General features: G+C 45.2%; 6 non-coding genes across 6 annotated transcripts; 2 read left to right on the forward strand and 4 right to left on the reverse strand.

The window, feature by feature from the left end:
• Positions 1-17,459: 17,459 nt before the first annotated feature.
• TRNAP-UGG (transfer RNA proline (anticodon UGG)) lies at positions 17,460-17,531 on the reverse strand. The gene has a single exon. It is a non-coding gene; the product is annotated as a tRNA-Pro (tRNA).
• Positions 17,532-22,720: 5,189 nt separating this feature from the next.
• Positions 22,721-22,793, reverse strand: TRNAR-UCU (transfer RNA arginine (anticodon UCU)). Its single transcript has one exon. It is a non-coding gene; the product is annotated as a tRNA-Arg (tRNA).
• A 5,453-nt stretch (positions 22,794-28,246) lies between these two features.
• On the reverse strand, positions 28,247-28,318 carry TRNAP-UGG (transfer RNA proline (anticodon UGG)). Its single transcript has one exon. It is a non-coding gene; the product is annotated as a tRNA-Pro (tRNA).
• Positions 28,319-43,064: 14,746 nt separating this feature from the next.
• On the reverse strand, positions 43,065-43,137 carry TRNAR-UCU (transfer RNA arginine (anticodon UCU)). Its single transcript has one exon. It is a non-coding gene; the product is annotated as a tRNA-Arg (tRNA).
• Positions 43,138-55,171: 12,034 nt separating this feature from the next.
• Positions 55,172-55,244, forward strand: TRNAR-UCU (transfer RNA arginine (anticodon UCU)). Its single transcript has one exon. It is a non-coding gene; the product is annotated as a tRNA-Arg (tRNA).
• A 3,230-nt stretch (positions 55,245-58,474) lies between these two features.
• TRNAP-UGG (transfer RNA proline (anticodon UGG)) lies at positions 58,475-58,546 on the forward strand. The gene has a single exon. It is a non-coding gene; the product is annotated as a tRNA-Pro (tRNA).
• The last annotated feature ends 3,015 nt before the right edge of the window (positions 58,547-61,561 follow it).

Here is a 61,561-nt window from a genome sequence, read left to right on the forward strand (position 1 = left end):
ACACTGTATGTTAGAATTGACAAGTAGTTTAAAAGTATGGGCCGTGAATAAGAATATAAATACATGATTGTATTTATATTCTATATATTTGACATGAGATGTAGAGACTTTGCTGGAGGCGTGAGGCTCGCTTTCAAAGGGCCTTGACCTCACTTGAGCTGCAGAAATCGTGAGAGGAGGTCGCACTCCGTTGAGCCCCTGTGGAAGAAGAACCCCTGATTGTCATACCTTCAAGAAGTGGACGGACGTTTCGACTGGAATATGTCTAGAGACGTGTCAGCTCAACTCGTGAACTACAGAAAGAGTGCGGAGCAGTTTTTAAAGCAGTTCTGTGGGCAGCCTAGGGCGCCCTGTGTCGCCGCCCAACCAGCGGGCGTCAGCGAGCGATTCGAATTCTGTGGTTTGTCTGGGAAAGGAGTTGCTGAGAGAACTTCGAGTTCAGTAGAGGGAGTTAGTATAAAACTCTAAGGCAGTTGAAGGAGCAGTTTACTCTGAGGAAGAGTAGCCCCATAGTGTGGAGTAGGACCTCAAGCTGTGTGAGGAGGAGCAGTGAAGTGAAGTTTCACGTGCTTCTGTAATACCAGTGGTGAAGCATCATTGCTGTTCAAGGAAAACTTTATGGTGCAGCAGCCTGGAAGAGCTGTAGAGGATCCTGGTAGAGAATTGTTGAGGAACCTGAAGACGTTCTGTGTTCCGTGTAGGGAACCTCTAGAGATAGAGAAGAGGTTCTTATTGTCTACTTATAGAGAGTTGATAGAGTGCTTGAGTGTCATTGGCGTGCACGACGCAGTGGGAGGTGAGTGATTGGATAGTTTTGTATCAAGGAATATTTTTACCGATGTTTATAGTATTATAGCCATAGGCTGAGTTACCTGTATATATTTATACACTTTCTAGGGCTGGTAGTGCCATATTGTATTTCAAGATTTAACCCACTTGGTGAGGTTGGTAGAATAAGTGGCGAGCCAGGAGTTGGGCTACTACAGATGGGATTGGATTGCAACCTGGCTCTAACAGCATAGAATGTTGGAGTTATTATTATATCATGTATATGTGTGCTGTATATGTTCTCTGTTCATTAAATGTATATAATCAACAGATGTTTGCCCTGGTCCTAGTGAGGCTTCCCAGAAAGTAGAAAAAAGAGAGAGAAAGAGAGAAGGAACCACAGCTGTGGACAGGGTGGAACAGAATTATAATTCAAAGAAAGGGGGATTGAGGAAGTCATACCAAAATAAGGAGAGAGTAGGGAGTCACAGCGGCTCGACTTGGGTGTGTTCACGTGACGACGAGGCCAGTGTTGGAGCCTCACGCCCCTAAATGTGTGACGCTGAGCCCCTCTCCAAGAGCAGGAAGTATACAGGGTGTACATACATACCTGATCAAAGTACAAGCACTACTGGTTTTGGTTGGTTGTACGGAAGGGACGTACGCACCTACCTACAACAACAACATAATAATATTTGATTATAAAAGTTCGATAATAAAATACTTAGTGGGATTGACAAGGTGGAAATAGAGGAAATGTTTACAATGAATAACAATAGAACAAGGTGGCACGGATGGAAGCTTGAAACTCAGATGTGTCATAGCGATGTTAGAAAATTTTCTTTTAGCATAAGGGCCAGTGAGTAAAGGGAATGAACTAAAGGAGCAGGATGTAGAGGCTAACTCCATTCATAACTTAAATATGCAGGTATAATAGAGAAATAGGTCAGGATTCATTGCATTAATTAAATTACCAAAGGCTAGAATAGTGTGGTACAAAAAGCTACAGCTCGATTCTGCAGGCTCAAATAGGTTAGTACAAGTAGGTGAGTACACTGTAAACAACAAAATAGTGTTTGTGGAGACAGAAAGATGTAGCTGCGGACTTGAGCCTCCCATTAACTCTTCAACTCTTCACTGAAAAAGAGAGAGTTGCCAAAGGAATGGAAGACAGCCAATGTAGTGTCAATGTGCCAGAATGAAAGGACACAGGAACCACTAAACTACACAGTAGCTTCATTATCCACCATTCTCAGTTAGGCGCTAGAGAAGCTTGCAAGGAAACGTCTCTTGGAACACTTAAAAAACTAAGATTTCTCTCAAAGTATCACCAAAAATTCAGTTAAGCCGGATAATGCCCTACGAGTTTATAAGCGTAATGTTTAGATAACAACTATAAACATAGGGGAAGAATTGTTAGCTCCCGGTATTGGCATTGATAATCAACAAACGTGTAACACAGTTCCATTTAGTAAGTCCCCATTCCATAATTGAAGACCAGGATGTCATAACTAAAGGAGTGCTGGTGTGGGGGATAGAAAATATCATTGGTTGAAAATAGAGGGTAATGATGAAAAAAAGAGAAATCAGCGGTGAACAGTTGCAAGTATTAAAAATCGAAAGTCGTGTACACCCCGTCAGTTCATTTCAGGGTCATACAGATTGTGCTATATGTTATCAAACTGTCAGAAGAAAGTCTTAAGTATCGTTGTTTGCGGATTTTTCATAATTGTTGCGATTTAGAAACGAATACATTTGAGGGAGAGTATGAGGAGATTTAGTTGCGCTCAAGCAGTGGTGGGACAGATGGTCACTTTCCTATAACACTGACAAATGCAAAGATCTGAACATAGTGAAACGAAGAGAAGGCACGAGGAATAGTATACGCTAGAAAGCAATTTCTTGAGTCTGTTAACACAGAATCTGCTAGGATGGTATACATGCACGTGGACAGATAATTTTCATCAAAGTTATGACAAACTTTAGGTGACCAAAAGACTATTATCTAGGCAACGCAGTGTCCCGGACTAATCTTCCACAGTCACATCCATATTGATTTGATTTCCAATTTTATCTTTAGAGCGTTCGATTATTTACTATATTCTTTCCAAATTAATACTCACATTATAATAATAAAAGAAGAAAAGCTAATTAAGTGAATAGTAAAAGAAGCGAATGAGAAACGTTGGGTTGAACTCCGGACTGTAAGGCCGCGGAGGACGCTCCCACAGCTGGGCTACGACGGCTTCTGATTACTCTTTCATGAACACAGATCTTATCTTGCATAAACACCAAGAATCTAATAAGCAAAATTAAATCTAGAAATTACCTAAGTGTAGTTACAGGATGAGATCTAAGCTCGTGGTGTCCCGTCTTCCCAGTACTCTTTGTCGTATAACGCTTTGAAACTACTGACGGTCTTGGCCTCAACCACCTTCTCACTTAGCTTGTTCCAATCGCCTACAACTATGTTTGCAAAAGAAAACTTTTTAATGTTTTTTCATGTTCCTTTGTTTCCTTAGATTCAATCTGAAAAAATATTTTACTTGTTGTTTATTAAACAAGGTCTCCCTATATCTCTATAAGTGAATAATTGAAGTGAACTATTTATGCTTTTGCTGTAATTTTTTTTTATTAACAAGTTAAGTTTATCTTAATATAAACAAATTAACTGTAGCTTAAATTATTAATTAGTATATATATATATATATATAATATGTATTTATATATATAAATATATACACACACACACACACACACATATATATATATATATATATATATATATATATATATATATATATATATATATATATAAATATATATATATATTGGTATATATATATAATGGTGAACCAATATATATATATATATATATATATATATATATATATATATATATATATATATATATATATATAAATATATATATATATATATATATATATATATATATATATATATATATATATATATATATATATATATATATATATATATAAATATATATATATATATATATATATATATATATATATATATATATATATATATATATATATATATATATATATAGGAGCATTTTATAGGTCATGATAGCTCGTCCCTCATTACCACCCCCCTGGCTATGACAACCCCTTGGAACCAATATATATATATATATATATATATATATATATATATATATATATATATATATATATATATATATATATATATATATATATATATATATATATATATGTGTGTGTGTGTGTGTATATCACGAAAATAAACACGTGATTTAATAAAATGTGACAATGTCAGACCACGGAGGAAAAATGAAACAGGAATTTCCTTAAGTACTTTCGTATATTAATACATCTTCAGAAGGAGTCCTTCTGAAGATGTATTAATATACGAAAGTACTTAAGGAAATTCCTGTTTCATTTTTCCTCCGTGGTCTGACATTGTCATATATATATATATATATATATATATATATATATATATATATATATATATATATATATATATATATATATATATATATATATATATATATATATATATATATATATATATATATATATATATATATATATATATATATATATATATATATATCCAATAGGGAAGGGAGTACCACCTCTGGCTGGAAGAAGGGGGACCCATAGCCTCGGAGGAAACCACACATAACGCATTGGAGGGAATGTGGGTCCCCTCCAATACAGTTTCTGTGTGCTTTTCTCCTACCACCCCCTTCCCTTTTTTTTTTTTCCTTTATTGTGTATTTAAAGGTTACAAAACATACAAGACAAATGCCTAAAGGTTATGGATCTCTTGAAGCTCCTCCGCTTCTGGACAGGAACCGAGGACGCAGCAAGCATTTCCCCTCTGGATCGCCACACTGAGACGCTGAAATAAAAAACTGGAAGCCCTTGGGTCTCTGGTGACGTCAATGAGCTTGGACCCCAATTCCTTGAGAAATCCCAAGGCACTCTTGCCCCAGGGGCCATGCGTCTCAGACGCTATGGGAACAAAGAGGTATTGACCTTCCAGTCGCCTGTACTTGAGTGATTTTGCTGTTTCCCTGTGGTTGGCCGCCCCACCTGCTTGATCAGCTCCGAAGTGTACATAGGTGTCAGCCAGGGTGGATACACATGTGTAGTCCCACACCAACTGTCTACCCTCCTTCCATGAGTATATGGTGATGCCATCAGGGCGAAGTGCTGGGAAATCCGGGTTTTGGACCCCTAGGATGCGAGGTTCTCTCTCTGCTGGGCACCCAGCTGAGACGAGGCTTCTCTTGATGATGTCATTGACCTCGTTGTGTCTTGCATGCCAGCCCTTTGTGCTTCCGCAATGCAACCCATGCAGTCCGTATTGGTCTGCTTCCACCCTGTTGCAAATACACTTGTATTCAGTGTGAATTGGGGCACCAAGGCGGAGGGCCACTGCTACACGAAGGGATTCTGGATCTAGGCGCGTGCCCAAGTGTTACTTAACACTTAAGTGTTACTTAAGTAACACTTAAGTTAAGTTAACACTTAAGTGTTACTTAAGTAACACTTAAGTGTTACTTAACACTTTCTTCTGACAGTTAGATGACATATATAACAATCTGAATGACCCCAAATGAACTCACGGGGGTACACTACTTGCGTTTTTTAGTACTTAAAACTGTTCGCCGCTGATTTTTCTTTTTTCAGCATTACCCTCTGTTTTCAACCAATGATATGTTCTCTCCTCCACACCAGCACTCTTTTAGTTATGAAATCTTGGTCTTCAATTTTGGAATGAGGACTTACTAAATGGAACTGTGTTGCACGTTTGTTGATTATCAATGCCAATACCGGCAGCTAACCCTTCTTCCCCCTAGTTTTATTATTGTTATCAAAACATAACGCTTATAAACTCGTAGGGTTTAAGGCATCAGCCTTAAAAGAATCCATGCTGATGCTTTGAGAGAAATCTTAATTTTTTAAGTGTTCCAAGAGACGTTTCCTTGCAAGGTTCTCTAGCGCCTAACTGAGAATGGTGGATAATGAAGCTACTGTGTAGTTTAGTGGTTCCTGTGTCCTTTCATTCTGGCACATTGGCACTACATTGTCTGTCTTCCATTCCTTTGGCAACTCTCTCTTTTTCAGTGAAGAGTTGAAGAGTTAATGGGAGGCTCAAGTCCGCAGCTACATCTTTCTGTCTCCACAAACACTATTTTGTTGTTTACAGTGTACTCACTTATTTGTACTAACCTATTTGAGCCTGCAGAATCGAGCTATAGCTTTTGTATCCCGTTTTTCTAGCCTTTGATTGTTTAATTAATGCAATGAATCCTAACCTATTTCTCTATTATGCCTGAATTTAAAATTATGAAAGGAGTTAGCCTCTACATCCTGCTCCTTTAGGTCATTCCATTTACTTACTGTACTTACGCTAAAAAAATTCTAACATCGCTATGACACATCTGAGTCTCAAGCTTTCATCCGTGCCACCTTGTTCTATTGTTATTCTTTGAAAACATTTCCTCTGTTTCCACCTTGTCAATCCCATAAGTATTTTATACGTCTGTATCATATCCCCTCTTTTCCTCCTGTTTTCTAACGTCGTCAGTTTTAGTTCCTTCAATCTGTCTTCGAACCTCATCCCTCGTAGCTCTGGGACGAGTCTAGTTACAAACTTCTGCACATTTTCGAGCTTCCTTATGTGTTTTTTAGGATGGGGACTCCACGGTTGGGCGGCATACTCTAAGACTGGCCTCACATAGGCAGAATTAATTTATCTAAAAGTCTTCTTATTCAAGTTTTTGAAGTATGTTCGGACTTTTGCCAGAGTGAAGTGTGCATCTCACGTTATTTTATTTATATGAGCCACTGGAGTTAGGTTTGGTGTTATCTTGAGAGCTTATCTTGAGATGATTTCGGGGATTTTTAGTGTCCCCGCGGCCCGGTCCTCGACCAGGCCTCCACCCCCAGGAAGCAGCCCGTGACAGCTGACTAACACCCAGGTACCTATTTTACTGCTAGGTAACAGGGGCATAGGGTGAAAGAAACTCTGCCCATTGTTTCTTGCCGGCGCCTGGGATCGAACCCAGGACCACAGGATCACAAGTACAGCGTGCTGTCCGCTCGGCCGACCGGCTCCCGGTGTTGTGTCCACTCCCAGGTTTTTTCTGTTTTTGTTTGTCTGTATTAAATGCAGTTGTAGGAATCAACATTATGTGTAGTCCTTTGCCTCAGATAGAAAGTTTCCAGTTAGGGAATGTTCATTCTTTATAAAATCTATATCTTTTATTTTTAATTAAACTTTTGATTGAATAAATTTGTGTTTAGTAAGTTTCCCCCATTTTTATATGTTCCTGTAGTAGGGAACCCACGAACCGTAGTTTGCTGAGTGAACCTCCTGTGAACTTTTCAAGCAACCTTGTTTATTTAATATATATATTAATCCATTTTGTATTAGTTAAGCCTCTTTTAAAAATAACTTCATCCCTCCTATTCATAATTGGGGATTCACAATTGGAGATTGAATCTAATTGACTGTTTCCTGTTTCACAGTCAGTTAGGGGGGAATCAATTCAGGAGAGAATTGAATCAGGTGGTGGCGGCAGTCTCTCAGAGTTGCAGTGTAGCTGAGAAAGTTTAGTGTCCTCGTGTTTGTGGTACCAATGCCATCAAATGATTTAGGTTCAGGGAGTTGGACTGAAGGTTAAATTAAGAATTTTGGTGTACAATAAAAACAGCTAATTAACGACCAGCATTTAACCAGTTTAAGTGAAGTTAAAGGTTGGCCCCCGTTACACAATGACTCCTGACCTGACTCACTCACCTGACTCCCATTCAGGGAAAAGTAACTCACCTCATCCTCGAAATACCTGCTTTTAAAGTTATGAAAGGAGTTAGCCTCTATAACTTGCTCCTTTGGGTCATTCTATTTACTCACTTGCCTTATGCTAAAAGAAAATGTTCTAACATCTCTATGACACATCTGATTCTCAAGCATTCATCCATGCCCCTTGTTCTCTTGTTATTCATTGTAAACAGTTCCTCTGTTTCCACCCTATGAATCGCTTTAAGTTTTATATAGGTCTTTGTCATGTCCCCCTTTTCCCTCCTCTTTTCTAACCTCATCAGTTTTAGTTCCTTCAGTCTGTCTTCGTACCTCATCCCTCGCAGCTCTGGGACGAATCTTCTAACAAACTTCTTGACCTTTTAGAGCTTCCGTATGTGTTTTTTAAGATGGGGGTTCCAGGATGGGGCGGCATACTCTAAGACTGGCCTCACGTAGGCTGTATACAAAGATCTAAAAGCCTCATTATTCAGGTTTCTGAAGGATATTCTGACTTTGGCCAGAGTAGAGTATGTGGCTACGTTATTTTATTACGGCACAGTACACATGTGCCTCTGGAGTTAGGTTTGGTATTATGTCCACTCCCAGGTTTCTTTCTCTAGAGTAATAGGAAGGTATTTTCCCTTCATCGTATATTGGTTGTTTTGGTCTCCTGGCTCCTGTCCCTATTTCCATCACCTTGCACTTGTTAGTGTTAAACTCTAGCAACCATTTGTCGGATAAGCTATGCAACCTGTTCAAGTTATCCTTGAGAATATTACAATCTTCATCTGTCTGAACCCTCCTCATTAGTTTTGCATCATCTGCAAACAATTACATAATAGACTCGACTCTTGCAGTCAAGTCATTTACATAAATGAGGAATAGTATGGGACCCAGCACCGATCCTTGACGCACCCCGCTTGTTACTCTACACCAGTCCGTCTCCTCTCCCCTCACTGTAACTCTCTGACACCTGTCTGTCAGGTAATTCCCTACCCATCATAGTGCGTTTCCGTTTACTCCCGCCTGCCTCTCAAGTTTGAATAATGGCCTTCTGTGTGGTACTTTATCAAAGGCTTTTTGGCAGTCCAGAAATACGCAATCTGCCCATCGTTCTCTGTCTTGCCTTATTTTCGTTACATTGTCATTAAACTCCAGGAATTTTGTCAGGCATGATTTCCCTGCTCTAAAGCCGTTGTTGTTGTTTAGTTACAAACCTGATTCTTTTTAGGTGTGCAACTAGCCCTAATATTATTATTCTTTCAAGTACTTTGCAAGAGATGCTTGAGTGACACTGGTCCGTAGTTAAGTGCCTCTCCTCTATGTCCTTTCTTGTGCATTGGCTCCGCATTTGCCATCTTCCAGCGGTATGGCACTTCCCCCTGTGTAAGTGACTCATTATAGATGGGTCCTAGAGGTATGCTGAGGGCCTGTGCTGCTTCTCTATACATCAATGGTGATATTCAATCTGGCCCAATTGCTTTAGTTGATGCTAGCTGTATTCTTACTTCCTTTGCTGTTACCTCAATATGTAGTAGTTTCTCAATCCCAATCTTCCCAATCTAGCTCTGGGAGCTGTTCAGGCTCAATAGTGAACACTCCATGGAAGCTGGCATTCAACTCCTCACAAATTTCTTTTATCATTTTCTGTATACTGGCCTCCCCTTTTTCGTAACCTGGTCACTGTCATTTTCCTTCTTATATGTCTATGGTGGAGTTACGGTTGGCTCTTTGCTTTGGAGGCAATATTATTTTCATAGTTTCTTTCTGCCAATCTTCATGTGTTTATGAAGTCATTCTTGGCTAATTGCATCTATTCCAGTTTACCTCTGTACTTTGCCTTCTTAATTTCCTTCACTCCCTCCTGCTTGTTGCTTTTGCTTCCTGGCACTGTTTATTGACCCACGAGTTATTATATGTTCTCCTACTTTTTTCCCTTAATGGTGGTATGAATCTCTCTTCTGACTCTTTCCACCTCAGTTTTATTTGGTCCATTTCATTTCATGGTCCGTCTTCCCTATAAGATCCTCTTCCCATTGCACACTTCTCAGATACTCGCTTAATTTCATGTAACTTCCTTTCATGTTTCATGAAATTGTGGTGGTGGGTGAGTATTTATGACTGAAATGTTGCTTAAAGTAAGGTGGTGGATGAGTATTTATGACTCACGTGTTGCTTAGAATAACGGATGGATGAGAGTTTATGAATCTAATGTTGGTTACAGTAAAGCGCTGGATGAGTGCTTATGGTCCGAATGTTATAGTAAAGCTAGATTCAATGTGTTTTACAACTTCATCTGTGTCGTTAAACCTTTTGAAAATCTGAATAAATTTGTAACTTTCTATTGAAGTACACATTAAATCAGCACCTGCAAGCACATGTAAATGTCTGAATGACTACTTATGTCAGTGTATGTGTGTGTGTGTTATTATAGTTTGTGGGTTGGTTGGTGGTGTCGTGTTGATCCTTCTCTACGGACAACCCAACCCACAACTCGGTAGTGTTTATACTTTACCAGGAGATCACCCTGGGCGCTTCTGGCTCTTGGAGAGGGGCTCAACGTCACACGTTTAGGGGATGCGGCTCCAATACTTAGCCTCGTTGCCACATGCACACACCCACTCGAGCCGCTGTGACTCCCCACTCTCTCCTTAGGTGATATGATCTCCTCAATCCCCTTTTGACTTATTAGTATTACCTTCTACCCTGTCCACAGCAGTGGTTCCTGGTTCTTTCTCTCTCTCTCTCTTCTTCTGTGCTATTTCATGGGAAGCCTCACTAGGACAAGGGCAAACACCAGCAAATTGGAATACATTTACTAGACAGAGCACATACACAATACATACACACACATAATAATAATGAATCCTACATTCTATACTATTACAATCAGGTTGCTCTCCAACACCATCAGAACTCTATTATCAGTTTACCAAGCGGTATCCTATCTTCTGATTCACCACCTGATCCTATCAACCTCCTCAAGTAGATCAAGTCTACATACACTGTTGCACTATCAACAAGAGAAATATATATATATATGACAATGTCAGACCACGGAGGAAAAAATGAAACAGGAATTTCCTTAAGTACTTTCGTATATTAAGTACATCTTCAGAAGGTCCTTCTAAAGATGTATTTAATATACGAAAGTACTTAAGGAAATTCCTGTTTCATTTTTTCCTCCGTGGTCTGACATTGTCACATTCTTAATCACGTGTTTATTTTCGTGATATATATATATATATATATATATATATATATATATATATATATATATATATATATATATATATATATATATATATATATATATATATATAAATGTGTACAATGAAAATCAGCATGTGAATGCAATAACATATATCAGCATAAATGTTCCTTGATACACCGCAATGATCAATTGATCACCCTATCAGTCCTAGAACGCATACATCTGTAGGTAATCCAGCCTACGACTGTAACTCTAAACTTCAGTGTAAAACACTCCTTGACATAAGAATGCAAACAGTCACTCACCTCTCACTGCGTCTTGCACGCTAATGACAACCAAACACTATCAACTCCCTACAAGTAATCCACCAGAACTTCCCTTCCACCTCTGGAAGTTCACTATCCTGATATCTTCAGGTTCTTCTGGGCTTAACTACCAGGATCCTCTGCAGCTCCTCCAGGCTGCTACCATGAAGTTTCCTTGAGCAACTACGGTGCTTCACCCTTCTGCTAGGGTCCTCCACAGCTCTCTTGGCTGCTACACCATGAAGTTTCCTCGAACAACTATGGTGCTTCACCACCTCTACAGAAGCACGTGACACTCCTCTTCACTGCTTCTCCTCACAGCTCGAGGTCCTCTCCTCCACTACCTTGGAGTCTCATCAGCTACTTCATCTGTGCTGGCTTCGAAGTTCTCAGCAACTTCTTCCCCAAAGACAAACCTGCAACCCATCGACCTCCAATAAAAATGTTTCCCCTTTAACACATAAACAAAAATAATCACACAATATGTTTGCCTCAAACCTCTATCTGTCCTCTACATACAGTGAGAGTGGACTCCCCCATTGGGCGGGTCCATACTCCACCTTGCCCGGCGGCGGTCCTCACCCACGCTGGGAGGGTCCTCCGCCGTCAGGAGCAGGGCTCCCTCAGTTGCCTGCCAGCGCTCAGAGGAGACGGAAGTCGCTCCGTGTTCCTCCTTCTCCACTCTCTTATTTCAGGCCTTCTGCCTTATTAAAACATGTCTAACTTATCAATAAACATTGCTACTGTCGCTGGGCACACGACCAACTACAAGCAATCACTATGAACTGGCTTAAATCGTGCTTACCACAGATTGTCTCGTCGAGGGCGCTATCCCTCTGACAGAGCTTGGTCAGGGCGCTTCCATGGCCCACAATAATGCCTCTGGGCGGTTTAATTAACACTCCTCATCGCCCAGGACTTGAGACCACACATCCCCAGCTCGATTCCACAGCTGGTACGTCTGCACACTTCTCTTCTCTTCGAGATATATCACTAGGGGTTCCTTTCTGACGGGAGCTCAACGGAGCGTGGCTTTCCCCCTGCGATGTCTGGCCTCAAGTGAGGTCAAAGCCCTCCAGAAGCGAGCCTCACGCCTCCAACAAAATGTCCACATCTCATACCCAGTCATTTATCTGTTTTCTTCTTCACTGCCCATAATCTTAAACTGTTCATTGAATCCAACAAACCATTTTACATCTGTGTTATCGCCTCTATATTTCTTAGACCTTCTGGTTAGGTCAGGCTTGCTGAATAACTCTCGAAGGGGAGACTCGTTTCTCCAACAGGCTGAGATCATAACAGTGAGTACTCACCTATTTGTGCTTGCAAGGGTTGAGCTTTGGCTCTTTGGTCCCGCCTCTCAACTGTCAATCAACTGGTGTACAGATTCCTGAGCCTACTGGGCTCTATCATATCTACATTTAAAACTGTGTATGGAGTCAGCCTCCACCACATCACTGCCTAATGCATTCCATCCGTTAACTACTCTGACATTGAAAAAGTTCCTTCTAATGTCTCTGTGGCTCATGTGGGTACTCAGTTTCTACCTGTGTCCCCTTGTTCGCGTCCCACCAGTGTTTAATAGTCCATCCTTGTTTACCCGGTAGATTCCTCTTAGGATTTTGTAGGTTGTGATCATGTCTCCCCTTACTCTTCTGTCTTCCATTGTCGTAAGGTGCATTTCCCGCAGCCTTTCCTCGTAACTCATGCCTCTTAGTTCTGGGACTAGTCTAGTGGCATACCTTTGGACTTTTTCCAGCTTCGTCTTGTGCTTGACAAGGTACGGGCTCCATGCTGGGGTCGCATACTCCAGGATTGGTCTTACATATGTGGTGTACAAGATTCTGAATGATTCCTTACACAGGTTCCTGAACGCTGTTCTGATGTTAGCCAGCCTCGCATATGCCGCAGACGTTGTTCTTTTTATGTGGGCTTCAGGAGACAGGTTTGGTGTGATATCAACTCCTAGATCTTTCTCTCTGTTCGTTTCATTAAGTACTTCACCTCCTATTCTGTATCCTGTGTCTGGCCTCCTATTTCCACTGCCTTGTTTCATTACTTTGCATTTACTCGGGCTGAACTTCAACAGCCATTTATTGGACCATTCACACAGTCTGTCTAGGTCATCTTGTAGCCTCCTACTATCGTCCTCAGTTTCAATCCTCCTCATAATTTTTGCATCATCGGCAAACATTGAGAGAAACGATTCTATACCCTCTGGGAGATCATTTACATATATCAGAAACAGTATAGGTCCAAGGACTGACCCCTGCGAGACTCCACTCGTAACGTCTCGCCAATCTGAGACCTCACCCCTCACACTGACTCGTTGTCTCCTGTTGCTTAAGTACTCCTGTATCCAACGGAGTACCTTCCCTTTCACTCCAGCCTGCATCTCCAACTTTTTCACTAGCCTCTTGTGTGGCACTGTATCAAAGGCTTTCTGACAATCCAAAAATATGCAGTCTGCCCACCGTTCTCTTTCTTGCCTTATATTTGTTGCCTGGTCGTAGAATTCAAGTAACCCTGTGAGGCAGGACCTGCCATCCCTGAATCCATGTTGATGCTGTGTTACAAAGTTCTTTTGCTCCAGGTGCTCCACTAGCTTTCTTCGCACAATCTTCTCCATCATCTTGCATGGTATGCAGGTTAGGGACACTGGCCTGTAATTCAGTGCCTCCTGTCTTGTATATCGGGACTACGTTAGCTGCTTTCCAAATTTCTGGCAGTTACCCTGTTGCCAGTGATTTGTTATACACTATGGAGAGTGAGAGGCACAGTTCTTCTGCTCCTTCCTTTAGTATCCAAGGGGAGATTCCATCTGGGCCTATAGCCTTTGTCACATCCAACTCTAGTAAACACTTCCTTACTTCCCCGCTGGTAATCTCAAACTCTTCCAGTGGTTCCTGGTTAGCTATTCCCTCTCTTACCTATGGGATTTCTCCGTGCTCTAAGGTGAAGACCTCTTGGAACTTCTTATTCAGTTCCTCACACACTTCCTTGTCGTTTGTAGTGAATCCTTCTGCCCCTATCCTTAATGTCATAACCTGTTCCTTTACTGTTGTTTTTCTCCTGATGTGGCTATGCAGCAATTTAGGCTGAGTCTTTGCCCTGCTTGCGATGTCATTTTCGTATTGTCTTTCTGCCTCTCTTCTGTGTGTGTGTGTGTGTGTGTGTGTGTGTGTGTGTGTGTGTGTGTGTGTGTGTGTGTGTGTGTGTGTGTGTGTGTGTGTGTGTGTGTGTGTGTGTGTGTGTGTGTGTGTGTGTGTGTGTGTGTGTGTGTGTGTGTGTGTGTGTGTGTGTGTGTGTGTGTGTGTGTGTGTGTGTGCTAATTATGCCTGGACCATACAAATATTGACATTATTTACGTCACTTTCAAAGATTCAAACACTTTCCAATGTTCATGAATATTAACAATTCAACAAATGTTATTCATTTACGGTTTACTAATTTATTTATTTGGTAACTCACTAACCCACACAAAAGCAGCAACACACTAGATTTCATTTTGCTTATCAGATTCTTGGTGTTTATGCAAGATAAGATCTGTGTTCATGAAAGAGTAATCAGAAGCCGTCGTAGCCCAGCTGTGGGAGCGTCCTCCGCGGCCTTACAGTCCGGAGTTCAACCCATATGAAAAAGGACGTCATCTTTTACTGTTCACGTTATAAATGTTTTTCTTTTTTCTGTTATTATTTAGATGTGAGTATTAATTTTGAAGGAATATTGTTAATTATTGTACAGTCTAAAGTGACCAAATCCACAAGGGCCGTGACGAGGATTCGAACCTGCGTCCAGGAGCATCCCAGACACTGCCTTAATCGACTGAGCTACGACAGGGTAAAAGAGTTAAAACCGAAGTTCTACTGAACTTACTGGAACCCGTAGCCTCTCTGAGGCACAAACCAGGGTTTTACACAAATCCCTCCTGCACTCGAGCTATGTTAATAGGTCGTTCTTCCTCTTCGCCCTTACATTATTACACACTCTGTGTGTAATGATGTAAGGGCGAAGAGGGAGAACGGCCTATTGGCATAGCTCGGGTGCAGGGAGGAGTTGTGTAAAACCCTGGTTTGTGCCTCGCAGAGGCTACGGGATCCAGTAAGTTCAGTAGAACTTCGGTTCCAACTCTTTTACCCTGTCGTAGCTCAGTTGATTAAGGTAGTGTCTGGGATGCTCCTGGACGCAGGTTAGAATCCTCGTCGCGGCCCTTGTGGATTTGTTCATTTGATGCATCACGTTAGTGTGATCTCTGTGTGTAACTCTAAAGTGAAAATTGGAGTTCAAATCGATATGGATGTGACAGTGGAACATTAGTAAGTCCGGGACACTGCGTTGCCTACATCGTTGCCTTTGGTCACCTAAACGTTTCTCACAACTTTGCTGTAAATTATCTGTCCATGTGCGCGTGTACCATCCTAGCAGTCTTTACCTTGTTGTGTTAACAGAATCAAGAAGTAGCTTTCTTATCTACTATTGCATGCGCCTTTTCCTCGTCTCACCTATGTTTAGTGCATTGCATTGTCAGTGTTAAAGGAAAGTGATCATCTGTCCGACCACCGCTTGAGCGCATCTAGATCTCCTTGTACTCTCCCTCTAACGTCTTCGTTTCTAAAAACCAGCAATTATACATAATCCGCAAGTTATGAGACTTAGACTTACTTCTGTTAGTTTGATAAAATATATCACAATCTGAATGACCTCAAATGATCTCGCGGGGGTACACTACTTGCGTGTTTTAATACTTGCAACTGTTCGCTGCTGATCTGTCTTCTTTCAACACCGTGAAACACCGTGTGCCACCAACACCGTGTGCCACCAACACCGTGTGCCACCAACACCGTATGCCACCAACACCGTGTGCCACCAACACCGTGTGCCACCAACACCGTGTGCCACCAACACCGTGTGCCACCAACACCGTGTGCCACCAACACCGTGTGCCACCAACACCGTGTGCCACCACCACCGTGTGCCACTAACACAGTGTGCCACCAACACCGTGTGCCACCAACACCGTGTGCCACCACCACCGTGTGCCACCAACACCGTGTGCCACCACCACCGTGTGCCACCAACACAGTGTGCCACCAACACAGTGTGCCACCAACACCGTGTGCCACCAACACAGTGTGCCACCAACACAGTGTGCCACCAACACAGTGTGCCACCAACACCGTGTGCTACCAACACCGTGTGCCACCAACACCGTGTGTCACCAACACCGTGTGCCACCACCACCGTGTGCCACCACCACCGTGCACCGCCACCCAGTGCTCAGCGCGGGCCAATTCCTCCCTTGTGTGTGTGAACCCTCACTCGCCACCCAGCTGTGTTAACGCTACGGGCGACCCCGTGCTGTATGATACGTCGCACCAACCACCTGGTATATCCCTGCATGTCTCCCTTGTAACCACGTGCTGTCTAAGGTCCTTGTGAGAATCGACGCCGCCACCCTGTGTGTCATCATTACTCGGAAGTGTAATGATGACACACAGATAGGTAGACGTGGTCAACGTCGACGCAGGTAGACATATTCAACGTCAACGCTGGTAGACATGGTCATCGTCAACGCTGGTATACATATTCAACGTCGACGCTGGTAGACATGGTCAACGTCAACGCTGGTAGACATGGTCAAAGTCAACGCTGGTAGACATGGTCAACGTCGACGCTGGTAGACAAATTCAACGTCGACGCAGATAGACACTGTCGACGCAGATAGACACGGTCGACGTCGACGCAAATATACACGGTCGACGCAGATAGACACGGTCGACGTCGACGCAAATAGACACGGTCGACGCAGATAGACACGGTCGACGTTGCAACAAGTGAACCACTAAAGTATTTACCAGTCAAGAGTTTGTTTAGTAATGAAGAGGTTTAGAACCTCGTGTGTGTTCAGATGGATTTGATCCTGGTTACCTGCGGTATACCAGGCGTATACTCTTAGTATACCTGGCGTACAATATACCCAGAGTATACCTGAAGAAGGTTCTGGAAAGTCTACTGCCCCAAAACCCGGTCTGGGGCCAGGCTCGTCGTGTGATTACTTTGTCAATCAAGGCTGTTGCTTGGAGCTGCCTGCAGGCCCTCGTATCCATTATAACCCGGCTGGTCCGCCACTTCCTGCCTGGCTTTCTCCTGAATCTCTTTATGTAAATGTTGAGGATCTGCAAATTTCGTTCACTATATTCCAGAATTAGTTACATTTTAAATTATATGCATCATACTGATTTGCTACTTAAAATTAAGTCTTATGGTGTCTCCTATGTTTAATAGTGCATTTCTTAATGTTGGGAAAATGTAAGCAATTAATTTTACAGTATAATTAACTTGCTCAGGAAGGAAAATATTGAGGGCCTGTCCGGGAGTTGAACCCGGGACCTCCTGCACCCAAAGCAGGAATCATACCACTAGACCAACAGGCCGTGGATATTTGAGTTTAGTTACGTTATTTAAATCATCTTTTTAGAATGAAATATGTTTATTGAAAATTATCAGAGCCTGTCAGGGATTCGAACCCGGGATGCGAGTATTTAATGCAAGTAATGTCTTTCTTGATTCTTGAGCAAAGCATAATTTTCAACATGCGATCAATCAACTGGTAAACATCGCACACTTCCTTGTCGTTTGTAGTGAATCTGCCAGCCCGCTTCCTCAATTTAATTACCTGTTCCTACACTGTTGTTTTTCTCCTGATGTGGCTGTGCAGCAATTTAGGTTGAGTCTTTGCCTTGCTTGCTATGTCATTTCGTATTGCCCTTCTGCCTCTCTCCTCTCCCTGACATATCTCCCTCTCCCTGACTCTCCCTCCCCTCTGACACATATCTCCCCTCTCCCTGACCTCCCTGACTCTCCCTCTCCCCTCTGGCACTCTGATATCTTTCTCTGCTCTAAAGTGTCCAGTTATTTCTATAGTTTCTCCACACCCTTTGTATTTTGTTGCCCTCCTAGCTTACATCTCTGATTAAACCATGGGATTCTCATCTGCATTTCGTTTTTTTCCTCTCGGACCGGGGCAAACTTGTCTGCTGTCTCCTTAAACTTCTTCATGGTGTAGTCCATCATGTCTTGGCCCGTCTTTCCCCTGAGCTTTCTCATGTTAAATCTGTTAGAAGTTTTCTTATCTCCTCATAGTTTCCCTCTCGGAATGCCAGCCTTTTGTTTTCAGGTCCCTTCCATGAGTACATTAACCATTCTTCGACCAAATACTCAAACGTGATTATTCTGTGGTCGCTCATTCCTACTGAGGCCTCGAAACTGATTCTCTTAAGCCGGAGTCGTTCAGAGTGAAGACTAGGTCGAGTCTCGCTGATTATCGTTCCCTCTCTTTCTTGTGGGTCCCCTGAACTGCTGGCTTAAAACGTTTTGGCGCCAAATACAATAGTTTAGCTCTCTATGTGTCTTCACCTCCGTATGGCTCCTTGTTCTCCCAATCTATCCTTCCGTGATTAAAGTCCCCCATGATGAGCAGTTAGGATCGGTTTCTACAGGCAGCAGTTACTGCCCTCTCAGTTATAGTGTTGACTGCCATTATGTTCTTGTCATACTCTTGCCTGGGTCTTCTGTCGTTTGGTGGAGGGTTATATATCACCGCTACTACTACTCTTGGGCCTCCCATCGTCATGGTGCCTGTAATGTAGTCTCTGGAGTGGGTGTGTGTGTGTGTATTCACCTAGATGTGATCACTTAGTTGAGCTTGCAGGGATTGGGCTCTGGCTCTTTGGTCCTGCTTCTCAACCGTCAATCAACTAATGTACAGATTCCTGAGCCTACTGGGCTCTATCACATCTACGTTTGAGCATATCTACATGTATGTGTGTGTGTGTGTGTGTGTGTGTGTGTGTGTGTGTGTGTGTGTGTGTGTGTGTGTGTGTGTGTGTGTGTGTGTGTGTGTGTGTGTGTGTGTGTGTGTGTGTGTGTGTGTGTGTGTGTGTGTGTGTGTGTGTGTGTGTGTGTGTGTGTGTGTGTGTGTGTGTGTGTGTGTGTGTGTGTGTGTGTATGTATTCACCTAGTTATGCTTGCAGGGGTTGAGCTCTGTTTTTTTGGCTCGTCTCTCAACTGTCAATCAACTGTTTCTAACTAACTACTATTTTTTTTCGACACTACACACACACACACACACACACAAACACACACACACACACACACACACACACACACACACATACACACGTTCACAGAGTCACACACACACAGTCAGCGTTCACGGGCTGCTTCCTGGTGTGTGTGTGTATTCACCTAGTTGTGTTTGCGAGGGTTGAGCTTTGCTCTTTCGGCGGGCCGAAAGAGCAAAGCTCAACCCTCGCAAACACAACTAGGTGAATACACACGCACACACACACACACACACCAGGAAGCCCGTGAACGCTGGCTAACTCCCAGGTACCTATTTACTGCTAGGTAACAGGGGGGCATAGGGGTGAAAGAAATTCTGCCCAATGTTTCTCGACGGCGCCCGGGATCGAACCCAGGACCACAGGATCACGTGTCCAACGTGCTGTCCACTCGGCCACTGGTCTGTGTGTGTGTGTGTGCTCACCTATTTTTACTCACTTATTTGTGCTTGCAGGGGTTGAGCTTTGGCTCTTTGGTCCCGCCTCTCAACTGTCAATCAACTGGTGAACAGATTCCTAAGCCTACTGGGCTCTGTTATATCTACATTTAAAACTGTGTATGGAGTCAGCCTCCACCACATCACTGCCTAATGCATTCCATCTGTTAACTACTCTGACACTGAAAAAGTTCTTTCTAACGTCCCTGTAGCTCATATGGGTACTGAGTTTCCACCTGTGTCCCCATGTTCGAGTACCACCAGTGTTGAATAGTTTATCCTTGTCTACCTGGTCGATTCTCTTGAGGATTTTGTAGGTAGTGATCATGTTTCCCCTTACTCCTCTGTCTTCCTATGTCGTAAGGTGCATTTACCGCAGCCTTTCCTCGTAACTCATGCCTCTTCTTTCTGGGACGAGTCTAGTGGCATAAATTTGAGCTTTTTCCAGCTTCGTCTTGTGCTTGACAAGGTACGGGCTCCATGCTGGGGCCGCATACTCCAGGATTGGTCTAACATTTGTGGTACACAAGATTCTGAATGATTCCTTACACAGGTTCCTGAAGGCTTTTCTGATATTAGCCAGCCTCGCATATGCCGCAGACGTTATTCTTTTTATGTGGCCTTCAGGAGACAGGTTTGGTGTGATATCAACTCCCAGATCTTTCCTCTGTCCGTTTTATTAAGTATTTCATCTCCTATTCTGTATCCTTTCCTGGCCTCCTGTTTCCACCGCCTAGTTTCATTACTTTGCATTTACTCGGGTTGAACTTCAACAGCCATTTATTGGACCATTCACTCAGTCTGTCTAGGTCATCTTGTAGCCTCCTACTATCGTCCTCAGTTTCAATCCTCCTCATAATTTTTGCATCATCAAACTTTGAGAGAAGCGAGTCTATACCCTCTGGGAGATCATTTACATATATCAGAAACAGTATAGGTCGAAGGACTGAGCCCTGCGGGACTCCACTTGTAACGTCTCGCCAATCTGAGACATCACCCCTCACATTGACTCGCTGTCTCCTGTTGCTTAGATACTCCTTTATCCAACGGAGTACCTTCCCTTTCACTCCAGCCTGCATCTCCAGCTTTTTCGCTAGTCTCTTGTGTGGCACTGTATCAAAGGCTTTCTGGCAATCCAAAAATATGTAGTCAGCCCACCCATCACTTTCTTGCCTGATTTTTGTTGCCTGGTCGTAGAATTCAAGTAACCCTGTGAGGCAGGACTTGCCATCCCTGAACCCATGTTGATGCTGTGTTACAAAGTTCTTTCGCTCCAGATGTTCCACTACCTTTCTTCGCACAATCTTCTCCATCAGCTTGCATGGTATGCAGGTTAGGGACACTGGCCTGCAGTTCAGTGCCTCCTGTCTATCCCCTTTCTTGTATATCGGGACAACGTTAGCTGCTTTCTAAATTTCTGGCAGTTCCCCTGTTGCCAGTGAAGACCTGGAATTTCTTATTCAGTTCCTCACACACTTCCTTGTCGTTTGTAGTGAGTCTTTCTGCCCCTATTCTTAATATCATAATCTGATCCTTTATTGTTGTTTTTCTTCTGATGTGGCTGTGCAGCACTTTAGGCTGAGTCTTTGCCTTGCTTACGATGTCATTGTCGTTTTGTCTTTCTGCCTCTCTTCTCATCCTGACATATTCATTCCTGGCGCTCTGGTATCTTTCTCTGCTCTCAAGTGTCCTGTTATTCCTATAGTTTCTCCACGCCCTTTTATTTTGCTGCTTAGCTAGCCTACATCTCTGATTAAATCATATGTTTCTCATCTTCATTTCACTGTTTTCCTTTTGGACTGGGACAAACTGTTTGCTGCTTCCTTGCACTTCTGCGTGATGTAGTCCATCATGTCTTGGGCCGTCTTTCCCCTGAGCCCTGTTTCCCATGCTATATCTGTTTGGAATTTTCCTATCTCCTCATAGTTTCCCAGTCGGAACGCCAGCCTTTTGTTTTCAGTACCCCTCCTCGCGTTCAATAACCCATCTTCAATCAGGTACTCAAACGCCTGTACACTGTGGTCGCTCATTCCTACTGTGGTCTCAAAACCAATTTCTCTTATGTCGGAGTCGTTCACAGCGATGACTAGGTCGAGTCTCGCTGGTTCATTATTTCCTCTCATCCTTGTGGGTTCTCTGACATGTTAGGTTAAAAAGTTCCTAGTCACCACATCCAATAGTTTGGTTCTCCACGTATCCTCGCCTCCATGTGGTTCCTTGTTCTCCCAGTCAATCCTTCCATGATTTAAGTCCTCCATGATGAGCAGGTGGGATGTATTTCTACAGGCAGCAGAGGCTGCCCTCTCAATTATATTAACTGCCATGTTGTTGCTGTCATACTCTTGACTGGGTCTTCTGTCACTTGGTGGAGGGTTGTGTGTGTGTGTGTGTGTATTCACCTAGTTGTATTCATCTAGATGTGTTTGCGGGGGTTGAGCTTTGCTCTTTCGGCCCGCCTCTCAACTGTCAATCAACAAGTGTACAGGTTACTGAGCCTGTTGGGCACACACACACACACACACACACACACACACACACACACACACACACACACACACACACACACACACACACACACACTGTGTGTGTGTGTGTGTGTGTGTGTGTATTTACTATATGTGTCTGCAAAAGCGAGCTATTAGCTCTAGGACCCCCACCATTCTACCCAGTTTATATTTTCTCTATTATGGATACCACATATAATTCTCTCTAGCACACGAACACATTCCCACGAAGCAGCCCGTAGCAGCTGCCCAACTTTCAGGTACCTATTAACTGCTAGGTCAACAGATGCATCAGAGTGAAAGAAGCTCAGCCCGTTTGTGTCCGCCTCTGCAGAGGATCGAACCCGGGACCTCAGAACCACGACCCCAGAGCGCTGTTCACTCTGCCGCGAATCACCAAAAACAAATGTAGCCTAAGCGCTTCCGTCCAGTAGCAGGAATTGAATCCACGATCAAGGCACGTAAATTTAATAATTTCATAAACGCTCACTGGAAGTATTCCTATTAATAAACTTTTTCGAGTCATTTACGGAGAGAAAGTGATGTTCAACTAAACAATTATCCCGAGTGGGATTCGAACCCACGACCTCTTGATTAGAAGTCCAGCGCGCTGTCCATTGCGCAATGAGGACGGCTATCCACTGTGCCATGAGGACGGCTATCCACTGTGCCATGAGAACAGCTATCCACTGTGCCATGAGAACAGCTATCCACTGTGCCATGAGGACAGCTATCCACTGTGTCATGAGGACAGCTATCCACTGTGTCATGAGGACGGCTATCCACTGTGTCATGAGGACGGCTATCCACTGTGTCATGAGGACAGCTATCCACTGTGTCATGAGGACAGCTATCCACTGTGTCATGAGGACGGCTATCCACTGTGCCATGAGGACAGCTATCCACTGTGTCATGAGGACGGCTATCCACTGTGTCATGAGGACGGCTATCCACTGTGTCATGAGGACAGCTATCCACTGTGTCATGAGGACAGCTATCCACTGTGTCATGAGGACGGCTATCCACTGTGCCATGAGGACAGCTATCCACTGTGTCATGAGGACAGCTATTCACTGTGCCATGAGGACAGCTATCCACTGCGCCATGAGGACGGCTATCCACTGTGTCATGAGGACAGCTATCCACTGTGTCATGAGGACAGCTATCCACTGTGTCATGAGGACAGCTATCCACTGTGCCATGAGGACAGCTATCCACTGTGTCATGAGGACGGCTATCCACTGTGTCATGAGGACGGCTATCCACTGTGTCATGAGGACAGCTATCCACTGTGTCATGAGGACAGCTATCCACTGTGTCATGAGGACAGCTATCCACTGTGTCATGAGGACAGCTATCCACTGTGTCATGAGGACGGCTATCCACTGTGTCATGAGGACAGCTATCCACTGCGTCATGAGGACAGCTATCCACTGCGCCATGAGGAGAGCTATCCACTGTGTCATGAGGACAGCTATCCACTGCGCCATGAGGACGGCTATCCACTGTGTCATGAGGACAGCTATCCACTGCGTCATGAGGACAGCTATCCACTGTGTCACGTGTGTGTTCCACATCCACATCCACTCACCTAGTTCACCTAGTTGTACTCACCTAGTTGTACTTGCGAGGGTTGAGCTCTGGCTCTTTGGTCCTGCCTCTCAACTGTCAATTAACTGGTGTACAGGTTCCTGAGCCTATTGGGCTCTATCATATCTACACTTGAAGCTGTGTATGGACTCTGACTCCACCACATCACTTCCTAATGCATTCTAATTGTCAACCACTCTGACACTAAAAAAGTTTTTTCTAATATCTCTGTGGCTCATTTTTAGTTTCCACCTGTGTCCCGTAGTGCGTGTGCCCCTTGTAATAAATAGTCTTTATCTACCCTATCAATTCCTTTGAGAATCTTGTATGTGGTGATCATGTCCCCCCCTAACTCATGTGCCTTCTAGCGACATGAGGCTTAATTCCCATAGTCTCTCCTTGTTGCTCATAGCTCTCAGTTCGGATGCTAGTCTGGTGGCAACCCTTTGAACCTTTTCCATTTTTGTTTTTCGCTTGACTAGATATGGACTCCATGTTGGAGCTGCATACTCTAGTATTGGTCTGACATATGTGACATACAAAGTTCTGAATGATTCCTTACACAAGATTCTAAAGGCCGTTTTTATGTTAACCAACCTGGCATATGCTGCTGATGTTATCCCCTTGATATGGGTTTCAGGGGACAGGTCTGGTGTCATATTACCCCCTACCCAAGTCTTTCTCTCTCTCTCTCTCTCTCTCTCTCTCTCTCTCTCTCTCTCTCTCTCTCTCTCTCTCTCTCTCTCTCTCTGACTATTGAAGAATATCATCTCCCAAGTGATACCTTGTATCTGGCATCTTGCTCCCTACACTTAACATCATTAAATTACATTTGCTTGGGTTAAACTCCAACAATCATTTGTTCGACCATTCCTTCAGTTTGTCCAAGTTATCATTGTCCTGTGTGTCATCATTACTCGCATGTTACTACGTGCTGTCTAAGGTCCTTGTGAGAGTCGACGCCGCCACCCTGTGTGTCATCATTACTCGCATGTAACTACGTGCTGTCTAAGGTCCTTGTGAGAGTCGACGCCGCCACCCTGTGTGTCATCATTACTCGCATGTAACTACGTGCTGTCTAAGGTCCTTGTGAGAGTCGACGCCGCCACCCTGTGTGTCATCATTACTCGCATGTAACTACGTGCTGTCTAAGGTCCTTGTGAGAGTCGATGCCGCCACCCTGTGTGTCATCATTACTCGCATGTAACTACGTGCTGTCTAAGGTCCTTGTGAGAGTCGACGCCGCCACCCTGTGTGTCATCATTACTCGCATGTAACTACGTGCTGTCTAAGGTCCTTGTGAGAGTCGACGCCGCCACCCTGTGTGTTGTGTTATGATCTCAGCCTACAGGAGAAACGAATCTCTCTCCCTTGAGAGTTATTCAACAAGCCTGACCTAACTAGAAAGTATAGGAAATATAGAGGCGATAACACAGATGAAAATAGTTTGTTGGATTCAATGAACTGTTTAAGATTATGAGCAGTAAATAAGGAAATAGATAAATGACTGGTTAGGAGATGTGGATAATTTGCTGGAGGCGTGAGGCTCGCTTGTGGAGGGCTTTGACCTCACTTGAGGCCAGACATTGCAGGGTGAAAGCTGCGCTCCGTTGAGCTCCCGTCAGAAAGGAACCCCTAGTGATATATCTCAAGAGAAGATAAGTGTGCAGACGTGCCAGCTGTGGAATTGAGCTGAGAACGTTGTGGTCTCAAGTCCTGGACGGCGAGGAGAGTTTATTAAGCTGCCCAGAGACATTTTCGTGGGCTGTGTGGAGCGCCCTGACCAGACGCCGTCAGAGGGAAAGTGCCCTCGACTACACAATCTGTGGTAAGCACGATATAAGCCAGTTTATAGTGTTTACTTGTAGTTCGTCGTGTGCCTAGCGACAGTAGCAATGTTTATTGATAAGTTAGACATGCTTTGATAAGGCAGAAGGCCTAAAATAAGAGAGTGGAGAGGGAGGAACTCGGAGCGACATCCGTCCCCTCTGAGCGCTGGAAGAGGACTGAGAGAACCCCAGCTCCTGGTGGCGGAGGAGAGTGAGGAGGCCCGCTGAGGCCCGCCGGGCGAGGTGGAGCATGGACCCGCCCAATGGGGGAGTCCACTCTCACAGTATGTAGAGGACAGATAGAGGTTGGAGGCAAACATATTGTGTGATTATTTATTTTATGTGTTAAAGGGGAAACATTTTTATTGGAGTGTCAATGGGTTGCAGGTTTGTCTTTGGGGAAGAAGTTGCTGAGAACTTCGAAGCCAGCACAGAGGGAGTAATTGATGAGACTCCAAGGTAGTAGAGGAGAGGACCTCGAGCTGTGAGGAGAAGCAGTGAAGAGGAGTGTCACGTGCTTCTGTAGAGGTGGTGAAGCACCATAGTTGTTCGAGGAAACTTCATGGTGTAGCAGCCAGGAGAGCTGTGGAGGACCCTGGTAGTTAAGCCTGGAAGAACCTGAAGATATCAGGGTAGTGAACTTCCAGATGTGGAAGGGAAGTTCTAAATGATCACTTGTAGGGAGTTGATAAAGTGTTTGTCTTCAGCGTGTAAGACGCAGTGAAAGGCGAGTGACAGTTTGCCATTTTTGTACCAAGGTGTTTGTACTGAAGTTTAGAGTTACAGTCGTAGGCTGGATTACCTACAGATGTATGTGTTCTAGGACTGATAGATTGATCGATTGATCATTGCAGTGTAGCAAGGAACATTTATACTGATATATTTATGTTACTGCAATCATATGCTGATTTTCCTTGTTCATGTTTATAGATATATATATTCTCTTGCTGATAGTACAACGTTGTATTATAAGACTTGATCTACCTGAGGAGGGTGGTAATATTAGGTGGTGAATCAGGAGAAAGGATACCACTTGATGAGCTGATGATAGAGTTCTGATGGTGTTGGAGTGCAACCTGACTGAAATAGTGTTGAGTGTAGGATTCATTATTATTATTATATGTGTGTATGTATTGTGTATGTGCTTGGTCCAGTAAATGTATTCAAATTTGCTGTTGTTTGCCCTTGTCCTAGTGAGGCTTCCCAGAATGTAGTGAAGAAGGAGAGAGAGAGAGAGAAAGAAACAAAAACCACTGCTGTGGACAGGGTAGAATGTAATACTAATAAGTCAAAGGGGATTGAGGAGATCATATCACCTAAGGAGAGAGTGGGGAGTCACAGCGGCTCGAGTGGGTGTGTGCACATGACAACGTGGCTAAGTATTGGAGTCGCATTCCCTAAACGTGTGACGATGAGCCCCTCTCCAAGAGCCAGAAGCGCCCAGGGTGATCTCCTGGTAAATTATAAACACTCTACCGAGTAGTGGGTTGGGTTGTCCGTAGAGAAGGATCAACACGACAGCACCACCAACACCATAATAGTTGTCATTACTCGCATGTAACCACGTGCTGTCTAAGGTCCTTGTGAGAGTCGACACTGCCACCCTGTGTGTCATTATTACTCGGAAGTGTAACGATGACACACAGATAGGTAGACGTGGTCAACGTCGACGCTGGTAGACGTGGTCAACTTCGACGCTTGTAGACATGGTCAACGTCAACGCTGGTAGACATGGTCAACGTCAACGCTGATAGACATATTCAACGTCGACGCTGGTAGACATATTCAACGTCGACGCTGGTAGACATATTCAACGTCGACGCTGGTAGACATGGTCAACCTCGACACTGGTAGACATATTCAACGTCGACGCTGGCAGACGTGATCAACGTCAACGCTGGTAGACATGGTCAACGTCAACGCTGGTAGACATGGTCAACGTCGACGCTGGTAGGCTTATTCAACGTCGACGCTGGTAGACGTGGTCAACTTCGACGCTGGTAGCCATGGTCAACGTCAACGCTGGTAGACATGGTCAACGTCGACGCTGGTAGACATGGTTGATGTCGACGCAGATAGACACGGTCGACGCAGAAAGACACGGTCGACGCAGATAGACACGGTCGACGTTGCAACAAGTGAACCACTAAAGTATTTACCAGTCAAGAGTTTGTTTAGTAATGAAGAGGTTTAGAACCTCGTGTGTGTTCAGATGGATTTGATCCAGGTTACCTGCGGTATACCAGGCGTATACTCTTAGTATACCTGGCGTACAATATACCCAGAGTATACCTGAAGAAGGTTCTGGAAAGTCTACTGCCCCAAAACCCGGTCTAGGGCCAGGCTCGTCGTGTGATTACTTTGTCAATTAAGGCTGTTGCTTGGAGCTGCCTGCAGGCCCTCGTATCCATTATAACACGGCTGGTCCGCCACTTCCTGCCTGGCTTTCTCCTGAATCTCTTTATGTAAATGTTGAGGATCTGCAAATTTCGTTCACTATATTCCAGAATTAGTTACATTTTAAATTATAAGTATCATATTGATTTACTACTTAAAATTAAGTCTTATGGTGTCTCCTATGTTTAATAGTGCATTTCTTAACTTTGGGAAAATGTAAGCAATTAATTTTACAGTATAATTAACTTGCTCGGGAAGGAAAATATTGAGGGCCTGTCCGGGAGTTGAACCCGGGACCTCCTGCACCCAAAGCAGGAATCATACCACTAGACCAACAGGCCGTGGATATTTGAGTTTAGTTACGTTATTTAAATCATCTTTTTAGAATGAAATATGTTTATTGAAAATTACCAGAGCCTGTCAGGGATTCGAACCCGGGATGCGAGTATTTAACGCAAGTAATGTCTTTCTTGATTCTTGAGCAAAGCATAATTTTCAACATGCGATCAATCAACTGGTAAACATCGCACACTTCCTTGTCGTTTGTAGTGAATCTGCCAGCCCGCTTCCTCAATTTAATTACCTGTTCCTACACTGTTGTTTTTCTCCTGATGTGGCTGTGCAGCAATTTAGGTTGAGTCTTTGCCTTGCTTGCTATGTCATTTCGTATTGCCCTTCTGCCTCTCTTCTCTCCCTGACATATTCATCTCTGGCACTCTGATATCTTTCTCTGCTCTAAAGTGTCCAGTTATTTCTATAGTTTCTCCACACCCTTTGTATTTTGTTGCCCTCCTAGCTTACATCTCTGATTAAACCATGGGATTCTCATCTGCATTTCGTTTTTTTCCTCTCGGACCGGGGCAAACTTGTCTGCTGCCTCCTTAAACTTCTTCATGGTGTAGTCCATCATGTCTTGGCCCGTCTTTCCCCTGAGCTTTCTCATGTTAAATCTGTTAGAAGTTTTCTTATCTCCTCATAGTTTCCCTCTCGGAATGCCAGCCTTTTGTTTTCAGGTCCCTTCCATGAGTACATTAACCATTCTTCGACCAAATACTCAAACGTGATTATTCTGTGGTCGCTCATTCCTACTGAGGCCTCGAAACTGATTCTCTTAAGCCGGAGTCGTTCAGAGTGAAGACTAGGTCGAGTCTCGCTGATTATCGTTCCCTCTCTTTCTTGTGGGTCCCCTGAACTGCTGGCTTAAAACGTTTTGGCGCCAAATACAATAGTTTAGCTCTCTATGTGTCTTCACCTCCGTATGGCTCCTTGTTCTCCCAATCTATCCTTCCGTGATTAAAGTCCCCCATGATGAGCAGTTAGGATCGGTTTCTACAGGCAGCAGTTACTGCCCTCTCAGTTATAGTGTTGACTGCCATTATGTTCTTGTCATACTCTTGCCTGGGTCTTCTGTCGTTTGGTGGAGGGTTATATATCACCGCTACTACTACTCTTGGGCCTCCCATCGTCATGGTGCCTGTAATGTAGTCTCTGGAGTGGGTGTGTGTGTGTGTATTCACCTAGATGTGATCACTTAGTTGAGCTTGCAGGGATTGGGCTCTGGCTCTTTGGTCCTGCTTCTCAACCGTCAATCAACTAATGTACAGATTCCTGAGCCTACTGGGCTCTATCACATCTACATTTGAGCATATCTACATGTATGTGTGTGTGTGTGTGTGTGTGTGTGTGTGTGTGTGTGTGTGAGTGTGTGTGTGTGTGTGTGTGTGTGTGTGTGTGTGTGTGTGTGTGTGTGTGTGTGTGTGTGTGTGTGTGTGTGTGTGTGTATTCACCTAGTTGTGTTTGCGGGGGTTGAGCTTTGCTCTTTCGACGGGCCGAAAGAGCAAAGCTCAGTGCCTCCTGTCTATCCCCTTTCTTGTAAATCGGGACAACGTTAGCTGCTTTCTAAATTTCTGGCAGTTCCCCTATTGCCAGTGATTTATTATACACTATAGAGAGTGACAGGCCATGTTCTTCTGCTCCTTCCTTTAGTATCCAAGGGAAGATTCCATCTGGGCCTATAGCCTTTGTCACATCCAACTCTAGTAAACACTTCCTTACTTTCCCGCTGGTAATCTCAAACTCTGCCAGTGGCTCTTGGTTAACTATTCCTTCTCTTATCTCTGGAATTTCTCCTTGCTCTAAGGTGAAGACCTCCTGGAATTTCTTATTCAGTTCCTCACACACTTCCTTGTCGTTTGTAGTGAAACCCTCTGCCCCTATCCTTAATATCATAATCTGATCCTTTATTGCTGTTTTTCTCCTGATGTGGCTGTGCAGCACTTTAGGCTGAGTCTTTGCCTTGCTTACGATGTCATTGTCGTATTGTCTTTCTGCCTCTCTTCTCATCCTGACATATTTATTCCTGGCGCTCTGGTATCTTTCTCTGCTCTCAAGTGTCCTGTTATTCCTATAGTTTCTCCACGCCCTTTTATTTTGCTGCTTAGCTAGCCTACATCTCTGATTTAATCATGGGTTTCTCATCTTCATTTCACTGTTTTCCTTTTCGACTGGGACAAACTGTTTGCTGCTTACTTGCACTTCTGCGTGATGTAGTCCATCATGTCTTGGGCCGTCTTTTCCCTGAGCCCTGTTTCCCATGCTATATCTGTTTGGAATTTTCTTATCTCCTCATAGTTTCCCAGTCGGAACGCCAGCCTTTTGTTTTCAGTACCCCTCCTCGCGTTCAATAACCCATCTTCAATCAGGTACTCAAACGCCTGTACACTGTGGTCGCTCATTCCTACTGTGGTCTCAAAACCAATTTCTCTTATCTCGGAGTCGTTCACAGCGAAGACTAGGTCGAGTCTCGCTGGTTCATTATTTCCTCTCATCCTTGTGGGTTCTCTGACATGTTAGGTTAAAAAGTTCCTAGTCACCACATCCAATAGTTTGGTTCTCCACGTATCCTCGCCTCCATGTGGTTCCTTGTTCTCCCAGTCAATCCTTCCATGATTTAAGTCCTCCATGATGAGCAGGTGGGATGTATTTCTACAGGCAGCAAAGGCTGCCCTCTCAATTATATTAACTGCCATGTTGTTGCTGTCATACTCTTCACTGGGTCTTCTGTCACTTGGTGGAGGGTTGTGTGTGTGTGTGTACTCACCTAGTTGTGTTGGCGGGGGTTGAGCTCTGGCTCTTTGGTCCCGCCTCTCAACCGTCAATCAACAGGTGTACTGATTCCTGAGCCTATCGGGCTCTATCATATCTACACTTGAAACTGTGTATGGAGTCAGCCTCCACCACATCTCTTCCTAATGCATTCCATTTGTCAACCACTCTGACACTAAAAAAGTTCTTTCTAATATCTCTGTGGCTCATTTGGGCACTCAGTTTCCACCTGTGTCCCCTTGTACGTGTTCCCCTTGTGTTAAATAGACTGTCTTTATCTACCCTATCAATTCCCTTCAGAATCTTGAATGTGGTGATCATGTTCCCTCTAACTCTTCTGTCTTCCAGCGAAGTGAGGTTTAATTCCCGTTGTCTCTCCTCGTAGCTCATACCTCTCAGCTCGGGTACTAGTGTGGTGGCAAACCTTTGAACCTTTTCCAGTTTAGTCTTATCCTTGACTAGATATGGACTCCATGCTGGGGCTGCATACTCCAGGATTGGCCTGACATATGTGGTATACAAAGTTCTGAATGATTCTTTACACAAGATTCTGAATGCCGTTCGTATGTTGGCCAGCCTGGCATATGCCGCTGATGTTATCCGCTTGATATGTGCTGCAGGAGACAGGTCTGGCATGATATAAACCCCCAAGTCTTTTTCCTTCTCTGACTCCTGAAGAATTTCCTCTCCCAGATGATACCTTGTATCTGGCCTGCTGCTCCCTACATCTATCTTCATTACATTACATTTGGTTGGGTTAAACTCTAACAACCATTTGTTCGACCATTCCTTCAGCTTGTCTAGGTTTTCTTGAAGCCTCAAACAGTCCTCTTCTGTTTTAATCTTTCTCATAATTTTAGCATCGTCTGCAAACATTGAGAGAAATGAATCGATACCCTCTGGGAGATCATTTACATATATCAGAAACAAGATAGGACCGAGTACAGAGCCCTGTGGGACTCCACTGGTGACTTCACGCCAACCGGAGGTCTCACCCCTCACCGTAACTCTCTGCTTCCTATTGCTCAGAGACTCCCTTATCCACTGGAGCATCTTACCAGCTACACCTGCCTGTCTCTCCAGCTTATGTAATAGCCTCTTATGCGGTACTGTGTCAAAGGCTTTCCGACAATCCAAGAAAATGCAGTCCACCCAGCCCTCTCTTTCTTGCTTAATCTTTGTCACCAGATCGTAGAATTCTATCAAGCCTGTAAGGCAAGATTTGCCCTCCCTGAACCCATGTTGGTGATTTGTCACGAAGTCCCTTCTCTCCAGATGTGTTACCAGGTTTTTTCTCACGATCTTCTCCATCACCTTGCATGGTATACAAGTCAAGGACACTGGCCTGTAGTTCAGTGCCTCTTGCCTGTCGCCCTTTTTGTATATTGGGACCACATTCGCCGTCTTCCATATTTCTGGTAGGTCTCCCGTCTCCAGTGACTTACTATACACTATGGAGAGTGGCAAGCAAAGTGCCTCTGCACACTCTTTCAGTATCCATGGTGAGATCCCATCTGGACGAACAGCCTTTCTAACAACCAGATCCAGCAGGTGTCTCTTGACCTCCTCTCTCGTAATTTCGAACTCTTCCAAGGCCGCCTGGTTTACCTCCCTTTCTCCTAGCACAGTGACCTCACCTTGTTCTATTGTGAAGACCTACTGGAACCTCTTGTTGAGTTCTTCACACACCTCTCTGTCATTCTCTGTATACCTGTCCTCGCCTGTTCGAAGTTGCAATACCTGTTCTTTCACTGTTGTTTTCCTTCTGATGTGACTGTGGAGTAGCTTTGGTTCGGTTTTGGCTTTGTTTGCTATATCATTTTCAAAACTTTTCTCTGCTTCTCTTCTCACCCTGACGTACTCATTCCTGGTTCTCTGGTATCTCTCTCTGCTTTCTGGTGTTCTGTTATTCCGGAAGTTCCTCCACGCCCTTTTGTTCAGTTTCTTCGCTTCCATACATGCCCTATTATACCATGGATTCTTCTGTTGCTTCTCGGATTTTTCCCTTTGGGCCGGGATGAACCTGTTTACTGCCTCCTGACACTTTTGGGTAACATAGTCCATCATACCCTGTACAGACCTATCTCTGAGGTCTGTGTCCCAAGGTATTTCACTTAGGAAACTTCTCATCTGTTCATAATTTCCCTTTCGGTATGCCAGCCTTTTGATTCCTACTTCTTTTTTGGGGGAGATAAGTCCTAGCTCTACCAGGTACTCAAAGTTCAATACACTGTGGTCACTCATTCCCAAGGGCACTTCCTGGTTACCTGGTTGATACCTGGTTGATGGGGTTCTGGGAGTTCTTCTACTCCCCAAGCCCGGCCCGAGGCCAGGCTCGACTTGTGAGAGTTTGGTCCACCAGGCTGTTGCTTGGAGCGGCCCGCAGGCCCACATACCCACCACAGCCCGGTTGGTCCGGCACTCCTTGGAGGAATAAATCTAGTTTCCTCTTGAAAATGTCCACGGTTGTTCCGGCAATATTTCTTATGCTTGCTGGGAGGACGTTGAACAACCGCGGACCTCTGATGTTTATACAGTGTTCTCTGATTGTGCCTATGGCACCTCTGCTCTTCACTGGTTCTATTCTACATTTTCTTCCATGTCGTTCACTCCAGTACGTTGTTATTTTACTGTGTAGATTTGTTACTTGGCCCTCCAGTATCTTCCAGGTGTATATTATTTGATATCTCTCTCGTCTTCTTTCTAGTGAGTACATTTGGAGTGCTTTGAGACGATCCCAATAATTTAGGTGCTTTATTGCGTCTATGCGTGCCGTATATGTTCTCTGTATTCCCTCTATTTCAGCAATCTCTCCTGCTCTGAAGGGGGAAGTGAGTACTGAGCAGTACTCAAGACGGGACAACACAAGTGACTTGAAGAGTACAACCATTGTGATCGGATCCCTGGATTTGAAAGTTCTCGTAATCCATCCTATCATTTTTCTGGCTGTCGCAATATTTACTTGGTTATGCTCCTTAAACGTTAGGTCGTCAGACATTATTATTCCCAAATCCTTTACATGCTGTTTTCCTACTATGGGTACATTTGATTGTGTTTTGTACTCTGTATTATGTTTAAGGTCCTCATTTTTACCGTACCTGAGTACCTGGAATTTATCACTGTTAAACATCATGTTATTTTCTGATGCCCAGTCGAAAACTTTATTAATATCAGCTTGAAGTTTTTCAATGTCCTCATCCGAGGTAATTTTCATACTGATTTTTGTGTCATCAGCAAAGGATGATACGAAGCTGTGACTTGTATTTTTGTCTATATCTGATATGAGAATAAGGAAAAGCAGCGGTGCAAGGACTGTACCCTGAGGTACAGAGCTTTTCACTGCACTTGGACTAGATTTTATATGGTTGACAGTTACTCGCTGAGTCCTGTTTGACAGAAAACTGAGTATCCAGCGTCCTACTTTACCGGTTATTCCCATTGACTTCATTTTGTGTGCTATTACGCCATGGTCACATTTATCGAAAGCCTTTGCGAAGTCCGTGTATATCACATCAGCATTCTGTTTCTCTTCTAATGCCTCAGTAACTTTGTCGTAGTGCTCAAGTAGCTGTGAGAGGCACGATCTTCCCGCTCGAAATCCATGTTGGCCTGGGTTGTGAAAGTCATTGGTCTCCATGAAATTGGTGACCTGACTCCTAATCACTCTCCATCTTAACTTCTCTTATATCCCACTCATTTAGGGTAAATATCAAATCAAGCATTGCTGGTTCATCTTCTCCTCTCATTCTTGTTGGTTCTTTGATGTGCTGGCTTAGAAAGTTTCTTGTTGCCACGTCCAGCAGCTTAGCCCTCCATGTTTCTGGTCCTCCATGCGGGTCTCTGTTCTTCCAATCTATCTTCCCATGGTTGAAGTCTCCCATAATTAGTAGTCCAGATCCATTCCTGCTAGCAACAGAAGCTGCTCTTTCTATTATGTTAATGGTGGCCATGTTGTTTCTATCATATTCCTGTCTAGGTCTTCTGTCATTTGGTGGTGGATTATATATGACTACGACTATAATTTTTTTCCCTCCATTTGTTATGGTACCTGCTATGTAGTCACTGAAACCTTCACAGCCCTCAATATCCATCTCCTCAAAATCCAAACCTTTTCTTACCAGCAGAGCTACACCACCCCCACCTCTTCCTTCCCTCTCTTTCCTCATAACATAATAGTCCTGTGGGAACACTGCGTTTGTTATCGTTTTCGTGATCTTTGTTTCTGTGTGGGCTATTATGTCTGGGTTTACCTCTAGTACCCGTTCTCCAAGCTCATTTGCTTTATATGTAATTCCATCTATGTTAGTGTACATCGCTTTGAGGCTCACTTTCTTCTGTCCCTTCTCAAATCGCCTCCTTGGTGAGTGTTCTGCTGGTGGGGGAGGCTGTTCCATGGGTGTGAAGACCTGTGAGGTGGATAACAGGGTCTCGGAGGATACTGGGATGAGGGGCGGGGGATCCACTGAAGGGGGAGGGACAGGGAGGGTATGGGGTGAAAGGGGAGGGAGGACGGGAAGGAAAGGGGGGAGGGAGGACTCGGGAGGAGGGCAGGGGTAGAAGGGTGGGGATTGGGTGTGGGGGGAGGGAGATTTGGTTGAACATTTGAGTGGGGGCAGGGAGGGTTTGGGGTAGGGGGGTTTTCTATGCAGAGGAGGGAGGCGGAGTTGTCCTCCCTTCTGGTGTTACTTGGTAGCTGGTTGTGGGTTCCCCCCCTCGCTTTTGGGGGTGTTGTGATGGGAGCTGTGACTTCCTGGTTTTCCCCTCTCGCCCTGCGCCTCTTCCATGCTTCTGCCGCCACGGCTCTCTCCTCCCTTGTCATGTCTCTCTGGAGGAATACATTTTTTAATTTTCCCACGTTTTTCAGGGAGCTCTTCCTTGATAGGATCTTCTCCTTTGTGCTCTCGTTTGCAAACACTATCTTTATCATTCGGTCTCGGTCTTTGTTGTACCAACCTAGCCTGAAAACCTTCTCAATGCTATGCTCAGCCTCTTCCATGTCTAGTGCCTTTAGTACTTCATTCACTGCTGCTTTGTCCTTGTCATTCCACTCTGTCCTATTAGAGCCTTCCTGCTCTTTAATACCCACCGCAACCACTGATCTGTTCCTTTCCAGCAGTTGGCTAGTGGAGCGTGACGCCTCCTGTGAGGTGGCTGCTTTCATGGCCACCTCCATCACTGCAGTCATTACTTCAGAGTTTTTTTTTTTAGTATTTCTGCAAATGTTGCTTTTATTGTGGCATTCTCATCCAAAAAACTATTACTACCTTCTCCCTGGATGGTTTTCCGATTCTCAGCCTCGATACCATTCTCTTTGAGGGCTCTAATCTCCTCCTTTGCTGCTGTCAGCTCTCTTTTCAGGTTGCTTATTTCGTTCTTCATTTCCTGCATCATTTCTTGCATCTCACTCTTGATGTCCTCCAGAAACTGGGCAAACATTTCCTTCATTTCATCACCTTGGCTCTTCCCTGTTCCCCTGGTACCTCTGGCTGCCATGCTTAACCCTGTTCCTATACTTTTGCGGTGAAAGGATTTGTCAGGAGGGCAGAGCGGGATGGGGGAAGGAGAGAGAGAGAGGATGAGAGAGAGAAAGAGAGAGAGAAAGAGAGAGAGAGAGAAGGGAGTGATAAAGGGATAGATAAATGGGTGGGTGGGGGGGATCCGACCTTTCCACTGAAGTGAGAAGAAGGTAGAAGGGGAGGGGGGGAGGAGATGGAGAGAGAGGCGGGAGGGAGAGAGGGAGAGAGAGGAGAGGGAGATAGATGGAGAGGGAGAGAGCGGATGAGGGAGAGAATGGGTGAGGGAGAGAGGGAGAGAGAGGAGAGGGAGATAGATGGAGAGGGAGAGAGCGGATGAGGGAGAGAATGGGTGAGGGAGAGAGGGGGGGAGGTGTGTGTGTATATGTGTGTAGATGTGTGTGTGTAGTTGTGTGTGTGTGTTTGTGTGTGTGTGTGTATGTGTGTGTGTGTGTATGTGTGTGTGTGTGTGTGTGTGTACTCACCTAGTTGTACTCACCTAGTTGTGTCTGCAGGATCGAGCATTGACTCTTGGATCCCGCCTTTCGAGCATCGGTTGTTTACAGCAATGACTCCTGTCCCATTTCCCTATCATACCTATTTTAAAATTATGAATAGTATTTGCTTCCACAACCTGTTCCTGAAGTGCATTCCATTTCCCCACTACTCTCACGCTAAAAGAAAACTTCCTAACATCTCTGTGACTCATCTGAGTTTCAAGCTTCCATCCATGTCCTCTCGTTCTGTTACTATTCCGTGTGAACATTTCGTCTATGTCCACTCTGTCAATCCCTCTGAGTATCTTATACGTTCCTATCATGTCGCCCCTCTCCCTTCTTCTTTCTAGTGTCGTAAGGCACAGTTCCCTCAGGCGCTCCTCATACCCCATCCCTCGTAGCTCTGGGACGAGTCTCGTTGCAAACCTCTGAACCTTTTCCAGTTTCATTATATGCTTCTTCAGATGGGTACTCCATGATGAGGCGGCATACTCTAAGACTGGCCTTACGTAGGCAGTGTAAAGCGCCCTAAATGCCTCCTTACTTAGGTTTCTGAAGGATGTTCTAACTTTTGCCAGTGTAGAGTACGCTGCTGTCGTTATCCTATTAATATGTGCCTCAGGAGATAGATTAGGTGTTACGTCCACCCCCAGGTCTCTTTCAACGTCGTTACAGGTAGGCTGTTCCCCTTCATTGTGTACTGTCCCTTTGGTCTCCTATCTCCTAGTCCCGTTTCCATAACTTTACATTTGCTCGTGTTGAATTCTAGTAGCCATTTCTCTGACCATCTCTGCAATCTGTTCAGGTCCTCTTGGAGGATCCTGCAATCCTCATCTGTCACAACTCTTCTCATCAACTTTGCATCACCCGCAAACATCGACATGTAGGACTCTACGCCTCTAAACATGTCGTTAACATATACAAGAAATAGAATTGGTCCCAGCACCGATCCGTGTGGTACTCCACTTGTTACTGTTTGCCAGTCCGACTTCTCGCCCCTTACCGTAACTCTTTGGCTCCTTCCTGTTAGGTAGTTCCTTATCCATGCTAGGACCTTTCCCCCCACCCCCGCCTGCCTCTCGAGCTTGAACAGCAGTCTCATGTGCGGTACTGCATCAAAGGCTTTTTGGCAGTCCAGAAATATGCAGTCTGCCCAACCATCTCTGTCCTGTCTTATCCTCGTTATTTTATCATAGAATTCCAGAAGGTTTGTTAGGCACGATTTCCCTGTCCAGAACCCATGTTGATGTTTGTTCACAAACCTAATGTTCTCCAGGTGTGCAACCAGTCGTAGCCTAATTATTCTTTCCAGTATTTTACAGGGGATGCTTGTCAGTGATACAGGTCTATAGTTAAGTGCCTCCTCCCTATCGCCTTTCTTGAAGATCGGCACGACTTTGCCTTCTTCCAGCAACTGGGCAATTCTCCTGACATAAGTGACTCATTAAAGATCATTGCCAGAGGCACGCTGAGGGCCTGTGCTGCTTCTTTTAGTATCCACGGTGATACTTTGTCTGGTCCAACTGCTTTAGTTGCATCTAGAGTTGTCAACTGTTTCATTACCTCCTCTGCTGTCACCTCTATATCTGATAGTCTTTCATCTAGGGTAACCCCTTCCAACAATGGGAGCTGCTCAGGCTCGGTAGTGAACACTCCATGGAAACTGGCATTCAGTGCGTCGCAGATGTCCTTGTCACTTTCAGTATATGCCCCCTCTGTCTTCCTTAGTCGTGTCACTTGGTCGTTCACCGACATTTTTCTTCTTATATGACTGTGTAGTAACTTAGGTTGTTTTTTCGCTTTGATTGCAATATCGTTCTCATAGTCCCTTTCCGTTGTTCGTCTTATGTTAATGTAATCGTTCCTAGCTCTGTTGTATCTGCTTCTGTTGTCCTCTGTTCGTTGTCTTCTGTACTTCCTCCACTCCCGCCTGCTGGCCATTTTTGCTTCCTGACACTGTCTATTAAACCATGGGTTATTATATTCCTTCTTATTTTTTCCCTTTACCGTTGGTATAAATCTCTCTTCGGCCTCCTGGCATTTCTGTATGACTAGGTCCATCATATCTTGGACTGTTTTTCCTCTAATTTCTTCCTCCCACTGCACTTCATCCAGATAGTCCCTTATCCTCATATAGTCCCCTTTCCTGTAGTCAGCTCTCCTTTCCCAGATCTCTTGTCCCATGGTCATAAGTTTGAATTCCATCATGTAGTCAAAGACTAGGACACAATGGTCACTGGCCCCTAGAGGTATTTCATGCTCTAAATTCTCAATATCTTCTACGTTCTGGGTGAAAATCAGGTCTAATAGGCTCAGTGCATCTCCTCCTCTTTCCCTTGTGTCTTCCTTCACATGTTGTGTCAGGAAATTCCTGTCTATTACATCTACTAATTTTGCTCCCCACGTTTCGTCCCCTCCATGGGGATTCCTTGATTCCCAATTTGTCTCTCCATGATTTAGGTCCCCCATGATCAGCAGCTTCGCTCTCATTCTGTGGGCTAGTGTTGCTGCCTTCTGCAGTTCATCTATACATGCTTTGTTGTTGTCATCATACTCCTGCCAGGGTCTTCTACTGTTTGGTGGGGGATTGTAGATTACCAAGATCACAATCTTCCTCCCATCTACTGTCAGAGTTCCATGTATGAAGCTTGTGCACTCATTGGTAACTCGATTTCCCAGGTCTTCAAACTTCCATTTCCGCTTTATTAGGAGTGCTACTCCCCCTCCCTGTCTCTGTGTCCTCTCTTTTCGTATCACCTGGTACCCTTCAGGAAAGATTGCATCTGAGATCATGTCATTAATTTTAGTTTCCACAATTGCACTATGTCAGGATCTGCTTCACTCACTCTTTCTTGTATCTCTTCTGCTTTATTAGATACCCCATCAGCATTGGTGTACCAAACCTTGAGATTCTTCATGGAAACTCTTGTACCAGAGTTCTCCCTTTCTCTGGGGGTCTGGGGGGATCTGGGAGATGTCTGGGGGGTGACTGGGGGCAGGGTGTATGTGTGTGTGTGTGTGTGTGTGTGTGTGTGTGTGTTTGTGTGTGTGTATGTGTGTGTGTGTGTGTGTGTGTGTGTGTGTGTGTGTGTGTGTGTGTGTGTGTGTGTGTGTGTGTGTGTGTGTGTGTGTGTGTGTGTGTGTGTGTGTGTGTGTGTATGTGTGTGTGTGTGTGTGTGTGTGTGTGGGCTGAGAGGGAGGTGGAAGGAAAGAGAGGGAGACACAGAGAAAGAGAAAGAGAGAGAGAGAGAGAGAGAGAGAGAGAGAGAGAGAGAGAGAGAGAGAGAGAGAGAGAGAGAGAGAGAGATAGAGAGAGAGAGAGAGAGAGAGAGAGAGAGAGAGAGAGAGAGAGATAGAGAGAGAGAGAGAGAGAGAGAGAGAGAGAGAGAGAGAGAGAGAGAGAGAGAGAGAGAGAGAGAGAGAGAGAGAGAGAGAGAGAGAGAGAGAGAGAGAGAGAGAGGGAGGGCAGGAGAGAGATAGTGGGAAAGATAGAGAGTGGGAGAGAGAGAGAGTGGGAGAGAGGGAGTGGGAGAGGGAGAGAGGGGGAGAGAGTGGGGAGGGGAAGAGTGTGTGTATGGGCGATGCGGGGAACTGGGGGTGGGGGGGGGCGGAGATGTCGACCAGGTCAGGTCAGGTCAGATGGGGGGGTCAAGAGGGGGGGGGGGATAGTAAGGTCCTGATCCCAGATGTTAATGCCTTTTCCCCTGACTAATCGATTGTGTGTGTGTGTGTGTGCGTGTGTGCGTGTGTGTGTGTGTGTGTGTGTCTGTTTTAGCGTGTGCACACTTGTGTGCGTGTATACGTACACAAGGGAGTGGGAGAGGGAGAGAGGGGGAGAGAGTGGGGAGGGGAAGAGTGTGTGTATGGGCGATGCGGGGGACTGGGGGTGGGGGGGGGGCGGAGATGGCGACCAGGTCAGGTCAGGTCAGATGGGGGGGTCAAGAGGGGGGATAGTAAGGTCCTGATCCCAGGTGTTAATGTCTTTTCCCCTGACTGATCGATTGTGTGTGTGTGTGTGTGCGTGTGTGCGTGTGTGTGTGTGTTAATTTTAGCGTGTGCGCACTTGTGTGCGTGTATACGTACGTGAGCGGGCGTGCGTGTATGTGTCAAGATATCCCTTATGCGTTACCTCTGCCTAAATGAGCCACCCTGAGATTTTTAAATATATATATCCTGAACAAGAATTTGATAATATTTTACCTCAATCTGTACACCTGATTAATTGACCAGAGAGGGGGTACATACCAGTCACCTCCCGCTCACACAACCAGATGAGTAAGGACGATGTATGATGACGATGGTTATCCGTCGTTGTCTCCCACTAGGTGATTCACTAAGTGCTGGTAGACTGATGAGGTCGGTTCTTCTCTGTCTACACAAAGCTCTGGAATCAGTCACTGTATCGTTGTGTGCCAGTTCACTAATTCACTGTACCACTGATCACAGTCACCACTCAACAACACAGTCAGGTAGTTCCGTGGCGGGGTGTCCCACCCGGTCAGGTCACACTCTTACATGCACCGGTGAAGCCACTAGCTCCACTTTTATTTCTTCGCCAAATCTTCGCACTATCGCTAGCGATATGACTATGCTATGTTGCACCCTGCTAGCTACACACAGCGAGAGGCCAAATACTATGATCTAGCCTCTATACTCCTTCAATGTCCCGAAAAATTGACGAATTTCCGCGGACCTCACTAATCGTGTGTCTCCCGTACCATCTCCCGGCCTACTGTGTGTGTGTGTGTGTGTGTGTGTGTGTGTGTGTGTGTATTCACCTAATTGTATTCACCTAGATGTGTTTACGAGGGTTGAGCTTTGCTCTTTCGGCCCGCCTCTCAACTGTCAATCAACTGTTTACTAACAATTTTTTTTCACTCTCTCTCCCCACACAACACACCCCAGGAAGCAGCCCGTGACATCTAACTAACTCCAAGGTACCTATTTACTGCTAGGTAACAGGAGCATCAGGGTGAAAGAAAGTTTGCTCATTTGTGTCTGCCTGATGCGGGAATCGAATCCGCACCACAGAATTACGAGTCTAGCGTGCTATTCACCAGGCTACAAGGCCTCCCCCTGGTAGCCTAATGTGTGTGTACTCACCTAATTGTACTTACCTAATTGTGTTTGCATTGGTTGAGCTCTGACTCTTTGGTCCCACCTCTCAACCGTCAATCAACAGGTGTACACGTTCCTGAGCCTATTGGGCACACACACACACGCATACACACTGTGTGTGTGTGTGTGTGTGTGTTTATATTTACTATATGTGTCTGCAAAAGCGAGCTATTAGCTCTAGGACCCCAACCTTTCTACCCAGTTTATATTTTCTCTATTATGGATACCACATATAATTCTCTCTAGCACACGAACACATCCCCACGAAGCAGCTGCCCAACTTTCAGGTACCTATTTACTGCTAGGTCAACAGATGCATCAGAGTGAAAGAAACTCAGCCCGTTTAAGAACATAAGAATAAAGGCCTATTGGCCTATACGAGGTAGCTCCTATCTATAACCACCCAATCCCACTACATACAAAGATTAATTAGGTGTAGTTGGCATGCTATGTTGGACAGTGTCTTCTGTGTTGGCATTGTTATGTTCTGGTCTTGTCCTTACTCTCATGGTGGGTAGAGTAAATAGTTCAGTGATTTGGGTGTTCATGGTAGGTTATTCTATTCTTATGTGAATTGCTTCAAGAATTTGTAATCATCTTGCATCTTGGGTTTGTGTCCGCCTCTGCAGAAGATCGAACCCGGGACCTCAGAACCACGACCCCAAAGCGCTGTTCACTCAGCCGCGTGTCACCAAAAAGAAATGTAGCCTAAGCGCTTCCGTCCAGTAGCAGGAATTGAATCCACGATCAAGGCACGTAAATTTAATAATTTCATAAACGCTCACTGGAAGTATTCCTATTAATAAACTTTTTCGAGTCATTTATAGAGAGAAAGTGATGTTCAACTAAACAATTATCCCGAGTGGGATTCGAACCCACGACCTCTGGATTAGAAGTCCAGCGCGCTGTCCACTGCGCCATGAGGACGGATATCCACTGTGTCATGAGGACAGCTATCCACTGTGCCATGAGGACAGCTATCCACTGTGTCATGAGGAGAGCTATCCACTGCGCCATGAGGACGGCTATCCACTGTGCCATGAGGACAGCTATCCACTGCGCCATGAGGACAGCTATCCACTGTGCCATGAGGACAGCTATCCACTACGCCATGAGGACAGCTATCCACTGTACCATGAGGACAGCTATCCACTGTGCCATGAGGACAGCTATCCACTGTACCATGAGGACAGCTATCCACTGTACCATGAGGACAGCTATCCACTGTGCCATGAGGACAGCTATCCACTGTACCATGAGGACAGCTATCCACTGTGCCATGAGGACGGCTATCCACTGTGTCATGAGGACGGCTATCCACTGTGTCATGAGGACGGCTATCCACTGTGCCATGAGGACGGCTATCCACTGCGCCATGAGGACGGCTATCCACTGCGCCTTGAGGACGGCTATCCACTGCGCCATGAGGACAGCTATCCACTGCGTCATGAGGACAGCTATCCACTGTACCATGAGGACAGCTATCCACTACGCCATGAGGACAGCTATCCACTGTACCATGAGGACAGCTATCCACTGTGCCATGAGGACAGCTATCCACTGTACCATGAGGACAGCTATCCACTGTACCATGAGGACAGCTATCCACTGTGCCATGAGGACAGCTATCCACTGTACCATGAGGACGGCTATCCACTGTGTCATGAGGACAGCTATCCAATGTACCATGAGGACAGCTATCCACTGTGCCATGAGGACAGCTATCCACTACGCCATGAGGACAGCTATCCACTGTGTCATGAGGACAGCTATCCACTGTACCATGAGGACAGCTATCCACTGTACCATAAGGACAGCTATCCACTGTGCCATGAGGACAGCTATCCACTGTGTCATGAGGACAGCTATCCACTGTGCCATGAGGACGGCTATCCACTGTGCCATGAGGACGGCTATCCACTGTGTCATGAGGACAGCTATCCACTGTGCCATGAGGACAGCTATCCACTGTGTCATGAGGACAGCTATCCACTGTGCCATGAGGACGGCTATCCACTGAGCCATGAGGACAGCTATCCACTGTGCCATGAGGACAGCTATCCACTGTACCATGAGGACAACTATCCACTGCGTCATGAGGACAGCTATCCACTGTGCCATGAGGACAGCTATCCACTGCGCCATGAGGACGGCTATCCACTGCGCCATGAGGACAGCTATCCACTGTACCATGAGGACAGCTATCCACTGTGCCATGAGGACAGCTATCCACTGTGCCATGAGGACAGCTATCCACTGTGCCATGAGGACAACTATCCACTGTGCCATGAGGGCAGCTATCCACTGTACCATGAGGACGGCTATCCACTGTGCCATGAGGACAGCTATCCACTGTGCCATGAGGACAGCTATCCACTGTGCCATGAGGACAGCTATCCACTGTGCCATGAGGACGGCTATCCACTGTGCCATGAGGACAGCTATCCACTGCGCCATGAGGACAGCTATCCACTGTGCCATGAGGACGGCTATCCACTGTACCATGAGGACAGCTATCCACTGTGCCATGAGGACAGCTATCCACTGTGCCATGAGGACAGCTATCCACTGTACCATGAGGACGGCTATCCACTGTGCCATGAGGACAGCTATCCACTGTGCCATGAGGACAGCTATCCACTGTGCCATGAGGACGGCTATCCACTGTGCCATGAGGACAGCTATCCACTGTGCCATGAGGACAGCTATCCACTGTGTCATGAGGACAGCTATCCACTGTGCCATGAGGACAGCTATCCACTGTCCCATGAGGACGGCTATCCACTGTGCCATGAGGACAGCTATCCACTGTGCCATGAGGACAGCTATCCACTGTGCCATGAGGACGGCTATCCACTGTGCCATGAGGACAGCTATCCACTGTGCCATGAGGACAGCTATCCACTGCGTCACGTGTGTGTTTCACATCCATATCCACTCCCTTAGTTCACCTAGTTGTACTTGTGGGATATCTGGGGCTTGGCTCAATTATTCAATTATTTACTTATTTAATTTAATAACGAAGGACCACCCACTTTTGTGAAAAGTGGGAAAGTAATAAAAGTGATCATTAGAAAACACACTGAAGAACCAGTGTCTATGGATAAGTATTAGAAAAATAATCACTTAAATAAAGAATGGACTGTATGATTAATTAACTAAAGTCAGAGCCTCAAACACCTACATTGGGGGGGGTATTGCTAGAACTTCATATACCTCTAGGAACTAGTGTGGTTCGTCACCTGTTCATTGTTGAGTAAATAATATTATGATCTAAAATGCTATAGAGTCAAATATGTGAACTCAAATTATGAATATTAATAATTATTAAATTAAGGAGCAATCATCTAAGTAAACACATAAATTTCCAATAATCAGATATGGTAAGAATATTCAAAATGATAGTCTTGCCAATTTGTATAATGAAAAAATGGAAGAATTAAATGTGTACAAAAAGTCTTAGCTTTAAGACGATTTATATGGCATTGTTCGTGATTCGTCCTCGTGATCTCAGGATCTCCACATAGAAGAAATTAGAGATGAATAACACGAATGCTGTTAACGACTCGTTGACTCCTCACATACGAGCTGTAATTTAAAGAGTATTAAGTAGCATTGGACTAGGCTACTTTTAATCTCAATATTCATGAAAATAGAAAATAAACATTAATGCGGAACTAACGTTGGATATGGGGTCGTCTCACTATATAACGACAGACTACCGATATCGCGTCTGCTAGTCCCAAACCTTCACGGCGTTGTACACGTGTTTGTGGGTTTTGGCTTAATTCTAGACGCGTTATTGATTGGCCGAGCACTATGGAGCACGTGGAAGAATAATTATTCAGTATTAGTTGGGTATCAGTGTAATTCTTGCTGATAACTCCCAAACGCCACGTGTCTCGCCACTCTTGATGCCAAGACCTTCCGCTGTTCAAGCACGCTCGCTGCACAATGGCGTCTCCGCCTTCCCCAACCCGCGTCTCGCATTCACCACAGAAATTATTAATCACGAATAATACTTTACGTGCAATTGTGGCTGAAACATTTTAATGAGGACTGGGTTGTAATTATAGGGATTTAAATATTATTGCATTCTCGTCTTATGTTGTTAAACGGGAAATGGAGAAGAATTTATTCTCCTCCATGACATTTGCGTATGACAGAAAAAACTATTACTTGATAACAATTGTAACTAATAACTCTCGGTTTGAGATTATTGGGAGTTATATTATCCGTGAGTAATTATTACACGGAATATTGATGATTTTAGAGAACCACATTCAATTCTCTAACACATTGGTAATAAATGTGTTTAACTAGACATTATCTGACGCAATGTTTGCTGCTCTGTTTCGTCAGAATTTCTAGCATTAATACGCAGATGCAATGGTTAGTTTATGTTGACACTACTGTTAGTAAATTTAGTGACTACTGTAGTTAGTAGATAATAATAATGATTTATTATAATACAATAGTAGTCTATTAGTGTTGGAAATTTCCAACAGTACTCACCTAGTTGTGCTTGCGGGTGAAGTGTCCAGTGATCTACCATTTGAACCGACACCGATGAAAAACCTTTTACGGCAATAAGTGTCAGAAAAATTAGTCAGAGAAGCACCTGATAGAAAATTTATAGATGTTTACAGGCGAAAAATACACTGCTGTGTGTGGGAAGATCTTCATTAGCAAAGCCCATCTGACTCTACATTGGAGAATACACATGGGTAAAAACTCTCATACAATGAGATGTATGTAGAAAAAATCAGTCAAAGATGCAACTTAACCCAACATTTGAAAACACAAAACCGTTTACATGTGATGAGTGTGAAAAAAAAATCAGAAGTAAAAGCGATCTGACCCGACATTTGAAGACACATACAGGCGAAAAACCTTTTTGCGTGTAATGAGTGTGAAAAAAAGTTTAGTCTGAAAGGCAGTCTGGTCGACCATATGAGAATACATTCAGACGAAAAATCTTTTAAGTGCAATGTGTGTGATAAAAAATTCAGCCAGAAAAGCTGTCTAATCCGACATTTGAAGACACATACAAGCCAAAAACCTTTTACGTGCAATGAGTGCGGAAAAAATTCAGGCACAGAGACAACCTGACCATAAATTTGAGAATACACATGAGGGAAAATCCTTTTACATGTCCCACATTTGAGAACACATACCAGCAAAATATCTTTTAAGTGTGGTGCGTGTAAGAAAAATTTCAGGTACAGACGTAACCTGATGAAACATTTAAGAACCCATACAAGTGAAAACCCTTTTAATTGTAAGAAGTGTGTGAGAAAATTTTGTCACAGAAACCACCTGACCCAACATTTTAGAACACGCTCAGCCGAAAGTCTTATATGCGTGATGTTGTGTGTTTGGAAAAATTCAGTCAGAGAATCAACCTGACAGGACATACGAAGATGCACACCAACGAAAAAACACTTTCTTATGATGAACACTCTTTGGCTCATTGATATTAAATTAAAGATGAATCAATTGATGACCAAGAACACCCTCAATAAAATAACAGAAGGCTTAAAATGCAGTTAAATGGTCATAAGTCAAAAGGCAAAAAACACACACAAGAAAAACGGGGGAGGATTATGGAAAGTCGCACAAGTTTTCAGCAACTATTGCCGCATATAAGGAGTTCATTATTGGACAACACAAGCAATTACTTCAACTCTCCTTCATGACCAGAAACCCAGTAACACCTGAGGGGAGGGTCACTCCACCACATTCCTCTGCATAGAAAATACCCCGAATCCTCCCTGCCCCCACTCAAATGCTCAGCCAACCCTGCCTCCACCCCCTCACCCTATACCCACCCGGCTACCCCCACTCCTACCATATGGCCCTCCCCCATTTATCTCCCCTGTCCCCCCTACCCCTTCTACCCATACCCTCCCGGTCCGCCCCATCACTTGACCCCCCCCCATCCCTCACCACAGAATCCTCTGAGACCCTATTAACCACCTCACAAATCCTCACACATGGAACAGCTTCCCTCATTAGCAGAACGATCACAAAGAAGGGGGACATGAGAAGGAACAGAAGAAAGTGAGTCTCAAGGTAATGCACACTAACATAGATGGGATTACAAACAAAACAAGTGAACCTGGAGAATGGGGTACTAGAAGAAAACTCAGACATAATAGCACTCACTGAAACAAAGCTAACAAAAACAATAACAAATGCAGTGTTTCCACAGGACTACTGTATTGCGAGGAAAGAGAGAGAGAAGGAAGAGGAGGTGGTGCTGTACCTCTGCTGGTAAGAAAAGGCTGGAGTTTTGAGGAGATGGTTATTCAGGGCTGTGAAGGTTTCAGTGACTACATAACAGGTACCATAGGAATTGGAGTACAAAATTTTATAGTCATAGTCATATATAACCCACCACCAAATGACAGAAGACCCTGAAAGGAATATGATAGAAACACCATTGCCACCATTAACATAATAGAGAGAGCAGCTTCTGTTTCTAGCAGGAATGGATCTGGACTACTTATCATGAGAGACTTCAACCACAGGAAGATAGATTGGGAGAACAGAGAACCACATGGAGGACCAGACACATGGCAACAAGAAACTTTCTAAGCCAACACATCAAGGGACCGACAAAAATGAGAGGGGGAAGATGAACCAGCCATGCTTGATCTGATATTTATCCTTGTACGAGTGTGATATAAGGGAAGATAAGTTGGAAGCACCCTTGGGAATCAGTGATCATAGTGTATTGATCTTTGAGTACCTGGTAGAGCTAGGATTTATCTCCCTCCAAAAAGAACTAGGAAACAAAATGCTGGTGTACTAAAAGGGGATTTATGAATATACAAGAAGTTTCCTAAGGGTACCATGGGGCACAAAACTCAGAGCTAAGTCTGTACACGACACGATGGACTATGTCACCCAAAAGTGTCAGGAGGCAGTAAACAGGTTTATCCCGGCCCAAATAGAACATTCCGAAAAGCAAAAGAAGAATCCAAGGCTTAATAGGGCATGTATGGAAGCAAAGGGACTGAACCAAAGGGCGTGGAGGAACTTCCGAAATAACTGAACACCAGAAACCAGAGAGAGATACCAGAGAAGTAGGAATGAGTATGTTAATGTGAGAAGAGAAGATAAAAATTTTGAAAATGATATAGCAAACAAAGCCAAGACCAAACCAAAGCTTCTCCACTGTGACATCAGGATGAAAACCACAGTGAAAGAACTGGCGATGAAACCTGAGAATGAGTGAGAACAGGTATACAGAGAATGACAAAGAGGTGTGTGAAAAACTCAACAAGAGGTTCCAGGAGGCCTTCACAACGGAATGAAGTGAGATCACTGGGCTAGGAGAGGTGGCAGTAAACCAGGCGGTCTTGGAAGGGTTCGAAATTACAAGAGATGAGGTCAAGAGACACTTGTTGGGTTTGGATGTGAGAAAGGCTGTTGGTTCAGACGGAATCTCATCATGGGTATTGAAAGAGTGTGCAGATGCATTTTGCTTGCCACTCTCCATAGAGTATAGTAGGTCACTGGAGACGGGAGACCTCCCAGAAATATGGAATACGACTAATGTAGTCCCAATATACTAAACGGGTGATAGACAAGAGACACTGAGCTACAAGCCAGTATCCTTAACTTGTATACCATGCAAGGTGATGGAGAAGATCGTGAGAAAAAACTAGTAACACTTCTGGAGAGAAGAGACTTCGTGACAAATCGGCAACATGGGTTTCGGGAGGGGTAAATCTTGCCGTACTGGCATCAGGGTTATCTTTAGATGATTTTGGGGATTAGCGTCCCGGCGGCCCGGTCTTCGACCAGGCCTCCGTTTTGTTACACATCCCCCAGGAAGCAGTCATGCAGTAACAGCTGTCTAACTCCCAGGTACCTATTAACTGCTAGGTAAAAGGGGCTTCAGGGTGAAAGAAACTTTTCGTACATTTGATCTCTGCCTCCACCGGGGATCGAACCCGGAACTACAGGACTACGAATCTGAAGCGCTGTCCACTCAGCAGTCAGGCGTCATGTAGTATTACTTAAAATATTAAAAGTTGTTAGATGTCAAGCAAACTTTGGGGAAAAGTTGTATATGAAAAAGGCTGCAAATATGTCAAGTTTCAGTGTCGCAGCCTTATTAGAAAGGGAGGAAAAAACTATAAATAATTTTAACGAACTTTACTCATTTTTCAAAAATACTCTAAAACCACAAGTTTCAAATGAAATAATTTCTATGACACTCATCCATCACATTAGCATATAATAAAGGATTTTCCCATCCTGATTATCAAAAACATGTTTACTTTTTCTGATACAAAGAGTCAAAGTTCCCAAAGTTCCCAACAAAGAGTCCAAAGTTCCCTTTTACATTATTTAAATAATGTAAATATATCATGTTTATAACTATTTATAAAATCAATATATGAACTTAAGAAAAAAACATAAAATCTACATGCAACATGTAAGGTTCGTGTAAATTGAATTCAAAATAAATGAGTAGAGTTACTTTTATGTAACTTGAAAAATAATGAGGTCAAAGGTGCTGCAACCTGTGGCTGAGGTTGACATCAACCAATTTCCTCCAAAATTGGCACCCTTACACATAGGCTAACGTGCAGTCAGGTGTATACGTTTCATGCTTGGCAGAAAAAAAATAATGAAAAAATCTAATTCATATTATTACTCATTTTTTTTTATAAAACTAATCATTATATTATTTATTAAATGCTATTGTGATAGCTGAGAGTTATAGACATGATTTCCGTTGACATTTGTGTTTTATGCTAATTTTTTAATATTTTGAAAAATTGTTGACACAGTATTAAATATTTTTTTCTTCCTTCCTGTTTATGCTACGATGCTGAGACCCGGACCAGTTGAAGCGCTTTTTATATACAGCTAGTCAAAGACGTTTGATTGAGATCGAACCAGTTTTCATTTATTGCATATTTTTGCACATTTTAAAGTTATGTCTCCTTAATAATTCTACAACCAGGCAAGAAAAGGAAGGCTGGGCGGACTGCATTTTTTTGGACTGTCGGAAAGCCTTTGACACAGTACCCCATAAGAGGCTGGTACATATACATATGCTAGACAGGCAAGAGTAACAGGCAGTGGATAAGGGAGTTCCTAAGCAATAGGAAGCAGAGAGTTGCAGTGAGGGATGAGACCTCAGACTTGCGTGAAGTCACCAGTGGAGTCCCACAGGGCTCTGTACTCGGACCTAACCTGTTTCTGATATACGTAAATGATCTCCCGGAGGGTCTAGACTCATTCCTCTCAATGTTTGCTAACGATGCCAAAATTTTGAGAAGGATTAAGACAAAGGATTACTGCTTGAGGATTCAAGAAGACCTGGACAAACTGAAGGAATGGTCGAATAAATGGTTGTTGGAGTTTAACCCAAGCAAATGTAATGTAATGATATTAAGTATAGGGAGCAAGATGCCAGATACTAGATATCACTTGGGAGATGATATTCTTTAATAGTCAGAGAGAGAGAGAGAAAGACTTGGGGGGGGGGGGGGAGTAATATGACACCAGACCTGTCCCCTGAAACCCATATCAAGGGGATAACATCAGCGGCATATGCCAGGTTGGTTAACATAAAAACGGCCTTTAGAATCAGCCTTTAGAATAAAAACGGCCTTTAGCTCCAGCATGGAGTCCATATCTAGTCAAGCGAAATACAAAAATGGAAAAGGTTCAAAGGGTTGCCACCAGACTAGTATCCGAACTGAGAGGTATGAGCAACAAGGAGAGACTATGGGAATTAAACATCATGCCGCTAGAAGGCAGATGAGCTAGGTGGGACATGATCACCACATACAATATTCTCAAAGGAATTGATAGGGTAGATAAAGACAGGCTATTTAATACAAGGGGCACACGCATTACGGGACACAGGTGGAAACTAAGTGCTCAAATGAGCCACAGAGATATTAGAAAAAACTTTTTTAGTGTCAGAGTGGTTGACAATTGGAATGCATTAGGAAGTGACGGGGTGGAGTCAGAGTCCATACACAGCTTCAAGTGTAGATATGATAGAGCCCAATAGGCTCAGGAACCTGTACACCAGTTAATTGACAGTTGAGAGGCGGGACCAAAGAGCCAAAGCTCAACCCTCGCAAGTACAACTAGGTGAGTACAACTAGGTGAACTAGGTGAGTGGATGTGGATGTGAAACACACACTTGACACAGTGGATAGCCGTCCTCATGGCGCAGTGGATAGCCGTCCTCATGACGCAGAGGATAGCTGTCCTCATGACACAGTGGATAGCTGTCCTCATGGCACAGTGGATAGCTATCCTCATGGCACAGTGGATAGCTGTCCTCATGGCACAGTGGATAGCTATCCTCATGGCACAGTGGATAGCCGTCCTCATGATGCAGTGGATAGCCGTCCTCATGGCACAGTGGATAGCCGTCCTCATGGCGCAGTGGATAGCCGTCCTCATGGCACAGTGGATAGCTGTCCTCATGACACAGTGGATAGCTGTCCTCATGGCACAGTGGATAGCTATCCTCATGGAACAGTGGATAGCTGTCCTCATGGCACAGTGGATAGCTATCCTCATGGCACAGTGGATAGCCGTCCTCATGATGCAGTGGATAGCCGTCCTCATGGCACAGTGGATAGCCGTCCTCATGGCACAGTGGATAGCTGTCCTCATGGCACAGTGGATAGCTATCCTCATGGCACAGTGGATAGCTGTCCTCATGGCACAGTGGATAGCTATCCTCATGGCACAGTGGATAGCTATCCTAATGGCACAGTGGATAGCCGTCCTCATGATGCAGTGGATAGCCGTCCTCATGGCACAGTGGATAGCCGTTCTCATGGCGCAGTGGATAGCTGTCCTCATGATGCAGTGGATAGCCGTCCTCATGGCGCAGTGGATAGCCGTCCTCATGGCGCAGTGGATAGCCGTCTTCATGGCACAGTGGATAGCCGTCCTCATGGCGCAGTGGATAGCTGTCCTCATGATGCAGTGGATAGCCGTCCTCATGGCACAGTGGATAGCCGTCCTCATGGCACAGTGGATAGCTATCATCATGACGCAGTGGATAGCCGTCCTAATGGCACAGTGGATAGCCGTCCTCATGGCACACTGGATAGCCGTCCTCATGGCGTAGTGGACAGCCGTCCTCATGGCGCAGTGGATAGCCGTCCTCATGGCGCAGTGGATAGCTGTCCTCATGATGCAGTGGATAACCGTCCTCATGGCACAATGGATAGCCGTCCTCATGGCACAGTGGATAGCTATTCTCATGACGCAGTGGATAGCCGTCCTCATGGCACAGTGGATAGCCGTCCTCATGGCACAGTGGATAGCCGTCCTCATGGCGTAGTGGATAGCCGTCCTCATGGCGCAGTGGATAGCCGTCCTCATGGCGTAGTGGATAGCCGTCCTCATGGCACAGTGGATAGCCGTCCTCATGGCGTAGTGGATAGCCGTCCTCATGGCGCAGTGGATAGCCGTCCTCATGGTACAGTGGATAGCTGTCCTCATGGCGTAGTGGATAGCCGTCCTCATGGCGCAGTGGATAGCTGTCCTCATGGCGTAGTGGATAGCCGTCCTCATGGCGAAGTGGATAGCTGTCCTCATGGCGTAGTGGATAGCCGTCCTCATGGCGCAGTGGATAGCCGTCCTCATGGCGTAGTGGATAGCCGTCCTCATGGCGCAGTGGATAGCTGTCCTCATGACACAGTGGATAGCCGTCCTCATGGCACAGTGGATAGCCGTGCTCATGGCGTAGTGGATAGCTGTCCTCATGGCACAGTGGATAGCCGTCCTCATGACACAGTGGATAGCCGTCCTCATGGCACAGTGGATAGCCGTCCTCATGGCGTAGTGGATAGCTGTCCTCATGGCACAGTGGATAGCCGTCCTCATGGCACAGTGGATAGCTATCCTCATGACGCAGTGGATAGCCGTCCTCATGGCACAGTGGATAGCCGTCCTCATGGCACAGTAGATAGCCGTCCTCATGGCGTAGTGGACAGCCGTCCTCATGGCGCAGTGGATAGCCGTCCTCATGGCACAGTGGATAGCCGTCCTCATGGCGTAGTGGATAGCTGTCCTCATGACGCAGTGGATAGCCGTCCTCATGGCACAGTGGATAGCCGTCCTCATGGCGTAGTGGATAGCCGTCCTCATGGCGCAGTGGATAGCCGTCCTCATGACACAGTGGATAGCCGTCCTCATGGCGTAGTGGATAGCCGTCCTCATGGCGCAGTGCATAGCCGTCCTCATGACACAGTGGATAGCCGTCCTCATGGCACAGTGGATAGGCGTCCTCATGGCACAGTGGATAGCTATCCTCATGACGCAGTGGATAGCCGTCCTCATGGCACAGTGGATAGCCGTCCTCATGGCACAGTGGATAGCCGTCCTCATGGCACAGTGGATAGCCGTCCTCATGGCGTAGTGGATAGCTGTCCTCATGACGCAGTGGATAGCCGTCCTCATGGCACAGTGGATAGCCGTCCTCATGGCGTAGTGGATAGCTGTCCTCATGATGCAGTGGATAGCCGTCCTCATGGTGTAGTGGATAGCTGTCCTCATGGTACAGTGGATAGCCGTCCTCATGGCACAGTGGATAGCCGTCCTCATGGCACAGTGGATAGCTGTCCTCATGGCACAGTGGATAGCCGTCCTCATGGCACAGTGGATAGCCGTCCTCATGACGCAGTGGATAGCTGTCCTCATGGCACAGTGGATAGCTGTCCTCATGGCACAGTGGATAGCTGTCCTCATGGCACAGTGGATAGCCGTCCTCATGGCGCAGTGGATAGCCGTCCTCATGGCACAGTGGATAGCTGTCCTCATGGCACAGTGGATAGCCGTCCTCATGGCGTAGTGGATAGCTGTCCTCATGACGCAGTGGATAGCCATCCTCATGGCACAGTGGATAGCCGTCCTCATGGCGCAGTGGATAGCCGTCCTCATGGCATAGTGGATAGCCGTCCTCATGGCAAAGTGGACAGCGCGCTGGACTTCTAATCCAGAGGTCGCGGGTTCGAATCCCACTGGGGATAGTTGTTTAGCTGGACGTCGCTTTCACTCTGTAAATGACTCGAAAAAGTTTATTAATAGGAATACTCCCAGTGAGCGTTTATAAAATGATTAAATTTACGTGCCTTGATCGTGGACTCAATTCCTGCTACTGGACGGAACCGCTTAGGCTACATTTCTTTTTGGTGCCTCACGGCTGAGTGAACAGCGCTCTGGGGTCGTGGTTCTAAGGGCCCGGGTTCGATCCTCTGCAGAGGCAGGAACAAATGGGTTGAGTTTCTTTCACTCACATGCTCCCTGTTGACCTAGCAGTAAATAGGTACCTGAGAGTTGGGCAGCTGCTACGGGCTGCTTCCTGAGGATGTGTTCGTGTGTTAGAGAGAATATGTAGTATCCATAATAGTGAAAATATAAACTGGTTAGAAAGGCGGGATCCAAGAGCTAATAGCTCGCTTCTGCAGACACATATAGTAAATACACACACACACACATATACACATACACATAAAAACACATACACATAAGAACACATATACATAAGAACACATACACATAAGAACACATACACATAAGAACACATACACATAAGAACACATATACATAAGAACACATACACATAAGAACACATATACATAAGAACACATATACATAAGAACACATATACATAAGAACACATACACATAAGAACACATACACATAAGAACACATACACATTATGTTGCCAGGCTGGCCAACATAAGAACTACATTCAGAAACTTGTGTAAGGAATCATTCAGAACTTTGTATACCACATATGCCAGGCCAATCCTGGAGTATGCAGCCCCAGCATGGAGTCCATATCTAGTCAAGGATAAGACTAAACTGGAAAAGATTCAAAGGTTTGCCACCAGACTAGTACCCGAGCTGAGAGGTATGAGCTACGAGGAGAGACTACAGGAATTAAACCTCACTTCGCTGGAAGACAGAAGAGTTAGAGGGAACATGATCACCACATTCAAGATTCTCAAGGGAATTGATAGGGTAGATAAAGACAGGCTATTTAACACAAGGAGCCCACGCACTAGGGGACACAGGTGGAAAATGAGTGCCCAAATGAGCCACAGAGATATTAGAAAGAACTTTTATAGTGTCAGAGTGGTTGACAAGTGGAATGCATTAGGAAGTGATGTGGTGGGGGCTGACTCCATACACAGTTTCAAGTGTAGATATGATAGAGCCCAATAGGCTCAGGAACCTGTGCACCTGTTGATTGACGGTTGAGAGGCGGGACCAAAGAGCCAGAGCTCAACCCCCGCAGGCACAATTAGGTGAGTACACACACACACACACACACACACACACACACACACACACACACACACACACGTATGTAGTGTGTAGTGTATTTTATATGTAGTGATATGATCACTACATACAAAATAGTAACAGGAATTGATAAAATCGATAGGGAAGATTTCCTGAGACCTAGAACTTTAAGGACAAGAGGTCATAGATTTAAACTAACTAAACACAGATGCCGAAGAAATATAAGAAAATTCACTTTCGCAAACAGAGTGTTAGACGGTTGGAACAAGTTAGGGGAGAAGGTGGTGGAGGCCAAGACCGTCAGTAGTTTCAAAGCGTTATATGACAATGAGTGCTGGGAAGACGGGACACCACGAGCGTAGCTCTCATCCTGTAACTACACTTAGGTAATTACACTTAGGTAATTACACACACACACACAGCCCAATGATAGAGCCCAATAGGCTCAGAAATCTGTACATCTTTTGATTGACAGTTGAGAGGCGGTACCAAAGAGCCAGAGCCCAATCCCCGCAAGCACAATTAGGTTATCTTGAGGTTATCTTGAGATGATTTCGGGGCTTTAGTGTCCCTAGGAACCCAGGACCACAGGATCACAAGTCCAGCGTGCTGTCCGCTCGGCCGACCGGCTCCAAGTACAGGTGAGTATAGGTGAGTACAATTAGGTGAGTACACACACATGCACCCCCCCCCCACACACACACACTCCATAGACTACATTACAGGCACCATGACGATGGGAGGCCCATCAACATGGGGGACTTCAATCACGGAACGATAGACTGAGAGAACAAGGAACCACATGTTGGTGAGGATACATGGAGAGCTAAACTATTGGAGGTGGCGACGATACGTTTTAAGCCAGCATGTCAGGGGCCCCATAAGAATGAGAGAAAACGATAATCAGCGAGACTCGACCTAGTCTTCACTCTGAACGACTCTGACTTAAGAGAAAACGGTTACGAGACCCCAGTACGAATGAGCGAATACAGTGTAATCTCGTTTGAGTATTTGGTCGAAGAAGGGATAATGTACTCAAGGAAGGGACCTGAACACAAAAAGCCAGCATTCCGAAAGGGAAACTACTAGGGGATAAGAAAATTCCTAACAGATATTACATGGGAAAGCTCAGGGGAATGACGGCCCAAGATACGATGGACTACATCACGAAGAAGTTTAAAGAGGCAGCAGACAAGTTTGCCCCGGTCCGAAAGGAAAAACGAAATGCAGATGAGAATCCCATCTTGAGGGTATCTTGAGATGATTTCGGGGCTTTTTAGTGTCTCCGCGACCAGGCCTCCACCCCCAGGAAGCTGCCCGTGACAGCTGACTAACACCCAGGTACCTATTTTACTGGTAGGTAACATTGGCATAGGGTGAAAGAAACTCTGCCCATTGTTTCTCGCCGGCGCCTGGGATCGAACCCAGGACCACAGGATCACAAGTCCAGCGTGCTGTCCGCTTGGCCGACCGGCTCCCATGGTTTAATCAGAGATGTAATCTAGCAAGGTAACAAAATACAAAGGTGCAAAGAAACTATAGAAATAACAGCACACTTGACAGCAGAGAAAGATCCTAGAGTGGCAACAATGAATACGTCAAGGTGAGGAGAGAAGCAGAAGGACAGTACGAAAATGAGATAGCAAGCATGGAAAATACTCAACCTAAATTGCTGCACAGCCACATCAGGAGAAAAACAACAGTGTAGGAACAGGTAATTAAATTGAGGATACAGGAAGGAAGATTCACTACGAAAGACATGGAAGTGTGCGATGTTTACCAGTTGATTGATCGCATGTTGAAAATTATGCTTTGCTCAAGAAAAAATTGCTTGCTTTAAATACTCGCATCCCGGGTTCGAATCCCGGACAGGCTCTGGTAATTTTCAATGGGCATATTTAATTCTAAAAAGATGATTTAAATAACGTAACTAAACTCAAATATCCACGGCCTGTTGGTCTAGTGGTATGATTCCTGCTTTGGGTGCAGGAGGTCCCGGGTTCAACTCCCGGACAGGCCCTCAATATTTTCCTTCCCGAGCAAGTTAATTATACTGTAAAATTAATTGCTTACATTTTCCCAACATTAAGAAATGCACTATTAAACATAGGAGACACCATAAGACTTAATTTTAAGTAGTAAATCAGTATGATGCATATAATTTAAAATGTAACTAATTCTGGAATATAGTGAACGAAATTTGCAGATCCTCAACATTTACATAAAGAGATTCAGGAGAAAGCCAGGCAGGAAGTGGCGGACCAGCCGTGTTATAATGGATACGAGGGCCTGCAGGCAGCTCCAAGCAACAGCCTTGATTGACAAAGTAATCACACGACGAATCTGGTTTTGGGGCAGTAGACTTTTCAGAACCTTCTTCAGGTATACTCCGGGTATACTGTACGCCAGGTATACTAAGAGTATACGCCAGGTATACCGCAGGTAACCAGGATCAAATTCATCTGAACACACACGAGGTTCCAAACCTCTTCATTACTAAACAAACTCTTGACTGGTAAATACTTTAGTGGTTCACTTGTTGCAACGTCGACCGTGTCTATCTGCGTCGACCGTGTCTATTTGCGTCGACGTCGACCGTGTCTATCTGCGTCGACCGTGTATATTTGCGTCGACGTCGACCGTGTCTACTCGCATCGACCATATCTACCTGCATCGACATCGACCGTGTTCACCCGCGTCGACCGAGTCTTCCCATGTAAACGTCGACCGTGACTAACCGCGTCGACGTCTACTGTGTCTACCTGCGTCGACGTCGACCGAGTCTACCTGCGTCAACCACGACCATGTCAACCTGCGTCGACGTCGACCATGTCTACGAGCGTCAATGCTGACCATGCCTAACAGCGTCGACATTGACCATGTCTACCAGCGTCGACGTTGACCACGTCTACCAGCGTCGACGTTGACCATGTCTACCAGCGTTGACGTTGACCATGTCTACCAGCGTCGACGTTGAACATGTCTAGCAGCGTCGACTTTGACCATGTCTACCAGCGTCGACGTTGACCACGTCTACCAGCGTCGACGTTGACCATGTCTACCAGCGTCGACGTTGACCATGTCTACCAGCGTCGACGTTGACCATGTCTACCAGCGTCGACGTTGATCACGTCTACCAGCGTCGACGTTGACCATGTCTACCAGCGTCGACGCTGACCACGTCTACCAGCGTCGACGCTGACCACGTCTACCAGCGTCGACGTTGACCACGTCTACCAGCGTCGACGTTGACCACGTCTACCAGCGTCGACGTTGACCACGTCTACCTATCTGTGTGTCATCATTACACTTCCGAGTAATGATGACACACAGGGTGGCGGCGTCGACTCTCACAAGGACCTTAGATAGCACGTGGTTACAAGGGAGACATGCAGGGATAAACCAGGTGGTTGGTGCGACGTATCATACAGCACGGGGTCGCCCGTAGCGTTAACACAGCTGGGTGGCGAGTGAGGGTTCACACACACAAGGGAGGAATTGGCCCGCGCTGAGCACTGGGTGGCAGTGCACGGTGGTGGTGGCACACGGTGTTGGTGGCACACGGTGTTGGTGGCACACGGTGTTGGTGGCGGTGCACGGTGTTGGTGGCACACGGTGTCGGTGGCACACGGTGGTGGTGGCGGTGCACGGTGTTGGTGGCACACGGTGTTGGTGGCACACGGTGGTGGTGGCACACGGTGTTGGTGGCACACGGTGTTGGTGGCGGTGCACGGTGTTGGTGGCACACGGTGTTGGTGGCACACGGTGGTGGTGGCACACGGTGTTGGTGGCACACGGTGTTGGTGGCACACGGTGTTGGTGGCACACGGTGTTGGTGGCACACGGTGTTGGTGGCACACGGTGTTTCACGGTGTTGAAAGAAGACAGATCAGCAGCGAACAGTTGCAAGTATTAAAACACACAAGTAGTGTACCCCCGCGAGATCATTTGAGGTCATTCAGATTGTGATATATTTTATCAAACTAACAGAAGTAAGTCTAAGTCTCATAACTTGCGGATTATGTATAATTGCTGGTTTTTAGAAACGAAGACGTTAGAGGGAGAGTACAAGGAGATCTAGATGCGCTCAAGCGGTGGTTGTGTGATATTTAATTCAGAGGCGATGGTAGTGGTGTAGTCACCTGGTGATGGTAGTGGTGTAGCCACCTGGTGATGGTAGTGGTGTAGCTACCAGGTGATGGTAGTGGTGTAGCTACCTGGTGATGGTAGTGGTGTAGTCACCTGGTGATGGTAGTGGTGTAGCCACCTGGTGATGGTAGTGGTGTAGTCACCTGGTGATGGTAGTGGTGTAGCTACCTGGTGATGGTAGTGGTGTAGCTACCTGCTGATGGTAGTGGTGTAGTCACCTGGTGATGGTAGTGGTGTAGCCACCTGGTGATGGTAGTGGTGTAGCTACCAGGTGATGGTAGTGGTGTAGCTACCTGGTGATGGTAGTGGTGTAGCTACCTGGTGATGGTAGTGGTGTAGTCACCTGGTGATGGTACTGGTGTAGTCACCTGGTGATGGTAGTGGTGTAGTCACCTGGTGATGGTAGTGGTGTAGTCACCTGGTGATGGTACTGGTGTAGACACCTGGTGATGGTAGTGGTGTAGTCACCTGGTGATGGTAGTGGTGTAGCCACCTGGTGATGGTAGTGGTGTAGTCACCTGGTGATGGTAGTGGTGTAGTCACCTGGTGATGGTAGTGGTGTAGTCACCTGGTGATGGCAGTGGTGTAGCTACCTGGTGTTTCCACCTGTGTCCCCTTGTTCGCATACCACCAGTGTTGAATAGTTTATCCTTATTTACCCGGTCGATTCCCCTGAGGATTTTGTAGGTTGTGATCATGTCTCCCCTTACTCTTCTGTCCTTCAGGGTCGTAAGGTGCATTTTCCGCAGCCTTTCCTCGTAACTCATACCTCTTAGTTCTGGGACTAGTCTAGTGGCATACCTTTGGACTTTTTCCAGCTTCGTCTTGTGCTTGACAAGGTACAGGATCCATGCTGGGGTCGCATACTCCAAGATTGGTCTTACAT

The sequence above is a fragment of the Procambarus clarkii genome, chromosome 1 (assembly GCF_040958095.1).
Source record: "Procambarus clarkii isolate CNS0578487 chromosome 1, FALCON_Pclarkii_2.0, whole genome shotgun sequence".
Lineage (NCBI taxonomy): Eukaryota > Metazoa > Arthropoda > Malacostraca > Decapoda > Cambaridae > Procambarus > Procambarus clarkii.